The 72,089-nt window shown below is 36.5% G+C and overlaps 1 protein-coding gene and 2 long non-coding RNA genes across 3 annotated transcripts; all 3 read left to right on the forward strand.

Annotated features, from left to right (window-relative positions):
- Positions 1 to 20,937: 20,937 nt before the first annotated feature.
- On the forward strand, positions 20,938 to 29,095 carry LOC113293354 (serine carboxypeptidase-like 34). Its single transcript, XM_026542012.1, has 10 exons — positions 20,938 to 21,267; positions 26,585 to 26,692; positions 27,228 to 27,323; positions 27,458 to 27,550; positions 27,647 to 27,726; positions 27,825 to 28,145; positions 28,244 to 28,380; positions 28,493 to 28,585; positions 28,676 to 28,781; positions 28,946 to 29,095. The coding sequence occupies exons 1-10, from the start codon at positions 20,997 to 20,999 to the stop codon at positions 29,093 to 29,095; spliced, it is 1,455 nt and encodes a 484-aa protein (XP_026397797.1). The 5' UTR covers positions 20,938 to 20,996.
- On the forward strand, positions 24,487 to 24,871 carry LOC113293355. Its single transcript, XR_003332251.1, has 3 exons — positions 24,487 to 24,509; positions 24,603 to 24,699; positions 24,785 to 24,871. It is a non-coding gene; the product is annotated as an uncharacterized LOC113293355 (long non-coding RNA).
- Positions 29,096 to 64,599: 35,504 nt separating the features above from the next.
- LOC113293356 lies at positions 64,600 to 66,629 on the forward strand. Its single transcript, XR_003332252.1, has 2 exons — positions 64,600 to 64,846; positions 66,342 to 66,629. It is a non-coding gene; the product is annotated as an uncharacterized LOC113293356 (long non-coding RNA).
- The last annotated feature ends 5,460 nt before the right edge of the window (positions 66,630 to 72,089 follow it).

The following is a 72,089-nucleotide window of genomic DNA, read 5'->3' on the forward strand; positions in this document are numbered from 1 at the left end:
AAAAACTTCATAGGCCTGAGACGTGAAAAACTAACCAAACCAAAAATCCAAGGGGGAGTAGAGACTAATTAGGAAACCAACAACAAAGCTTTACTAACTAGGAGAACATGAATCATTTATGAATAAGCATACTCTATCTGAAAGCCTGTGTAGGAAACAAAAATGTCTAAGCTGGAAAATATCTTGAAAGGGACATGGCAATTTCAGCCCAGGGAATACCACAATAGAAATAACTATATTGAAATTGCTTTTCTTCTTCGAAGTAATACATTCATGATGGAACAATATATTGGGAATAATACATCCAATTGGACTCCTTTCGAACCATGATTCTCTTATAATGTTGTCACTTGAGACTACAACTGGGATCATAAACATCCATCTGCCAACAATAGACCACCGGGTAAGATTGCTTGGCTACTTACAAAATCAGAAAAATGTACCACCGTGCAGCTCTGGATACAAAGTTTTAAACCAACGATTATACCCATCGAACCTAACAGTGACCCGAAAGTATGTTTTGAAATCGATTCAATAAATATGATACATACATTACATCACCAAAAGGAGTATAGCGCTTTCAAGGTCGTCTTATAGTTTTGGGGTGCTCTAAGCGTAGCTCAAGATATGGGTTTTTCTTATAGGTTACCAAATCAAGAATATATTTAGAATTTCGATTCGGCGATGCGGCCAAAAGCCACACAAACTTTTTTCATCTTTTTTGGTTGGATTTTGCATTACAATTGTTGTTGTAAAATATGCAGAAAATCAACTACTCACTTCAAAAACAAAAATATTGTAACACTTAATCGTAACATTTAGTACGATTATAAATGAAGAATTATTTGTGACAAAATATTTCTGGAACACTTATAAATGTTACAAACTGGCCCCAACAACTTGGAGATTCAGGCAATCGCTTAGTCTAAGATGACCCAACGCCTACTTGTCAAACTTTTTTTTGCTTAACAATCAAATTTTATTGAAAAACCAAAGAGATTACAAATTACAAGATCAAAAATTCTAAATGAAAAACAAATTCAAGAAATCCTTATATGGAATTTCCTAACAAACTCTAAAATACACTGATCAGGATTTTCTAGACAATTCAAAAAATGTGGTTTAACTGCAAAGAATTTCTGTTCTCCCTTTCTTAACATTGCACCTTTCTTTGCCATTGTATCTGTAAAGAAGTTGACTTTTCTGTAGCTATGCTTTAAGCTCCAAGAAGCTACCTTTGCACAAATCATTTCCCATCTGGTGACTGCAAACCATGGAAGTTGATTGCTCTGAAATGCACCTATAACATCTTTTGAATATGTTCTGAAAACAAGCTTATTGAAACCATGATGGATGTCCCATTCTCCTGCCATTAGGACTGCAAAAATCTCTGCATAATAGTTTCTAGAAATACCCAGGCCACCTGAGATAGCAATAACAAAATCTCCAGTGCTAAGTCTCCCCACAATCCCATAACCTGCACATCCTGGATTTCCTCTAGATACTCCATCACAGCAGAGTAGTAATTCTCCCTGTTTTGGCAGCTGAAAGAAAACTTCTTTAATGATCAGATTCTTCACACCCTTTGTCTTCAAACAAAAAAACTCGATTATCTGTAGATCATACTGTTTGTTCCACATTTTTGCTGTTAATCTGAGATCACCATCTGCTATTGCTTGTTTTATCCTCTTCTTAGTGGCATTTAGATCACATTTCCCTTTACCATAAGTACAATCATTTTTAAAAAACCAGAGTTCCTTCATAGTGATAAATGCATTCAATGGACATATTTCTTTGATAGATGGACTCTTGTTTTTTGCCAACTGAAAGATATCTTCAAAAGATCTTGGATTTTTAAAGTTAAAAATGCCACCAAGCCAGCTCCAAATGATCTCACTGTAACTACAATACAGAAGCATATGGTCTCTTGATTCCTCCCTCTTTCTACATAGGATGCATCTTGATACCATATCGAAGTTTCCCTTATTCATATTATCATCAGTAGCACAAATATTTCTATCTAGTTTCCAAATATCACTAGAAATACTAGGATGAATGGATTTGTGCCATACCTTTTTAGTCCAATGAAGAGGAGGAAATTTTTGTCTCATGACTTCCACTGCTGAAGCTACTGTGAATTGACCTGTGATAGTTCCAGTCCATATTCTCTTGTCTCCACCTTCACTAACTATTGGTAAATCATTTATATTAATCATTTCCATGAGCTCAGTTGGCACAATCCATTCACCATCAAGTATAAAGTCTGAAACTTTCATATCTGGGAACTGCAAAATATATGCATTTTCGGGTACAATTCTTGCAGTGTTTTCTCCATCACCCAATTATTTTTCCAAGCAAACATATTATTTCCATCTCCAACAATCCATCTAGTGTTTTCTCCACTTCACCAATTATCCACTTTATTCCTGGCAAAATTGATGATTTCTTGTAATAAGTAATCCAGTCACCATTTTTATTCTTATACTTTGCTTGAAATTTTTTTGACCAATCATTAGTACCATTTTGAATCCTCTAAAGTAGCTTCATTAAAAGAGCTTTATTGATGATCTCTATTCTTCTCAGTCCAAGACCACCTTCACTTATTGGAGAACAAGTCTTATTTCATTTCAGGGTTATCATTTTTCTAGTTGCAGGGTCCCCTGACCATAAAAAATTTCTAATAATTATTTCACACTCCCTTATTACCCTCTTAGGCCACTTGTACACTGACATTGAATATATTGGAGAGCTACTCATAACAAATTTAACCAGTATGAGTCTTTCTTGAAATGATAATACCTTACCTTTCCACCCAGCCAATCTCTTTTGCATCATATCTACCACACTCCATACATGGTGAGTTCTAACACTGCCTTGAATCAATATTACCACCAAGTACTTGTCTGGAAAGTCATCCAAAACTACATTACATTCTTCAAAAATTTGCACTCTTCTATTTTGACAAGTACCACCCATGAAGCACTTACTTTTTCCCAGATTTACTTGCTTCCCTGATGCATCTTGATACTTGTTAAGAAGTTTCATTAGCTTTTTAACATTCCTTTTTTCACCATTACAAAATAGAAAAATGTCATCAGCAAAAAATATGTGTGAAGGTTGCACACCTCCTATGTTCACCATAGCTTTCAAACTGCTATCTTGAATCATTTTTGTAATATTTCTGCTAAGAATATCTTCAGCTATGACAAAGAGCATGGGTGACAATGGGTCACCCTATCTTAAGCCTCTACCAACTTGAAAGTAGCCTTCAGGGACTCCATTGACTAACACTGATATTCTTGCAGATTGTAGCAGGATTTGTAGCCAGTGCAAACCTTGATCTGATAAGCCAAAATGGTGTAATGCATGAAATAAGAAGTTCCAGCTAAGGGAATCATATGCTTGAGTGATATCAAGATTTAAACCAAAATTTCCACCTCTCCTCTTTGTTTCAATTTCATTTATCATCTCAGATGCAAGAGCAACTTGTTATTGAATTTTTCTTCCTTTTATAAAAGCTCCTTGCTGAGGGGATACTATTTTGTTTATTACCTTCTCCAACCTTGTAGCCCAAATTTTGGTAAAAACTTTGAAACTAAAATTCATAAGTCCAATTGGTCTGAATTGCTTAGTGTTTTTTTGCATTATTCACTTTTGGGAGCAATTTTAGGAAGTTAGCGTTTAATCCATTTGGAATGAAACCTTTGCTCCAGCAAAACTGAACTGCCTTTGTGAATTCAAAACCAATTACTTCCCATGAGAATCTATAAAACCATCCTGCAAACCAATCAGGACCTGGAGCACTTTCAGGATTCAACTCAAAGACTGCAACTTATATTTCTTTATCAGAAGGAATGGCATTTATCATGATGTTGTCTTCTCTTGTAATAACATTGGGAATACTTGTAAAAATACTCTCATCTATATTAACATCTTGATATTTGAATTTGTTTCATAATGATTTACCAACTCATTTACAATCCCTTTTTGATCAGTGATAACAGTTCCTGCATCATTTTCAAGTTCAGTTATCATATTTTGAGCTTGTCTTAATTTCATCTGAATATGAAAATATCTTGAATTTGATGTTCTATCTTTTAACCAACTCACTCTTGACTTTTGTTGCACAATCTCTCTTTGTTGCTGAAGTAAAACTTCTTGCTTACCCCTAGCAGTAATAAGATTATTCAATAATATGTTTTCTGAAGGATTATTATCTGATGTTGCAGTCGCTACCATTACTTCATCTTCTATTTGCTTCAGCTTCTTGTTAACATATCCAAAAACTGACCAGTTCCATTCCTTCAAATAAATTTTTAGTATTTTCGTTTTACTCATAAAAACAAAGATAGGATTACCTTCAAGAAATTTCTCCCAAGACTTAGTAATAATATTCAAGAAATCAGGATGAGTTTTCCAAGCTTTCAGTGCTCTAAATGGAGTATTCTTAGGCTTTGGGATGTCAGCATTTCCTCCATATAAAGTACTATGATCTGAAATTCCTCTACTACCAACTTTATATCCCCAACTTGAGAACTTTTCTAACCATTTGTCATTAAAAACAGCTCTATCTAGATTGCATACAATTCTCCTTTTACCAGCTCTATTGTTACACCATGAAAACTTCAAACCATTTTTTGGTGCTTGGATCAAGCCACAGCTATGCAGACAATTGTTAAATTCCAACATTGATATCAGCAGAGGCTTTAGTCCACCCTTCTTTTCATCTTCTCTCATGATTGTATTGAAATCTCCCATTACTAACCATGGCTTCTCTAATGTACTAATTGTAACCAAATCATTCCATAAACTTCTTCTATTTATTGTTAAGGATGCAGCATGAATACCGGTTATTAAAGAATCTCCTACTTCTATTGTTATTGATTGCTCAGATGAGAGTATTATTTTTGGTTTCTGAATTGAAGAAATCCACATAATCCAAATATTACCTTTATTGCCATTTCTTGAGTTATGTATAGCTTCATAATGCATTCCTGGTAACTTCAACTTTTTGCAGAAATCAGAAGAATAGTGCACTTTTGGTTCTGCAAGAATAACTAAAGAAGGATTAAAAGATTTTACTAAACTCCTAAGTTTATCTCTGGCCCTTAATCTTCTCAGGCCTCTGAGATTCCAGAATACTACTTTCATTTAGAAGTTTGAGATTGAGAAGAGCTTCTTCTCAATAACTCTCTTTTCCCACCATTTATCACCAAATTTGCATCTTGTTGTCTTGTAGTAACTATGCTCCCATGTATTGCTTTCTGTTTAACTTTAGGAACATTTTCACTTGAAACCTGTCTACCAATTGGGGGTATAATTGTGCTAGTTTTATTGATGGCAGGAGCACCAGCAACTGTACTTAATAGCTTTTCTACTGATAGAGCTGGAAACTCAATATTTGAGTTAAAATTTTCATCATTCAATTCCTGTAGTACCTGAAATTTACCTGAATTATTAGATATGTTCTGTGTAGTTTCTACCACTTTTAAAACTGGAGTACTTGGTTCCCCAGAGGAAAAGCTTGGTTCCAATGGAGCAACAAGATTACATATATCAAAACCCACTTGAGGAATTGTCTTCTTTTTTGTCACTACTCTCCAAACTTGCTTAGGTTGATTCACAACTTCACCAGTTGATGGAGCATGCTCCCTTTTTTTGTTTCTGCATTCTGCTGTGAGATGACCCACTATCTTGCAATGATAACAAAATTTTGGCATATTAGGAATATTTACTGCTTGTTCAAATGTGCCATACTTGGATTTAACATTGATTTTGCTAGGAATTTCTTTAGTTAAGTCCATTTCCACCAGAATACTTGCATAAAAACCTGCTTCCTTCTTGAGAGTTGTTTCATCAACTCTTCATGGTCTACCCAAATCCTTTCCAATATTCATCAGTTGCTTCCCCTTCCAGTATTCTATGCTCAGACCAGGAAGTTGTACCCAAACATAAGCCTTAGATGTTTTATGGGATTCTGGATTGAAGTTAGGTTCCTTCTTAGTTTAAGATCTTGTGATTCGACTTCCCAATGTCCATTCCATATTAAGTTCATATCAAATTCATTCTCAAGCTTAATGATAAAGTAACCTTTTCCAATGGGAATTAATTGAATTTTACCTGAGGTTTTCCATTGTCTTCTTAACGATGATCCAACAACCCCAAAATTAAGCTTAACTAGGTCTAATCGTCCAATCAAACTATATTTTCATTCCTCTAAGCTTTCATCAATATCCTTATCAGGAATGAATGATACAAATTCAGAACAACTATGATTAAGATCGTCAGGTTTTAAAGATTTATCTGATTTTGAAGTAGATCCAGAAAACTCACCTGATTTATTCCCTCTTAATTCAGACATATTTATTTGTTTTAATGATAAGTAAATATGGAATTAATAACACTGATCACTGGTAATGGATCGAAAAACACCTGAATTAATGAAGCAAATTGTGTATGACGAACTAGATCGAAGAATTTAATGAAGCTGAGTCAGATCGATTTTTCGCCCGAGTTGTAACCGATTCGCAGTGCTCTTTTTTTTTACACACACCTAAAATTCACTCAAACTATATCGAAGTTTTTACCTACTTGTCAAACATGATTGTGAAAATTATCTTATTAGTGCAGACTTTCACCCAACAGACAATCAATCATATCTACATAAAATAAATCAAGCAGCTGGCGGATTAGACGACTCTGCGACCAGGTTTAGCCAAAATAAAACATACATAACTAGCTAGTATTTAGGAGCATATTGTTCCTCAGAGGCGGAACTACATCCAAGCATTGGCTGGCTTAAGCAACCCCAAAACAAAAACAAAAAAAATAAATTAAAATGCATTTAAAAATTAAGCCGGTTTTAACTCAAGACTAGTTGATTCTATGGTGAACCCATCCCATATATTTATAAGTATGCATTTTGTTTCATGAATCCCCTCCTAGATTCAAATCCAATTTCCACCACTGTTGTTCCTTGTTTTGTACACCAAATCGTACTATATGAAATTATGAATCCATGGATACCGCATACCATAGTGTAACAATTTTTTTTTTGAAGCATGCATTTAGTCAAATAAAACTAGGTTACAATTATATGGGGGTATTTATTCATAGAGTCATGGAAAATAATTTGATTGATAAACTTGGGATTGCCTGGTCCCATGTCTTTGTTGATAGATTTCTCATTTGACTACCATCTGCCGCGTAATTAACTAGTCTGTTTGTCGCCTGATTTCCTTTCCTGTAGTTGTGCTGGATAACAGAATGTGGTATATGTTGCATTCTCTCTTTTATTTCATTGATCATGTTAGATATATACCATGGTGGTACAACATGAGAGGTTACGAACCGAAGCAGATTTTCTGAGTCTGTATCAAATATAACTTTTGGCCATTGCCTTTCTGTTGCGGTTCTAAATGCTAGCAGCAAGGACCAAGTTTCCGCTATTAAAACAGTCGTGATTCCTAGTGGTTGTGCCATTGCGATTATAGTTTTTGTCTCCGAGTCTCTGCAAATGAATCATGTACCTGCCATACCGGGGTGTCCTCTTGCATCCCCGTCAGTGTTGATCTTTATCCAGTCCATGAGAGGCGTAGACAAAACGACTAATATCGTCGACGTTGTTTTGCTTCCTGCTAACCTGTTATAAAATGGTGAATTGCCTGGAAGTATGATGAGTGCCAAATATTGTATATATTTATCCCTTTTTGTTGGCATTTAACTCATCTTTTGATCATTAATTCTACATTTTATCCCATATTCTGTATTTTCATTGTTTTCAAGAATAAATATTTTTCTTACTTAATTTTGCATTTTTAGGTAATAAATAAAGTCTGGATGACTTGCGGAGCGGAAAAGAGCAGAAAAGTAGTGAAAAGCCGGGAGAAATCACGCAAGGAAGCCGCGAAGAATGGTGCGCACAACCTCATTTTCTACACACAAAAACGCCTCCGTTCTCAGCCATCAGATCAGTTCTCAGAAGCATCCGATGGTCGCTCCTTCATAGAGCATCAAAATCTGAAGTCTCTGCCAAGCACCACAGCGCTGAAATTCCAAGCCTTCAGATTAGATGGTAGTTGAATCCAACGGTTGCTCCCTTGTTGTTCATCAAAGTTTGATATCTCCGCCTTACACTACAGCACCTAACCCCATCTGGATCCGTCTATTTAGTTGTACCAAAAAAATCCTACGGTCGCTTCCATCCCCTTCCTTAAAGCCGTTCGATTCCATCTGAACTTAATGATCCGATGGCCCATCTCGTGAAACATCATCTCTTGATGAACCCGACTCACACCAGAACATCCCATACCCTAAAAAACCCATCGAGAACTACCCATTCCATTTCTCTCCTTCTCTTTCTTTTCCTTCTCCTTCACCCGACAGTTGCAGAGCTCTGCAACTCGAGCTCTTGCCTCTCTTCCTTGTCGCAACAGCCACCACACCACACCGTACATCACCACCCCATCCCAAGTTTCTCCCTTGTCTCGTTTTTAGCATCAAACTAGGTGCTACAAGCTAGAACAGTGAGAAGCTAGGGTTACACAATCGAAAGAGGGGACAAAACTTGAAGAGACAGGAGCAGAAGAAGAAGATAAAGCGTGGGTTAGACGCAAATCAACAGAAATCAGTGAGTAATTTTGGGAATTGGAGAAAACCCTAATTTCAATTTAGGGTTTCGAAAATTTAGGGTTTGTTGTAAACTATAAATATGGATGTTGTTGCTACTGTTAGGGGTGTTCTTGGACTAGCTAAGTAACCAATTAGGGTTAAATTTCAGTTTTGATATTTGAATTTTAATTCAATTTAACTTCAGCTTCAATTTAGGTTTGGTTTAATTTTCATGTGTGATGTTTAAATTCCTGTTTTTATGGTTTAATTTCATGTTAGGGTTAGTTTAATTTCATGTCAGGGTCAATTTAATTTCACTGTTTAACTTTAGTTTCAATTTTCTGTTCATGCCTAGTGCTCTGCTGATTTCACTGTTATGTTTAATTCACTGTTAGTTTGATGGAATGCTAGGCTAGATACCTTTGAAGCACTGAATTGATTGAGTAGTGGAAGAAATCAGTGCTCATAGCAAGCTGATTATCTTGCCATTCCATTTTTGTATGCTTATGTTGCACTGATTTGACTGAGCATTGGGAGAAACTAGTGCTCACTAGTGACAATGAGCAAGCTAGTTCTCTTCCCACTCTAGAAGAATGCCTTAGCCTTGCTCTGTTAGCTTCACCATCTCCCTTGCCCTTGGCTTAGGCCTTGGTTCATTTTGCATTGTTCTCTGCCTGTTTAGTCATTGTCTTGTAAATTTTCTCCATTGTCTTTCCTGTTAACTGCCTTTGTTCTTCATTGCCTTGTTTTGCCCTGTTGTTGCCTCTCTTGCACTTGCCTTGCACTGCTGCTGTGCACTTGCCTTGCTGCATTGCACTGCTGCATTGCACTGTTTTCTTCCCCTGCACTGCACTGTGTACTTGCAGTGCTGCTGCTTTCCTTCCTCTTTGCTATATTTCCTTGTTCTGCTGCTTTCATTCCTCTTTGCAGTGCTGCTGCTGTGCAAGGCAGCAATTCTTGTTCTCCTTGTTCCTGCTGCATTCACTGCCTTGTGCTTCTGCCCCTACTGCAGCTGCCTTTTCCTCCCTTCCACTGCCCTGCATTACCCTGTTGCTGCTGCTTTCCTTTGCATTGCTGCATTGCCTCCCCTCCACTGCTGCTGCCTAAGTCCTACTGCTGCTGCTGCTCCAAAGCTCACTTCAACACTGAGCCCAATTCACAGTTGAACTGTTGAGCCCAAAGCTCAAATCAGTTCACTGAAACCAAGCCCAGTTCATTGCTTGGCTATAGGTCCAGTTCAATACCAAGCCCAGGTTTGAACCAAAAGTTGAAGCCCAGTTCATTAAGGCTCCAAGCCCAAGTTCATTATTAAGGCCCAGTTCAATTCATTTTAAGACCTAAAGCCCAAAGCCCAACAATAGCAATTTAGAACCCAAATAGCTAAACATTCCAAAACACACCCAGTCTCTGTGGATCGACCCGTACTTGCACGAGCTACAACTGACGACCGTGCACTTGCGGTATTATTGTAGGCCCCCGTTTTTATTGCGCTTAATTTTATACATATCTCCGGGCCCACCAAGTTTTTGGCCGGGGATAATTTTTAGGACCTTTTAGAAGCCTACCAAGTTTTTGGCGCCGCTGCCGGGGATTGGTGCTGTGTTTTTCTTGTTGTTTTGTTAGCTATTTTTGCATTTCACTGCATAGCATTTGCATCTGCATCTGCTTCACTTCATTTGTTGTTGGACCTGCTGTTCTGAACCTGTTTTTCCTCTGGTGGGACGCCACCAAGGAAAAGAACCAAAACTCAACTGGGTTTTTGCAACAATATCAGAGCAGCTGGGCTGTGCTTAAAAGGTAACCCATTTAAGAGAACCCGAATTGTGGGCTTCCAATTTTTTTTAATTGTGGGCATGTAATATTAAAGCCAATTTTTGGGCTTCTCTTATTTTCTGTTGGGTTTGTATTAATTTATTTGTGGGCTTGTTTGTTTAATTTGTGGGCTTGTATTTAATTTTTGTGAGCTTGTTTAATTTGGACTTGTAATTTGTATTCTGGGTTTTTAAACCCAGCTAAGCTTGTAACCGATCACGCTAGTTGAACTCGTTAGTGGGCCGAGTACCCAAATTCTAGGCCGAGATCTTGGACTCAGTTCCACCAAAAGTTTTCAACCAAGCGGAGCCAAAGCAAACGCAAAACAAACAGTGGGCTTGCTCCCATTCAAAAACCAAATTTTATTTTCAAAAAAAAAAAAAAAAACAAAAAAAAAAAAAAAAACAAAAAAAAACAAATTTTACTTGCTCCCATTTTAAACCAAATTTTTTCTTCTTTATCCCATCTTAATCCAAAAGTTTTATTTTACTCCCATTTCAAAACCAAATTTTTTGAAAACCCATTAAAACCAAATAGTGGGCTTTGTGTCATTTCAAAATGGGCCAACCTCATGCTCTCCATGAATACATGTATCCGTCAATAAAAATTCCATTATCATGTATTGTATTACCTCAAACCAATAACCCTTTTAAAATAAATGCAAGCATGATACAAATACTTCCTATATTTCGAGGGTTCGATTCTGAGAACCCCTATACTCATGTAAGAGTTTGAACAAATTTGTCGGACTATGCAACCTGATCATATGTCCGAAGACTCTCTGAAATTGCGTTTGTTTACATTTTCTTTAAAGGAAAGGGCCAAAACATGGTTTTACGGTTTGAGACCACAATCAATCACACTTGGGACAACTCACTAATCATTTTTCAAAAATTTTTCCACATCATAGGACCATCGCTATTCGTCAAAGTATCAATTGTTTTGTCCAATTGGATGAGGAAACTGTTTTTCACTATTTTGAACGTTTTAATGATTTGTTGAGTGAATGTCCGCACCATGGAATTGAGAAGTGGAGACTTGTCGTCATCCTCTATGAGGGACTAGACTTTAAATCTCGAACCATGGTTGAGTCTATGTGTAATGGTGAGTTTATTGATAAATCTGTGGATGATGCATGGAATTTTTTAGCCGAGATTGCAGAGAAAACCCATCAATGGGAATCCGTTAGGGAAACAGGAACAACACCACATGATATGACACCCCCATGAATTAGAGTTTTATTCTTGTAATAGCTCCGACCTTAGGATTGAAAATTATCCTAGATTGCAAAATCCCTATCATGATGATGATGATGATTATGATGTTATGTTAGAAGAACATGTCTATACTGAAAATGTTATGGAACCTTTGGGTTCAAATACATTAGGCTTCTCTGCCCCGACCTTAATGCATGATATTTCTTCTAGTATTCCATGTGATGTTTCCCCTGATGTGCCGATACACGAGAATAAATCTGTTGATGATGTTGATAATTCTGATTGTGATCTTGCCAATTTGATTGATGATTGTGAGCATGATGTGACATGTGTAGATGAGTTAGAAGATTTTGATTTGATTGATAATGATATGCCTATTCTTCTACCTAAGTCACAATCTGATGGCCTTCCACCCAACCTAGATTTGGTTTGTACCCATATTGTAAACCAATTTTTCTGAAAATTCCTAACTAGGTTGGAACTGTGTGCTTCCCAAGTCCTCTTGGACTATTTTGCTTCAAAATATAACACTTTTAAGAGCCACAGTTGGAATGCATTTCTTTGCCCATCCCGAAAACAGTCCATTATGAGTTAGACCTTTTGAATCCTGAACCCTAAAATTAAAAGATTTTGTGCTTAAAAGTAAACCTGTTGAAAAATTTTGGTTTAGGGGTGATTCATTCGGTTTTTCACTCTCACTCCCATTTAAGTCCAATTTTAGTGTTTTGAAACTTTCTTGTCTCTACACTTTTCTTTTGGGTTGATCCTCAACTCTTTAGATTGTTAGTGTATGGTGAATTTTTTGTATATAATCCAGTAGATAAAATTTCTTAAAAACCCTTTTGTTCCTTTTGTATATATTTTGCTAATCCAATATGATCTCGGCTGAAATATGTTGGATTTTTGCCTTGAATAACGGAGTTTAATTCTGCTTTCGCCGAAATCGGGTATTCTCTCTCCTTTTACTCTACTCAGCATGTCCCTTCCATATTGTTTTATAATTCTTTCCATATTTTGAAACATTGAGGACAATGTTTAGTTTAGGTTTGGGGGTATAGAGTAGATACCATGATAATTGCCATAATTGAAAACGAACTCCTTCTTCTTTTTGAAAAAATTGAAAAATTCCAAAAAAAAAAAAAATTGAAAAATAAATCAAAAAAAAAATTAAAAAATGAAAAATCATAAAAATGGAGCTCATTTACCTTGAAATGTTGACTCTATGTATTTTTTTAGGAGTCTGGGCAAATATGTATTTTTTATTAGGAGTCTTCACAATGATAAGAAATTTGCACGCGCACGATCTACCAATACATGTATGGCCTCGATCTTCAAGGTGTTTGATAGGAAGTTACGATTGCCAATCACTTTAGAATACTGAACGAAACTTGACTAGCTTGTTCTTTGGTTGGTTGGGATAGAAGGTGGAGGTTACATTAAGAAAGACAACCATCGAATTTAACTGGGTGCATCAAAAAGGGCTACCTCTTGCAAAGTGTCATGTAATCTTTTGTTTCTTTTTGTTTTGTATCAAAAGTGTTTCCTTGTTCAAAAAAAAAAAGAAAAAAAAAAAAAAAAAAAATCAAGTACTTATCAATTCCATCATCTCTTGTTCCAAAAATAAAAGAGAGTAGTCAATGTAAATAAGAGTCATGTAAATAGTCATCTTTTGTTGTTTCTTTGTAATAAGCAAGGAGGGTGTATGCCATTGATGTACAACGCGAGTAATTGTGAAATACCTCCAACTCATTCACAATTCTCGTAAAGTCCGGACAGCTAGCTAGATTTCGACCTCAGTTCTTAGCCTGATAAACTATCTCTTGGTGATTAGTAGTCATAACTTCAGATCTTTCTTTACACATGTGTAGATACACTTTACACTCTTATCACATGTCTTTTTTTGTTATCAGTGCTAGGATTGTGCCTTCGATAGCTAGATTGACATCTCCATTTTGTTGTGAGCTTAAACTGTTTTGCACATGTCACATTTGATGGAATATGAGCTTATATTTTGTCCTTAGGTTTTGTAGGCACATCTCTGGTAAACCTTCACGAGACTTCAACTCGTCCACTAGGGACACTTAGTGGTTTAAAAGGCTTAGTGCATACGCTAAATGCATTCGAGAGACCAGCGACAGTGGTATAGTTAGGATTTCCTTAGTTTTGTTTTACTTGAGGACAAGTAAAATTCAGGTTTGGGGGTATTTGATGAGTGCCAAATATTGTATATATTTATCCCTTTTTGTTGGCATTTAACTCATCTTTTGATCATTAATTCTACATTTTATCCCATATTCTGTATTTTCATTGTTTTCAAGAATAAATATTTTTCTTACTTAATTTTGCATTTTTAGGTAATAAATAAAGTCTGGATGACTTGCGGAGCGGAAAAGAGCAGAAAAGTAGTGAAAAGCCGGGAGAAATCACGCAAGGAAGCCGCGAAGAATGGTGCGCACAACCTCATTTTCTACACACAAAAACGCCTCCGTTCTCAGCCATCAGATCAGTTCTCAGAAGCATCCGATGGTCGCTCCTTCATAGAGCATCAAAATCTGAAGTCTCTGCCAAGCACCACAGCGCTGAAATTCCAAGCCTTCAGATTAGATGGTAGTTGAATCCAACGGTTGCTCCCTTGCTGTTCATCAAAGTTTGATATCTCCGCCTTACACTACAGCACCTAACCCCATATGGATCTGTCTATTTAGTTGTACCAAAAAAATCATACGGTCGCTTCCATCCCCTTCCTTAAAGCCGTTCGATTCCATCTGAACTTAATGATCCGATGGCCCAGCTCGTGAAACATCATCTCTTGATGAACCCGACTCGCACCAGAACATCCCATACCCTAAAAAACCCATCGAGAACTACCCATTCCATTTCTCTCCTTCTCTTTCTTTTCCTTCTCCTTCACCCGACAGTTGCAGAGCTCTGCAACTCGAGCTCCTGCCTCTCTTCCTTGTCGCAACAGCCACCACACCACACCGTACATCACCACCCCATCCCAAGTTTCTCCCTTGTCTCGTTTTTAGCATCAAACTAGGTGCTACAAGCTAGAACAGTGAGAAGCTAGGGTTACACAATCGAAAGAGGGGACAAAACTTGAAGAGACAGGAGCAGAAGAAGAAGATAAAGCGTGGGTTAGACGCAAATCAACAGAAATCAGTGAGTAATTTTGGGAATTGGAGAAAACCCTAATTTCAATTTAGGGTTTCGAAAATTTAGGGTTTGTTGTAAACTATAAATATGGATGTTGTTGCTACTGTTAGGGGTGTTCTTGGACTATCCAAGTAACCAATTAGGGTTAAATTTCAGTTTTGATATTTGAATTTTAATTCAATTTAATTTCAGCTTCAATTTAGGTTTGGTTTAATTTTCATGTGTGATGTTTAAATTCCTGTTTTTATGGTTTAATTTCATGTTAGGGTTAGTTTAATTTCATGTCAGGGTCAATTTAATTTCACTGTTTAACTTTAGTTTCAATTTTCTGTTCATGCCTAGTGCTCTGCTAATTTCACTGTTATGTTTAATTCACTGTTAGTTTGATGGAATGCTAGGCTAGATACCTTTGAAGCACTGAATTGATTGAGTAGTGGAAGAAATCAGTGCTCATAGCAAGCTGATTATCTTGCCATTCCATTTTTGTATGCTTATGTTGCACTGATTTGACTGAGCATTGGGAGAAACTAGTGCTCACTAGTGACAATGAGCAAGCTAGTTCTCTTCCCACTCTAGAAGAATGCCTTAGCCTTGCTCTGTTAGCTTCACCATCTCCCTTGCCCTTGGCTTAGGCCTTGGTTCATTTTGCATTGTTCTCTGCCTGTTTAGTCATTGTCTTGTAAATTTTCTCCATTGTCTTTCATGTTAACTGCCTTTGTTCTTCATTGCCTTGTTTTGCCCTGTTGTTGCCTCTCTTGCACTTGCCTTGCACTGCTGCTGTGCACTTGCCTTGCTGCATTGCACTGCTGCATTGCACTGTTTTCTTCCCCTGCACTGCACTGTGTACTTGCAGTGCTGCTGCTTTCCTTCCTCTTTGCTATATTTCCTTGTTCTGCTGCTTTCATTCCTCTTTGCAGTGCTGCTGCTGTGCAAGGCAGCAATTCTTGTTCTCCTTGTTCCTGCTGCATTCACTGCCTTGTGCTTCTGCCCCTACTGCAGCTGCCTTTTCCTCCCTTCCACTGCCCTGCATTACCCTGCTGCTGCTGCTTTCCTTTGCATTGCTGCATTGCCTCCCCTCCACTGCTGCTGCCTAAGTCCTACTGCTGCTGCTGCTCCAAAGCTCACTTCAACACTGAGCCCAATTCACAGTTGAACTGTTGAGCCCAAAGCTCAAATCAGTTCACTGAAACCAAGCCCAGTTCATTGCTTGGCTATAGGTCCAGTTCAATACCAAGCCCAGGTTTGAACCAAAAGTTGAAGCCCAGTTCATTAAGGCTCCAAGCCCAAGTTCATTATTAAGGCCCAGTTCAATTCATTTTAAGACCTAAAGCCCAAAGCCCAACAATAGCAATTTAGAACCCAAATAGCTAAACATTCCAAAACACACCCAGTCTCTGTGGATCGACCCGTACTTGCACGAGCTACAACTGACGACCGTGCACTTGCGGTATTACTGTAGGCCCCCGTTTTTATTGCGCTTAATTTTATACATATCTCCGGGCCCACCAAGTTTTTGGCCGGGGATAATTTTTAGGACCTTTTAGAAGCCTACCAAAGTACAAGAGGTAGGACATCCATAACCCACGAATATTCTTGTTGCTGCTTTAAAGCTCTAGCTAAAATTTTCTCTAAAGTTGTTTGTGTTTGGTTGTATATTAGGTCATTCCTAGATAGCCATAATGACCATAAAAGAAAACAAAATGATGTAATAGTTGATATAGGGGCCGACTCTTGTAGGAGATGAGAGATGGATGTTTAAGGAGTTATGGTGATTGTAGAGCGATGGTTGGGATTTGGAATTGCTGAGAGCCGAGTGAGTAAAGTGTTCCAGGATGTGACTGCGATCGGGCAGTGAAGGAGCAAGTGAGTCGCTGATTCTATATCGGAGTTGCATCGGGGGCAATGGTTGGTGTTGGTTAAGTGGATGCGGTTTAGGATAGAGAAGGTTGGCAGATCTTTCTTAATTGCTTTCCACAAGAAAAGATGAATTTATGGTGGACATAGTAAGGTCCACAGGAATTTGGTAACAGGGATGGGGTTTTGATGCAGTTGAGTAACTTCTTGTGTTAGGCATTTGTATCCAGAAGCTGTAGTGTATTTTCCAGATTTTGAATGCGGACAAATAATTGTATCATGGGGGCTATCTCGTGGTAGGTGTATGTTTATGATTCTTTGTGCTATAAGAGGAGGTAGTTTTCTTATTTTATCACACATCTAGTTATGAGACACGGGATCGATGATATTTGCTACCGTCTGGATGGGGTAACATTATGCTGGGTCAAGGTTCAGGAAGAGCGATATCCAGTTAGCCTATATCGGGGTTTGTAACGCATTTCCAATATGATGAAATATGAGCTGCTGGACAGTCGACACAAGAGATGCCAGTTGCCTCCATTGAGCACTGGAAACAGATGTATTGTGATATTGCCTTGTAAAATAGGTTGTTGCTTAAGATATTTCTCACTGCAGATACTTCCATATATGGTGCCAGGTTGATCATGTAAGCTCTATATTCTTTTCATGAGAAGTGTCTTATTATGCTCACTACTTTTTCTTATTCCGAACCCTCCTTCAGATCAAGGTAGTTAATATTGCGTATCGGTCTCGTATCGGTCGGGTCCGATACACCTATACAAAACTATAACAAAAAATAATAAGAATCATACACATATCTCAATTTTCCAAAATGCAAGGTGGTTTATTAGCCAACGTTGTGATTGTTGTCCCATTATGCCGGTATTTTTTTTTATTATCCTTCATATTTATCTTTTATATTTCTCTTCCTTGCAACCGAAATATGATTTCCATCTTATATCCTACCATAAAGTCATTGATTTTATATTATAAATATATTAGGTCATTTAACCTTCTCCAATTGATATTGGACATGTCTGTAAAGGCTAGATGCATATTGATGAAAAATTTGTTCACGAAACCGATATTATCGGTGTACAGGTAAAACCGATATATCGTCTGTACCGGCCTGTACAACCGATAATATCATTCCATCTTTGTATCGCCGATATTTTCGGTATCGTATAGGTATTTTCCGATATCTGATAAAAACCTGTAATATCGGCCCGTACAACCGATATTGACTACATTGCTTCAGATATAGGTTTGGTTAACTTATCCCAACCTATAGGATGAAGTTTTTTAACTGGAGAATCGTGTCCCCATAAAAAATCCCGTGTGATACGATCAATTTGTTTGTTAACATTGGTGGGGAAAAGTTGTGTTTGCATAAGATGGTTTGATGTAGGTGTTAAGGAAGTTTTTATGAGTACTAACCTTCCTGCAGGAGTTAGACATTTTGTCATCCATCCTTTATCTTTTCGCGCCAGCCGTTGAATCAAAGGTGCGAAGATGTGTTTAGATGATCTCCCATGTTTGAATTGAACCCCAATATATGTATGTGGGTCTAATGTGATTGGCATACCAAAAAATTGTTTCATATTGTTCACTTTGTGTGGGTCTAGTCTTGGATGATGAACAATTACAGATTTGGATGTGTTAATTACCTGGCCCGCTGAAGAACTGTAGGATCAGAGTAATTTCTTGAGATGGATGTTACTCTCGGTCGAAGCTTTGTAAGTAATGAGGAGGTCGTCAGCATACATTAAGTGAATAATGGAAGGGGCGTTTTAAGATATGCGAAGACCTCCTACTAGCTTCTGGTTTTGAAGGCTTTCCAGGTTTGTAGATAGGATTTATGCACAGGTTATGAAAATATATGAAGATAGAGGGTCTCCTTGCCTAATACCTATTGTTGGGATGATATATCCATGTGGTGTGCCATTTATGTTAATCGAATAAGTTACTGTTGTGACGCAGAGCATGATATAATCCACAAAGATGGTTGGAAATCCAAGCTTGGTGAAAGCCGTTTTAATGAATCTCAAGTCTAAGCTGTCGTAAGCTTTTTGAATATCCAATTTGAGAGTTATTTTCGGGTCTTTGGTGAGGCTTGATGATCTGATATGTGGAATAACTCTCCAGCAATCACTATAGTATCATGTATTGATCTTTGTGGCACAAAGGCACTTTGATAAGGGCTTATATTAAAAATGGGAGGAGCGGCCGAATTCGGTTGACCAAAATTTTAGCAATAATTTTATAAGTGACATTGAAAAGGCTTTGATGGATGGTCCACCTTAGTGTGAGGTTTGTGTGGTTCATGAGTGGATGAATATTAAGGGAATTGAAGGTTGCGGACCATGTCAATTAATTGTAAGTGAGTGGTTTCCCAAAAAATTTGAAGAACTTACTTGTATATCCATTTGGGCCCGGGGCGCTCTCAGAGTTTATGGAGAAAAGAGCTTGTTTGATTTCCGCTGGAGTTACATCCCTAGTAAGTAGAGCCGTTTGCCTGGAAGTTAATCTGGGGGCGATTTCCGCGAAAAGGTCATCATCCATCATAGTGATTGAAGATGTATATTGCTATGTATAGTGGTCAAGAATGAGTTTGATTATGCCATCCTTGGTAATGATCCAATTATTTTGCGGATCTTGAAGTTGTTGAATATTTTTGCAGCTCCTGATTGGAGCAATTGAAATCTGGATTTTTGTTGCCAATATGTTGCGTGACATTGGAGCAGGGTCGTGTGTTGACTTCTGAGTTGTTTTTCTTGAAGTAGCCAATATTGCAATTCATTTCCAGTTTGAATAACACAAAGATGTTGTGCTAACTTTATTTGTGTTGTCGATTTCTTGATCATAGTAGGGAGATGTCCAAAGGTTTCTTTATTCCATTCAGGGAGCGTATTACTAGTTGTGATGAGCTTTAGTTGAAGGTCCAAGGTAATGGCAACTGCAAGATGAAACTTAGATTATATAAAGACAACTCTCTTTATTGATGTTTAGAAAATCTCTCAACAAGCTCTAATCTTGCTCATATGATCAACCACAACTTTAGTGATCATATATATATATATATATATAGAACTATGAATTCCTTTTCCTAGTCCTATTACCTTATTACATGTCTTTCCTTTTCTTAGAACTAGATGACTTCTAATTCCCTTAGGATTACATCAATTTCCTAATCTTGTCCTAACCAACTTGTTAGTGACTTCTATGTTGAAGTTAATCCAACATTCTCCCCCTTAAGCTTCAACTGTGCTTGTGAAAAATCTTGTACGTATGATGGTGCTCTCGTCTCCCATGGCTCGGTGTAGACAAGCTCTGATACCAATTAATGGCAACTGCAAGATGAAACTTAGCTTATATAAAGACAACTCTCTTTATTGATGTTTAGAATATCTCTCAAAACTAAACACAAGCTCTAATCTTGCTCATATGATCAACCACAACTTTAGTGATCATATATATATAGAACTATGAATTCTTTTTCCTAGTCCTATTACCTTATTACATGTCTTTCCCTTTTCTTAGAACTAGATGACTTATAATTCCCTTAGGATTACATCAATTTCCTAATCTTGTCCTAACCAAATTGTTAGTGACTTCTATGTTGAAGTTAATCCAACACAAGGTAGGTTCCATATCATGTTGTTGTATCCAAGCAGATTCTACCACCTGCTTGAGATGTGGGTGAGTGAGCCGTAGATGTTCAAACTTGTAACTTTTGGTTCCCTGCCAGTCGATTGCTTTTTCTTGCACTAGGATTGGATCATGATCAGATGCAATCATCGGTAGATGAGTAACGACTGCATGAGGATTGGCAGTGCGCCAATGCTGAGTGGCTAGGGTTCTATCCAGGCGCTCCAAAAGGTTGAGTCTGTAACAAATTTATGGTTCACTTTCATTCTATTTCATGCAATTAAAAAAGAAAATTATAAAGAAATAATTTTGTAGTGGGAAAGTCAATTTTCATAAATTGGTCCATACGAAAACTGAAAACAGATACGTATTTCACTGTTGAACCTCTTGAGTAAATGTGAATCGGCCGCCTATTGTGTGCAAAATACCAACCAGATTTAAATTCATTAAAAGAACTTAATTAGTTGTGTAGGATAAATTCAACTTGGAGTTGGATTTTTCGAACTAAAACGAAGGAAAAATGAAATAAAAGATACGTTAATAATAACAATATATATTCCGAAAACGTTACTTATCCGTCACATGTTCATCATTTATTTTGTATATATATGAACATGCCCATAATCAAGTTTCATAGACAAAATCATCTAGTCTGGAGACGGGGTGAAAGAGAGAGAGAAGAGCTATTATTCATCATCAATGGCTTCTTCTTTTTCCTTCTTTCGTTTGGTCGCCATTCTAGTTCTTATTATTAGTCCAGCAGTGTTAGGTATTATAGAACCAGATAGGTTGAGAGGAAAAATTAAGGAGCAACAATTAGCTGATCGTATCGTTCGACTACCTGGTCAGCCTCCTGTGAAATTTAGACAGTATGCTGGTTACGTTACAGTCGATGAAAGCCATGGGAAAGCTTTGTTCTATTGGTTTTTCGAAGTATTTGAAAAACCTCTCGTTCTTTGGCTCAATGGAGGTAACAAAATTTTCATTCAGCATTTTACTAACAAATTCTGTTTCTTCCATTCTTTTGTTCTTCATGCTTTTCTTTTGAGTTCAGTACTTAGTTATTAATGAGGTACTTAATTATACTTGAGAATTCTAATACTATTACAGTATAATTTTATTTTCGTTTTAAATGTACAAGGTTTCGGAGGAAATTCAGTAGTTATCATTAAAAACCAACACTATTTTGATCTTTTTTGGGAATTTTAACAAACTGCCACACTTGCAAATCCCGATTCAAGAAACTGCCACCGTTTTTTTCAAAGTTTATTTAATGCCACAACCGTTAGCACTAACGCCTTGGACCCACATGATTGGTCAAATTTTTTTGACTTTGTCCAGATTACTTACACGTGTCTTATGTGGACGGCTCAAGATGTCGTGCACGAGATTATTACACGTAGCACAGGCTAAATGACTACTTTATCCTTCGTGGGATTGAAAACAGTTTGTAACTTTGTATCGTTTCATTTTTCTTCTAGGGTTTGCTCTTTCTCTCTGTCCGCTCTGTTCTCTAGTGGAAGAAATTAGGGTTTGGGTCAGTTTTCAGCGGGATTTTGCTTAGGTTTAGTGTCTGAGTAAAGGGTTTTAGTAAAGATCGAGATTCAAAAAAAGAAGGGGAAGGACAAGCAGCAGATATGGTATGATTGCAAACCCTAATTTCGTTTTTCTGAGTTGAATTAGGGGTTTTCTCTTAGGTTTCTGTTTCTCTTTCTTGTACTTTTTTCTCTTGCTCTATGTCCGCTCTGTTCTCTAGTGGAAGAAATTAGGGTTTGGGTCAGTTTTCAGCGGGATTTTGCTTAGGTTTAGTGTCTGAGTAAAGGGTTGGGGAGCTGAAGATGAAGAAGAATAACGGGAAGGACAAGCAGCAGATATGGTATGATTTCAAACCCTAATTTCGTGTGTTTGATGAATTTTATTTTAGGAGTTTTCTGTGTGAAGTGTGGAATTTCTAAAACCCTAATTTCGTGTGTTTGATGAATTGATGAATTTTATTTTAGGGGTTTTCTGTGTGAAGTGTGGAATTTGATGAATTTTATTTTGTTTGTTCATTTACAGTGATCATATATATTATCCATATAGAGATATCAATGTGTTTGTTGTGAATAGTAAACTTAATTTGCTATTCCCTCACATGGATAGAGATAGAATTGACCTTAAGGAATTTGAGCAGATGTTGCGTGTTAAGTTGCATCTTGATGAAACAGAAATTCCAAATTTATATTGGACCATAGACCCATGTCTGCCTGAGTATTTGGTTACAAATGAAGACTTGTTTAAGTTTTGGGAGCATGTTGTACCTGATGATAAAGGCTTCATATGTTTACAAATGAGTGTAATGAATTCAGAATTTAGGAATGATAATGACTTCATTAAGGCTGCAATGGAACAACCAGTAGTAACAATTGATGAGACTCCTAAGAAGGCACCTAAGAGGATTGCTAAGAAGCCAGTTTCAAAGGAAAAGTCAGTAAAGATATCACCTACAAGGAGATCACCAAGGTTGCATGCTCAATCAAAGAATGAAAACTCAAATGGAGGAGCATCTAGGAAGTTGTTGTTCATGGATCTGTTAAATGAAGTGGAATCTCAGGGTTTTTCTTGCCTAAGTCAAGCCACTGTTGTTGGTTCTAGCAGTACACCAGTTGATAACTTTAATCATGATTACTGGGTTGATGAAGTAAACAACACTGCTGCAGGGGATAACACTAATGCAGGGGATAAGACTGATGCAGGGGATAAGGCTGATGCAGGGGATAAGACTGATACAGGGTATAAGACTGATGCAGGGGACAATAGTGATGGTGATGATGAGGACAATGTGGTGCTAGAGAACACTACTGTAGATGAATGTCACCCCATTGAAGACCCAAATGCTCCACCAATCTTTGACAGTGATGAAGAGAATGATATTGATTATGAAGATATTGTCAAGACATACAAAGTTGGAGATGAAAGCAGTGATTCAAGCAGTAGTGAAGAAGACAATGAAGAAGGTATGGACCCTTTAGTGTTTATAATTTTTTGTTTATTTTTTACATGTACTAACACTTTGATGTTGATTGCAGTTTCTAATGATGACAAGAATAATGATAAGGATAATGATGGTCCTGAAGTAAATGATGATAAATATTCCAAACCAAAGCTTGATTACCAGAAGTGGAAAGAAATCTTCAATATGCACAGTGATGAAGAAGAAGAACCATTATTCCCTGTAGAAGAAGAGGTGACTCCTGTTGATCCTACTAAGATGGAGGTAAAGTATGCTTTTAATAACAAGAGTGCTTATAAGAAACATCTTAGGGGTTACTGTGTAAAACATAATTATCAGTATACGGTCTATAAGAGTGACAAAACAAGATTAAGAGTGAGATGTAGGTTTAGGGAAGAGTATGGTTGTAACTGGTTTGTAAATGCTAGCATAAAAAGGCATGAGCCTACTTTTATTGTTAGGAAGGTTAATCTAGAACACACTTGTGTTTGCGGATACAAAGAGTTTTAACAGATCCGCGGATCCTGAGTTCGTAAAAGATGTGGTACATGAGAAGTTAAAGCAGACAGCTGGGGCCTTAATTCCAAAGCCTAAACACATTGCAAGAGAATTTTTTGTAACTCATAACATCAATATACCTTATATTTGTGCATGGAAGGCTAGAAATCTTCTTTTAGAAGATCTGTTTGGTAATTATGAAGACAGCTACAAGGATGTACCCATCTTTTGTGCGATGGTGGATCATACTAATCCAGGGTCTGTTGCTAAATACACTTATGGGAAAAGAGGTATACATTATGTTAAGACATTCATGGTTGGTTCATTTATTTGTAAGTGGTGCTCAGTTATTTAATGGTTGGTTACTAAATATGCAGATAAGACATTCATGAGCATGACTATTTCATTTGCTGCACCAATGAGAGGATTTCAGAAAGCTTGCAGGGGAGTCATAGGTTTAGATGCATGCCATCTAACTGGAAAGCGTGGTGGTGTTCTAATGGCTGCAACATCAATTGATGGTCAGAATTCTCTGGTGCCTTTAGGCATTAAGGTGGCTAAGAGTGAAACCAAGGAGAGATGGACTGGGTTTCTCAAGGATTTGGCTCCAGCAATCAATGCACATCATGCTGGCAGAATTACCTTTATTTCTGATAGGCAAAAAGGATTGTTGGAATCTGTTCCAAAGGTTTCCCTGGTGCAAGAGTTAGATATTGCTTCAGGTATTTAAGTTTAGTTATTTTTTTACATTAGTTTACATTATGTGTTTTGGGTTTAGAGTTAGTATAAAATAGGTACTTACTCTTTATTTGCAGGCACTTGTACAAGAACTTCAAGAAGTACCACAAGGCACCAACCTTGCACAACTTATTGTGGAATGCATGCAAAGCTTACAAAGTGAGGCATTTTCAGGTTTGTGCCTCTCTTTCTAAATATCCCTATGTTTTTTTATTCTTAGTTAGTAGGTTATATATTAACTCAGGTTACTATAATGTAGGAGCACTTTGACAACATATGCAAAGAAAGTCCGGCTGCTGGTGAATATCTTAGGAAAGAAGATCCAAGTACTTGGTCTAGGGCTTATTTTGATCCCCTTAGTTGTTGTGAGCATATGAATAAAAATTTCTCAGAATCATTTAATTCTATGAGTTCTAATATGAGAGATAAACCAATAATCCAACTAGGCATGATGTATGGTCAGTTAGTAATGGGTTTGTTATTTAAGAGAAGGGAAGAATCTGCTAAGTGGAATCAAAATGATTTGGTCCCTGCTGCTGTTAAGTTGATAAATAAGATGCTTGACTTGGTTGGGAAGTTTGATACAGAAGGAAGTGTGGTTGGACAGGTTTATTTGGTAACTAATGTGTCTACCAAGAAAATTTTCACAGTGAACATTGTAGACAAACAATGCACTTGTTTGCAATGGCAGCTAAGAGGATTCCCTTGTCAACATGATGTATGTGCATTGAAACTGCTCAGGCCAAACTGGAAAGAGTAAGAAATTTTGTAATATGCTATTACTTTTGGGTTGTAATATGCTATTACTTTTGTTTCTGTAAACTGACACATTTGTTTGATTGGTTGAACAGTTATTATGCTCCTTACTACTCCGTGGAATATTATAGGACCATATATGCAGATGATGTAAATCCACTAGAAGACGTAAGTGAATGGAACTGGGAAATTGGATTTTTCCAATAATTTTGGGATTTCCATTTAATTTTTTATTTTCTTTCATTTCGGTTAAGTATCTTATCTTCTTGTTTATATAAGCTGCCTGTCACTCTTTTCATTTGACCAACTAGTCTTTGTTTGCTTGCTTCAATTAGCAGCTAAAACAACTTTCATGTTACATAAAAGTTGACCTGTAAAAACCTACCACGTGTCAGTGTCCCAATGAATATTAATGAATCTTTGACTGATGATCGTAGAGCCGTCTAGACTGTGCTTAGTTAGTATGTGTGGATCATATCAATCAACATTGTTAAGATCACCACTTACTTATACAACTTGAGACCGATGTCTGTATCACTGAAATACAGTGGACAAGTCCAACAAGTAGAGAGATGTCTACAGACTACACGCATGCATGAGTAGAGTGTACAGTGGCAGACTACACGCATGCATGAGTAGAATGAGACACTCTATACTTTGGATAGGATAAGCATTTCACTTTTCAATTGTAGATATAAGTATAGGTAGTGGAGCTGTGGAGGAGGTGTTTTTGGCGTACATCTGCAGCTGCATAGGATACATAAAATGATTGTATGGTACTGTCATGGTGTGCGTCACTGGACTGCTGGTTTGGATGTCCACTGATCAATACTACGCATGAAACGGTTACGGTCTGTTGGGCGCGAACTTTGATGCGCCAAGAAAGATTGAAAGTACGTAATAATACAGTTAAACAACAAATGTAATGATTAATCAATCAGGAGGAGGAGGAAGATCCAGCTAGGGACAGTAAAATTCTAAGATCTACTGAAAGACAACCCAGAATTTTTGGGGAATTTGACCATTAATTATTGTGACTGGTAAGAATCAAATATTTTAATCCGCACGAGAGGAGAATGAGAATGAAGAATTTTGGGTAGAAGTCATTAAAGAACCCCCTGATTTTGTGGATCCTCATTTACTGTATTAAATTGTGTTACCATGTTCTAATACCGTCGATCTTCCGTTAATAATACTTAATTGTTTTTAAGGGTTGGTTACTCCAACAAGACTTTAATTAATTTTTATATGGTTGAAAGTTGACCCTGGATCTGATCATTTTATCACTTAATTATTATTACAGGACCAGGATGTTCATCAATTGGATATGGAAAGGCAGAGGAATTAGGGCCTTTCTTAACACAAAAGGGCAAACCTGTACTCAAATTCAATGACTATTCATGGAACAAAGGCAAGTCTCATGCAGTATAATTACTTACCATATAAAATCAGAAGTTGTGTTTAAACATATGGGTTTCACAACGTTAGGAGGCACAAAACTTGAACAAATTGCAAATCATACTCCCTCGTTTTTGAAAAAGTGATATTTTCATCTTTCCATTTCTTCTATGCCAAGCTACTAGGAAGAAGGCCCAAACTTCCTTTACCGGATGCAACTGATATTATTGAGATTATTATTCCCACATTGTTGGGTTATCTAAGATGCTGCTGTTTATAATCCCTCAGGACCTCACCACTCATTGTCAATTGGTTTTGAACTGGATACCTATATTCTAACATGGTATCGTATCAGACCAGGCTAACGAAAAAGATACTTTAAAGTCTAAAGTTCAAGCACATTATAGGAATAATGCAAAAGAAATCCATTCAAGAATTTCCTTTTGAACAACTAAAGAGAAATGGGCCAAAGAGGCAATAAATTTTGGTTGAGATAGAACATGTACAAAAAGTAATATGATTGACAAATTTTATTTTCCTCATTGCAGAAGCCAATTTGTTATTTTTGGAATCTCCAGTTGGTGTTGGATTTTCTTATACCAATACAAGCGCAGATATCAAAACCTTAGGGGACTCGGTCACTGGTAATTCATTTTCACTTAACTAGTTCAGTTCAATCATGTGAACTTCACTAGATAAAGAAAATCCGTCTTCTGATCATGTTTGTAAGTTGCTAATTAATAACCTTATGAAACTTTGACTTCTACGTATATTTCAGCGAAGGACTCGTACACATTTCTCCTGAAATGGTTCGAAAGGTTTCCACATTTCAAGTCACATGATTTTTTCTTGGCGGGCGAAAGCTATGCAGGTGAAATATCAGACATGAAAACTACATTTTCAGCGTACTTCATTATTATGATCCACTATACCAGAATAGAAGGTTGATTTTTATTTATATTTTCAGGGCATTATGTTCCACAGTTGGCCGAAAAAATCTTCGATGCCAATAAAAAAGCCTCCAAAAAGGATTACATAAATTTCAAAGTTTCATTGTAAGTTCATTTAATCACAATCCATAAAATTTGCTTATATTCGCTATATAATCCATAATTTGTTCATGATAGTATTGTGTATTAATACAGATAGGTAACGCGTTACTAGATGATGCCACGTATCAAAAGGGCATGATCGATTATGCATGGGATCATGCAGTAATTTCCGACCGTGTATACAATGATATTAAGAAGACATGCAATTTTAGTCAGACGCCTGTATCAAATGAATGCCACACTAATCTCAACAAATATTTTGACGTTTATGATCTCATCGACATGTATAGTTTGTATGCTCCGTCGTGTGTTAACGGTACAAGTACAGAGAGACAACTCCGCAAAATTGAAGGCATTGCTCCCCAAGCATTTGCAAAATTCGTAAGGGCCTTCAACATTTTAGTCCACCATTATGTGTTTTATTTGCGGAACAAAATGCTAACCAACTGCGAAAACAAGGACATGGGATTGTAGTCAGGACTTTAATCCTACTTTCAATACTGTGTTTATAGGCGGGATGGCATAAAAGACCTGCAGGTTATGACCCGTGTCTGTCATCTTATTCCACTGTCTACTTCAATCGACCTGACGTTCAAAAAGCACTGCATGCGAATGTGACCAAAATCCCATATCCATGGACTCACTGCAGGTAATTGCTTGTTATTTTTTACTTTCGCTTTCATCCATTTTAGACAGTATCAACTGTGCACACGCTTGTGAGTTGTGCATATAATTCATGAATGGCGCTCGTATTTTGACAGTGACAACATCACATTTTGGAACGATGCACCAGCTTCTACCCTTCCGATCATCAAAAAACTTGTACAAGGAGGACTTAGGATTTGGGTATACAGGTAAGCTTTCTAAGGCAACAATCTTTGATTATCCTCATTTTGAATAGTGAGTTTTCGTAACATCGATTGTTATTGTTCTGACTCATTCAGTGGAGACACTGATGGGAGAATTCCAGTTACATCCACAAGATTGTCCTTGAACAAACTCGGCTTAAAAATAAAAGAAGAATGGACACCATGGTACACCCACAAAGAGGTAATTAACCTATGTACTACCACTCTAGTTTTCTCTCTCTTTATATCTTCTTATAAAATCTATCTGTTCTTGCAAACTGGAAATCAGAAAACAAGGACATGGTATAATGCATGGCTGAATTGCATTCTAATTGTTTCGCATATTTTCTGAACTTTTGTTTATAGGTTGGTGGGTGGACCATAATCTACGATGGATTGACATTCGTGACAATAAGAGGAGCAGGTGACCAAGTTCCAACCTTCAAACCAAGACAAGCACTGGAACTGATATCGCATTATCTTGCAAATGAGAGACTGCCGGTCGCTCCATTTTAGTAGTATTTGAATTTGTCATCTAAAAGGAAAACTGATAATCATATTCTTCTACATTTTAATCCAATTTGCTTAGCTTAAGAATAATATAATTTGGAACCAAGTTCCTTTTTATGTAAAACAGGTATAAAGAAAAAGAAAAATATATCCTAATTTTAGTTTGTGTTACTTTTCATTTCCTCTATGATCAGTGTCCATGTTTGTGTTAATATACCCATTCAAATTTCAGTCCCGAAATTGAATGTTAATATCAAAACTGATTACCATTAAAACCTCACGAGTGTGCGTACTTATTCAAGTCCTAAATATTAAACCATTCCTAGCATCATAAGGTACTATTAGCTACCTAGTTTACCTTACTAACACGAGTACATGACTAAAGATCCGTAAAAGTGATTAAATTTATGAGCTTAATCTTATAGTAATAGGAGTACAGTATTCACATTTTATGACACTGGCAAAATCCAAAGTTGTAGCGCGTCGATCATTGGTCTGTTACATTTTTTTTTTTTGATCTATAAAGAGGAGATTAGATTGATCAAAAAGAAGAGTGTATAACATGATTATACCACCTAACAAGAGAACAAGAAAACAACAAGGCTGCTAATAGGGGTACCGGATTCCACAGGAGGGTACAAAATACATATAGGACAAAATAAAAAGTTCTCTGTCTTATATGCATTTGGTACCCTCCTGTGGAATCCGGTACCCCCTATTAGCAATGTTGGAAAACAAGTCTAAGATGGTAACAGACTACCAAAATTAGTTAGGAAGAAAGTAAATATTATGCCACTCTTTGATTACATTTGTTTGATTCACATTCTCAAAATCCTTGAAAGCCAGAGCCCAAGAGAAAAGATTGTAAACTGCTTTGTTAACAACTGCCTGGACATTGTGAGTTTTGTCAGAGAAGACACGCTCATTTCTTTCTTTCCAAATGCTCCATATAATTGCTGCAGGAATCATATTCCACATTGTAGTGTTCTCTTTATTGTGCTGCCTTAAATGCCAGGAATGTAAAACTGAAGTGACCTCATTCAGCATAGAAAAACCAGTGAAACTTACTCAGAAATTCAGCCCACACTGATTTAGCAAAGCTGCAGTGTAAAAAAAAAGGGAAGTAGTCTCATTTTCAGCACAAAACAGGCACACAACAGGAACCTCCATACCTCTTCTGATAAGAAAGTCCGTAGTAGATAGTCTATCATGTGCAATAAGCCACAGGAAAAAAAACTGATCTTAGGAGGACATCTCAGCTTCCAAATAGAGTTAAAAATAGAATTAACATGAATTACATCATCTTCTTGAGAAATGCTAATATAAGAACCTGACAGAGAAGAGATTATCTTTTGTAAGAGACCAAATAAGTTCATCCTCAGCATTCTGATTAAAACTAAAAGAAACTAGATTATTGTTAAGAAGATTCAGCTCCACTGTAGCAGCAGCATTCACTCTTCTTGGTAATTTGAAATCCCAGACAATAGAGTTATCCACAGAAGAACCTATCTCAGCAACAGAGAGTTTTTTTGCTCTAGTTAAAGCATATAAATTTGGATAGCAAGTTTTAATAGGAAAATCATATATCCATTGTCCTCCCAAAATCTAGTTTTGACTCCATTATTAACTTTGAATTTAACATACCTGAGAAAGATTAGGCTGCATTTCATTATAGCTTTCCACACAAAAGTACCATAAGAACAATTTGGCACCTTAGAAACCCAACAAACCTCCCCTGAACCATATTTTTCAGTAATAATAGACTTCCACGGAACATTATCTTCTACAATATATCTCCAAGACCATTTGGTTAAAGAGAGATCGATTGAACTTATGCAAATTCTTGATTCCCAGACCTCCAAACTTCTTCCTTCTACACAAAATAATCCATTTAATTGGATGTATTTTTCTTCTTCCTTTGTTGTCATGCCACAAGAAATCCCTCATAATCTTTTCAAGCTTCTTAATAACAGAAGAAGGTATCTAAAAAAGAGACATGTAATACACAAGCAAAATGGACAAGACACTATTAATGAAAGTAATTTTTTCTGCGAGCAAAGGATTTTTCCAACCAGCTAGCTTGATTAAGAATCTTTCGATGATCTTATCCCATTTAGAAATACCATTACATTTGTCACCTAGAGGAAGGCCTAAATAAGTAGTAGGCAGCATACCATGATAACAACCCAATATAGAAGAGAAAATGGAAAGATCACCATCATATCCCACTCCATAAATCTGACTTTTTGCAAAGTTGATTTTCAAGCCAGTAAGAAGTTCAAAAGAAAGAAGCACAAGTCTGATATTTCTAACCTGCTCTACCTCAGCATCCAAGAAAATTAATGTATCATCAACTATGAGCAATCTTTATATATCTATCTTGAGGAATCACAAAGTCTGAGACAAAAAAAATTGTGATTACTATCTATCTTGCCTGAAAGAGATTACGAAAACCTTGATAACAGAAAACAAGATCAGGATTCACGAACTTTCAAGGTAAAGATAGTCTTACTTGGCTTCACGAATCCCCAAGCGAAGTCTTTTTAGTCGTAGACTTAAAAGGTCAATAGAGGCGACTCTAGAATTAACTAGGAAACAAAGTGTTAGGGATTAATTTTCCCAGTTGACGGAGATGCTCTATTTATAATTTTCAAAGACCATGGTTATCTTAGAATTCAATCCAAGATAACTTGAGAATCAAGCAAACTAATTAGGTCTTCAAACTACAATAAAAGACTATACACATAGGTTCGGTTAGTGAACCGTGTATAATGATTGTTCGGTTTGGCAAGTTAGCCAAAGAATTAAAAGTTATTTGATGTTCATTTAAACATATAAGAAATTAATTATAGTTCACACACATAAGTGTCCAAGTGATCAATGAAGTCTAAGAAGTATTTAAGAGAGTTCTAGCAATGTTAAACATGTTAAGATAATAAGTCTTTGAGTACCTGCTAAACACTATCGGGACAGTTGGTACAACGGTTCGCTAACCGTAGGGATTGTACACGAGTCAAGGTGCTATAGTTCGTGAACCGAGTTCTCCAACCCTACTAGACTACCGAACTCAGTTGACCTCGGTTCGTGAACCGGGTTCCCCAACTGCTAGCCAATTAATCCAACTTATAAAATTAGTTCACCATGGTTCGCTAACCGGGTTCGTGAATTTTTCCCAGCTAAACTTGTGGTTTGCAAACTGGTTCACCAACCTTCCTGTATTTTTGTATCTCAGATATCTATGGTTTGCATATTGAGTCTGCCAACCTACCCTCAGTAGAAATTCCAGTAAGTTAATATTGCTCTCTTATGATGTTTAAAACATTCCCAAGTGATATAAGTTTGCATCGGAAATTTTCAGTTGATCCACAAATTAATTCATAAAACTAATATTGTTAAGGACCTTTGAATATCTAATCGCTAAATCATATATCGAGATTTTTCACAAGGCAAGCTTGACTCGAAACATCTTCTTTGTGAATCTACTATAAGTCATATCAATAGATAAAATGATGGTATAGTGAGTAAAACATAATGGTTCGGTCACATACCCGATACAGAATTTCTCCAAATGTCTTCGTCGATCTTCAATCTTCAAGGGTGATCTCTGATACTCAACTACAATTCTAACCTATCCGAAACTTGACTTAGTAGACTTGAAATCAAGATATAGTTTTGATCACCTAACATTGACAACAAACTTGAGATAGAAAAAACTTGTGGGTTCAACCGAGCAATGCTATAAAAATCTCTCGCTTTGTCAATTTTAGTGACAATACCATTCAATACATATGGATACAATAAATAAAATTTTCAGATCAGTCCACTATGCTTAATTTCCTAGGTCTTCAACACATGTCTTGAATTCTTCATACTTCAAGTTCTTCTAATGTTTGCATGTGTTCGTTCAGCACTTTGTTGTTGAAGATCCGTAACAATGACAACTTATGAGAATAATCGTTAGAGCTTTTATAGAATGATGTAAACACACTCTACTCATTAGTCTCCACGTCTCTTCCTCTCCCTGATAACCGTTACCACTTCTGATTCCACCGCTCTTTTAACCGACACGTACGTGAATTAGGGGGTTTTCTTTTTACCTGTAACCTTTTCTTCCGGTTATCTTCTTTACTAAACACTAGAGCCATTCCTTGATGAGAATTCTCACTCACCTTATCATCTGATCTACATTAAGCACCATTCTAACATCGAATGGAAACGTTTTCGGCTTCAACTCTTGGTGATAAACTCCCAAACTCATAGAACTTATACAACTGGTACACATTATTTTCGATTCCTTGTTGTTTGAAACTTTTTTATGAATTTCTTCTTTCCCCACAACCTTGATATTTATTTATTTATTTATTTATTTTCCTTTTCTTTTTTTTTGATTGATTTTTTTTTAAATTCTAAGCCATAGGAAAAAGTACTTTAGTACTTGATTATTCACAACTTCATATTGTCTTGGTATCATAAACTTCAAAAACTCACATATTTTTTGCTTTTCTTTCTTTTTTCACTCAATCTTCAACTTGGATATGTAATTTTACTCTTCCTTTTGTTGGTTGCAAACCTTATACTTCTTCAACTAATTCATAAATTTGATGTTGCTGCACTTGTTGATGATGATGGTGTGTTTTTATTGTTACCTCGAGAGAGAATGCTGCTAACAACAAATAAGACTACAAGAATGAGGTTTATTCGCAATTATGATGACACCCTCTTGATTGAAAGAATTAACACTCAAGAGATCACAAAGTGCTGATGGGGTATGAAATTGAGTAGCTCATGATTTTACCAGGAGTTAGCGCGCATGAAACATTCTAAACTGACACTATTGAAGGTTTGGTGCCTCACTCAAATTTTTTTAAAAGGGTAATCTCCACTGATAATTAATCAACTCTCAAATACTGCATTTTCTTTTGCACCTAATTTTTCACCGACATGGTTAAGTTGATAATGGTTACCCTCTCAACTATTAAGAACCTCAAATATAAGTTCTCTGTGACTTCTAAGTTTAAGTGTTTGGTAAGAACTCTGTATGCAAAGTTAGCAAAAAGTATACTATATAAATCTAAATTATCTACAACTTGGAGGTTTCATAAAAAAATTTACAAAAAATTTGAAAAATTCTACTCTTCGAAAGTGAATACTAACTAACGAATAAAAACTCTTAATGAAAACACAACCCTGCACTCTTTACATTATCCTCAATGAATTGACTCATCCAATATAAAGTCAAAGTGTGAAATCAGAAGATGATGTACACATACTCACTAAAGTATAAAAATTCTTAATGAAAACACACCCCTGCACTCTTTACATTATCCTCAATGAATTGACTCATCCAATTTAAAGTCAAGATGTGAAATCAGACGATGATGTACACCAGTGGAGTGCAATGGAGTTTTTAGTATGATGATAAAAGTTTGAGAATACATTAAAAAAATAATTAAAAAAAACTATCGCCCACAGGTCAAGCCTACAACTAATTGACCGTAAATTAATGTAATTTTTCTAAAGAAAATTTTACGTTCTACATAATGGAAGGTTACTTTAGGCAAAAAGAAAATATGAAAATCTAAATTCAATCTAAAAATTACTATTCTTAACTAAAAAGTTTATATTTTGGACTACATTTATAAATCAAACTTGGGTTTTTCAGATATTTCCACTATAACAATATTAGAAATATTTGCTAAAAAAAAACTTAATATCCACTGCACCGCATGTTTTCCAGTAGCCCTTGGCACCGGCAATGATTGATTTTTCAGCTATCATCACCACCGTTTCTTCGTTCATGGTGGATGTATATTCTTCGCTATAAATATTAACATATTGATATTAACATACATAAAAGTCAAAATATAATTTCAAGCATGATCGAGAGAAAATTACTTACTCAATTAGAAAAATTTCAACAAAAAAATACCCACACCCGGTGGCTTTGTGCTCCATCAACGGAAGATTGATTGTGTTGTTCCAGTACCACATAACATGTGGACCCTCCTATGAAAAAGAAACAAAAATGCAGCAAAAAAGAAGTAATTGTTCGGTTTTGTTTTGATTCATACAGAAACTAAAAACAATATTATAAAATCTTTGGTTTGGTTTTATAAATGATAAAACAATATTACAAAATCTTTGGTTTGGTTTTATAAATGATAGTTGCATGTTAATTCTTTTGTTAAATATATTACGTAAATTTTTTAGAGAAAATAATTAGAAAATAGATTAGTTATTAAAAAAAAAAACTATTGTATAAAATTCATGATAAGAAAAAACATTAGATAAAGTAGTTCATATTTAATGTCAAGATACTGTAATCTACTTGTTATACACTACAAACATAAATTGATTTCCGTTAAAAAAATTGAAAAAAAAAAATAGAAAATAAAACATTATATCCCCATGGCAGACTTATTATATACGGTATATTAATATAAAGTAAATGCACGTTCAAAACAAGAGAACGTAAAATATTTGGAAAAAATAGGATAAAGTAACAAATCTTCCTGAAAATTTGGGAATATATCCGGCGTGGACTTTCAGGGTTCCAACGGAAATGATGCACTTGGATTTTGGTGGACTTATTCAGAATGGAGTAAAGCAATATGCGCTTTATAATCGAAAATCCTAATACCTAAATAATGGATATTTATTTCTTACTAGTTCTTCTCTTCCTGGTGTGTTCAATTCCTTATAAACTCTGAAACTATCAGAAACAAAATACAATACAAATTTATTTGGTTATGGGCGCGAAGGGGTTGATATTATAAGTAAATTACGGGCTTTATGTCAGCAATAAGAAGAAAAGAAGATTGTAATAATAGTATTAATCGGAGTTACAAACGGAGGGTGATTTCTTTCAAATCCATTACAATGGCATCAACTTCGGAAAAAACTGCGTGTAACAAAAATTGTTGTAGTGGTTCTTTATCATCTTTGGAATCATAAATGTGTTGTGAAGTTGTTTCTACTGAGGTTCTACAAGATTGGACTATTAATGACAACAACGATGATCACCAAAAACAACAGAAGAAGAAGATTGTTACATCATCTTGACTGATCCTTCATGGTCGTCTTCACAATAGTCGAAGAATTACCAATGCTTGCTGAAATGTTCTCCGGCATCAAGATAATAGTTTCAGGATTCAAAAAAGCGAGGGTCATTCACATTAGGATAGAGTCTAATTTTGACCAAATCTCGCCTAAAAGAAGAGAAAGGTCCCCTTTCCTCGTCCAAATCATAGGTGCGGTCCACTTTGTTAACCATGTATGGTTTATCCAAGACAGTGGTGGTGACGGATGTGAGGAAAGCTTTTTTTGAAACATGTATCCCATCATGTTTGATTATAATGTTTCATGTTTTTTTCTGTGAAGTAAATTTGAAATACTTTGTTATTATCTTCCCACCTTCAACGCAACTCATAGAGGCCACAACCAAACCTCCAACCGTACTTGTCTCTCCAGACACAAAATAAACTGCTTGTTTAAAGAGATCAAGCAGCTCATCCTCATTTTTAATGTCGATAGTTTCTAGCCTTGGTTCTATAAATTCTCTCGCAAGATCACCGCCACAACTAAAACACTCCAGGTTATCCTCATACGACACCTCAGTTCTTATTTGATACAATATTTTTTTTTGTATTTTTCTCACCTAGCTCATATTATTATCTCTGGGATGTTGTTTTGTTGTAACTCCCCAAGTCTTGACTATTATACAATACATATAATTCTATCATATTATCATTATATGCAATTATTTGTCAGGGTACAACAATAAAACCATCTAATTACTTTAAAACTCTTGAAATTTTCTTGTCAGTTGCGCCAAAAATATGTTGTTGTTTTTTTCCTCCCAAAAGAGAGATTTTCCCATAAATAATAAAAATATAATCATGAGACAAGTTATCCTCGAAATTTAGCATGTCATTATTTAACGATCAAAACAAGGACAAAAACTCTACCCAAAACCGAAAAATATACCTTTGGAAGAAGAAAAAGAATGGATAGAAATAAATTTGATTGCATGTTAAATTAAAATATTTACTCCTTTCGGTAACTAGGAATGATCAGGAACTCTTTGATTAATTTCACCTATAAGTTATGAATAAGATAATTGGATAATCAAAACTACCATCTCATTCTGGGATTTTCGAAGTGGTAAAACACATGAACCCAAATTAGTCGTTGGGATCTGATAGGTTTCCTATGAGATTTTAAAACATAATTGAGAGTTAGTGGGACCCCAAACTGTAAAACTAATTCAAGAAGTGTTTGAATCAAAAACTTTAAATCATGAGCTAAATGAAACTTTCTTGTTTCTGATCGAGAATTTTCTTGGTTTAGATATTTCATTGTTTTTCATACAAAAAAATAATATAATTCTTCTTGGATATGACAGTGTTTTTTGCAGAAATTGTTTAGCACAACTACTAGGAGGTAGGTGATAGTAAAATGATAAACATTTGGTCTGGCAAATGGATTCCACATAACGAGAATACTTTAGAATCAATATGCACCACTAGGTACGTTTCCTTAACACTTTTGTCTGAATTAGTAGACTCGGACAATAAGACGTGGAATTCAGATAAAAATAGAAATGACTTTCCTCTTTTTATGGATAAAAAGATTCTAAACATTAGAATCTTCACATCTCAACATTATCTTTTGAAGGAACGTAAACTCATATGTTGGTTAACTACAAATGGAGATTTTTTGTTAATTATTTATATGAACAATTTCATAATATATCTGACACTAATCATGTTGTTTCTTATAATGCTAATTAAGTTTTGGAAAACCTTTTGGCAATCTAATGTGTCTCAAATAACCAAAGTTTTCCTTTTGTAATGTATTAATCGTGTTTCACATGTTAGGAACAAGATATGACAATTTATAGATGACATAAGTCAACATTGTGTGTTTTGTAATACTTTTATAGAATCTATTAATCACCTATTTTTTACTGGCATTATGGAAAGTCAGTTTGGGTGTTACAACGTCATTGGTAATTTTGAAATTAGATTTGAAGTCGAATTCACCATTTAAGGAGTATTATTCTAATTGGATTACCGGTTTAGGTAGTTCTAATGATATTGAGGTTGTAGCTACAAGGTGTTGGTTAATTTGGAAGGAAATATGCTTGAGAATCTTCAAAAACAAAAACAACACTGGTCTACAAACTTCAATAGCAGTTCGAAGGCACCTGAGTTATTAAACTTTATCTTGAAGATGTGACTTTTTTAGAAGAAAATTCTAGGATGTATGAAAGCTTGTACTGGGAAGCACTATTACCATTTCAAATCAACTAAACTTTGATTTTTTTTGTTTTATGCTATTACTGAAGCTATGTATGTTCTACTCAAAGAGAAAGCTGGAACACTCAGAGCTACCAGCCATAAAAAATCAGAAGCATTGACCTTGCTTGAAGCTGCAAGGTGGGACAATGACATAAGCGTTCACAATTCTTGGGTGGAAAGAGATTGCTAAAGACTTATTCATTATAGCTAACACAACCTCCAAGTTTAGTTCAATGGAGAAATCAAGTAACTTTTCTGGAAGCACTAAATTTTTCAAACACTTCTGATCTTTTATTGGGATTTATCTTTATTGGAAGAAAAAAAAACAGGTAGCAGATTTTTTAGCTAAAAAGGCAAGGAAACAAGCACTTCCTCATAGATGATGAAGCTCAATACCTATCTTTCAATTCCACTCCCTACATTTAGATAAACAAATTATGTTAGGTATAACTAACATCTCTAAATATTTTTGTTTTTCTGATAACAGGGACATTATTTTGTCAGAATATTCTCATGTTCTTGACTGCGCTTCTGGAATAGCGGCACCAACAAGCCAAACAACCCTTATACTTCTTTGGGTTTCTAATTCACAAAAAATAAAAGAAAATGAAAATTTTAGGTCGACCATGGGTCAACCACGTTGGTTTATAATTCGTGAAATAAAACAATGGGACCCACAGACCGACAAATAATGTACCCATGCTAATCGTGTTAGGCGGAACAGTGGGTACCATAGTTTTATCCCACTCAGTACAAACCGTTTTGGCTGACCCACGGTGAACCTAGAATCACCCAAAAGACATGGATATGTTTGAAACATATCCATGTCTCAAACACTAAAAATTTCCCCATTATTGAGTTGCGGATCATAATAAGAATCAATGTTCTGATATAGCAAAACAATTGAACATTGAGAGTTATCAAGTGAATCAATTTTTTAAGATACCTGCACACGGTCTTTTTACATTTATATCAAAAGCTTCAAAGCAAGTTGTAATTGTTGGTCCTTCTTATTTATCTGTGACTCTGTCTAAGATATAGAAAGAAAAATTATAGTAGTTAAAGACTCAGAATGTATGAACATGCATCCTATATAGGGGTTATCACTGAAACAATTTAGTTAAGAGATACCAATCAAACACATGGTTGCAGCCAAGGCACTGACGAGCAGGATCTTATCTACAACCTATCTTTTCTTTAATATTCTTACATTTTGAGTTATAGACTTCATCTTTTGAATTGCTTTTAGAGTTCATATTAATTACTTCGTTTCTTTTCTGTTTTCTTGTATCTTAGTTTTCTTGTCTATACTAGTACCTTTTTTCTACTTCGATATAACCTGATTGATTGGATTTCGAAATTAAGATGAAGTTATTGGCTTGGAATGTTCAGGGGATTGGAAATTCCCTTAACCATTAACCACCTAAAAATTGAAATAGCATCTCACTCCCCAGATTTTATTTTACTATCAGAAACAAAAACTAAATTCCAAAAAATGAAATACTATATCTTAAGACAGTTTGTTTATCCCAATTACTGGATTCAGAGATTTGTAGGGTTAGCTGGTGGAATGTGTATGCTTTGGAAAGATGGTTTTCAAATAGAACTTATACAAGAAGGAAAAAAAAAATTCTCCTTCTTAGTCCTAACTGATCTCCTTCTTGGTCCTTCAACTGGTCCATAGTTTTTTTTACAAATCAATATTTGAACACATCTGTCAACTTCACTTATCAAACTCCGATACCTAGAGTATATTTTCTTGCTTTCCCTATTGTGTATCGACCTATTAGATTATTTAATTCTATGTATAAAATAATTTCTAAGTTAATGGTTAATCGAATGAAATATGTTATATGAATTTTGTACCAGGTAGATGCATCCAAGATGACATTATCATAGCCCGTGAACTCCTTGATACCATGAGAAATAAAAAGGAGATGATAGGAGATATTGTTGCGAAAATTGACATGTCCAAAGCAATTGACCGCGCTGAATGGAATTTTGTTAGAGATATTTTCAAACAACTCGGTTTTCCTGATAAATGGTGTGACAAGACTTATCATTTCATTAGTACACCTTCTATTTCTTTATTACTAAATGGAGCTCCATGTAAACCCTTCACTCCTACTAGAGGCTTGCATCAAAGAGATAGTTTATCCTTTTATATATTCATAATTTGTATGGATGCTTTATCTCGGCTACTCTTACAAGTTAAAACATAGAAACTCATCTATGGTGTAACACCTGATAGAAGGGGACCATCTATTTCTCATCTTTTTTTGCGGATGATGATTTACTTTTCTAAAAAAAATACTTCTGAAATTCAGCATGCTCAGAATATATAGTTGAGATTTAGTAATGCTTCAGGGAAAGCCATTAATCCTATTAAAAATAGTATTACTTTTAGTAAGAAAATTTTCAAGAAGGAGGAAAAATGAACTTTCTAGTATGTTGCAGATGAATCCCATGAAGATTACTGATAGGTATCTCGGAGTCCCATTGTTTCTAAACTGCTCTAAGGTTCAAAGTTTTCAGCTATTAGTAATGAAGATGCAACAAAAATTGATTGGTTGTAAAGAAAAACTGGTTATACAAGCAAAGAGAGTTATTCAAATTCAAGCAATTTTGAACTTTGTGATAATGTACAACATGACGTGTTTTCCTATACCAACAGTTATCATAAACAATTAGATACTTTCCAACAGAGATACTGGTGAAGACATCACCCGAGTTAATCCAAAAGCACGGAAGAATCTATGTTTACCAAAAAGACATAGAGGGTTAGGTTTTAAGAATCTTTTTAAGTTCAATTTAGATCTATTAGCTAAGATGACTTGGAAACTGGTCAGTAATCCAAATGATTTATCGACTAGAACCCTTAAATCTAAGTATTTTCCTAATCGTCAGCCTCTACATCAGATTCCTAGAAAGAAAAGAACATGGATTTGGAAAGGTATATCAAAAGGTCAAGATATAGTTAGAAAGTTTCATATTTGGGAGTTCGAAATAGGGGAAAATATCAGTATTTATAAAGATAATTGGGTCGAAGCCAATTCTCAAATGCTGACTAGACCAACAAATTACCATTTACAGGATTATACTATTGTTTCTCTACTCGGCATTATTGACACAATTGGGGATTCGACTCTCTATGAGATTTTCTCACAAGAGCAGATAGATAAATTCATCAGATTAGAATCATACATTAAGATGGTCTCTCACAAATTCAGGTAATTTCTCGACAAAATCAACCTATCATGCTTTGTTCAAAGATCACTACAATGCTACATCTCTTGACAAAAAGCAATGACTCGGGTTATGGCATATGTATATCCTCCTCAAATTTAGAATCTTCTTATGGAAGTGTATGCACCAAATATTCCTTTAAAAACTTTATTTATTTAGGTTTGGTATCGTGTCGAATAATCATTGCTTTTTTTTGTGAAATATCTCCTAAAAGTTTTGATCATTTGTTCAACCACTGCCCTTTTACAAGGGCAGTTTTGTTTGCATCATTCCCATAAGTTTTTGTTGTTCTAACTGCTTTTAATGCTCCCCAAGATTATATTTTCAACTGGTTTCTGGTAAAACCAACTCAACATAAGGTAGAAACTCAAAAATTGTGTGTGCGTACTTTGTGCTAGATTTGAAAAGATATATGCAAATTTAGTCTAGAAAACTTAAAACAACATCTTAAATATGTTGTAAACACCATAAAAATCCAACTCACTAACCTTAACTAAACTTAGTTGTTTTATATATCTTTACAACCATCACTTATTTGGAAACTTATGGTCAATATGCAATACAAGTTTCATCAATCTTTGTCGTCTTAAAATGTCATATTGTATGTTTATATTTATTGATGCATTTCTCGGGTAAATCTTCAATCCATGCAGGTTGTGGAATTATCATCCTAGTCCCAGTGAAGATTTTCCCGCAACCAAGTGTTAGACCACCAATGTAGACTCATCTTCAGAAGCAAAAGCAAAAGTTTTTCTAGCAACAATAGATTGGGCGTCTCTTTTGTGGATGAACAACATTTTCTTCATCTCTGATAATCTTCCTATTGTTCAAACAGTTAATGGTAACTTTTCTTCCAACAGTTGGAAAAAAATTTCTTATGTAAATGATTTAAAGTCGGATATCAGCAGTTTCAGAAAATATTTTGCAAACATGAAAGTAAAAACTTCAATAGGGCAGCAGCTACTTTATCTGAACTAGCTAGAAAAGATAACATCAATCATGAGTGCATATACGTCCTCCTGACAGTATCGCTGCTAAGGTGTAACTAGGGGTCGTTCTAGGGCATAAGTGAGCTAGGCCATCGCCTAGAGCCTTCAAATTGTCTGGGGACCCTTTTTTTCTTGTTAGTCGTCAATTTGTAACATCTATAAGTGTTACAAAAGCAATTTGTCACAGTTTTTGTATTAAGACAAATGTGACAATTATTGTGTTACTAAGTATTTATATCAAGTACAGATCCTTTCAACTAAAATTATCACAAACCTATGTTCTTAGATTACTAAAATTATCACAGATCCTTTCAACTGATTCCTTTGATTTCTTTGATTACTGGAACAATTTCACTTTGATCACATAATCATCATAAAGATTCTTTCATTATTACTAGGATTTCATACAAGGATTCTACCATATTACACCAACATATGTTAAAGAACAGTAATCTTAGAAATCACTTAACACTAGTTTCATCCCTACCTTTGATCCTTCCCCTCTCTGCTTCTCAGAGCACCCTAGTTCTTCCCCCTCCTTGCCCTCTTCTTCTTCTTATCATGAAGACCACTTTCAACAACATTCTTGCTTCGAGTACGAGAAGATACAACATCAGATGCACTTGCAGCAACTCGCTCTGCAGTAGAAACTTTCCTCTTGCACCCAAAATCAAACCCAGCAGGAGGCGGAAAAGAAGAACAGGGGCAAATTTCTGGAAAAGATTTATGATGAGCAGCATCCATTCTTCGATCAATAATAACTTGATGCCTACACCCTATACCAGAAGAGGAACCAACATATCTAGCTCCATCGGGAATCAAGGAAGACAGATAAAACCTGGAGTGACCACCAACAAAGTAATCAAAATGAGCATGCAAGTCCTTCCCAACTTTGTTGAATTGAAATCCGTCTTCTCCAGTGCCAACGACTTCAAATTTAAATCCTGGATAAGATTCATCAAAGCCAACGAAACCATAATGATCATCACTGGAATCACTACTCATCTCAGATTCACTAATTTCGATTGGTGGATCAGGAGGGGGAGGAGAGACCACTCGCACACTGCTTTCACTCCCATCTCTCAAATCACCATGGTTAGACATCTTAACCAATTTCTTTTCTCTCTGAAGGTTCACTATGCAGGGGAAAATAAGACAATTTATAGAATGAGGGATACTTGGAACCTCATTGTAATTATCATCAACATAAATGTGAGGCACATCAATCGAACCAGAGACGAATTCAATATGCCTTACCAATCCAAGGTTTTGATTATTAAATTAACAAAAGAGCACGGTCACACGCAACTCTTTATGCTTTATGCATTAACTAGCATCGGTTACCCAGAAAACACAATGAATGTGTACAGGCTTTGGAAGGATAAGTCCAACAAATCCACATTATTCAACTTCACCATCTTAAATGATGGAAAGAAAGATTGATTAAATGTTCAAATTAAGTCCATCTACATATTCATAATCATGATTACCCTTTTACATCTTTACAAGGGGTACACGCAACAGCTTTCTCAGTATCCATTAACTGATGGGAAGATGGATCGAACAAGGAATCAGTCATCTTACTCAGTCTGGAGTGAATAGGAAAAACTTAGGTATGAAACGAAAAGTGTTATCCCAATGGTACATTTTCAACGGTCAAATGGCCATAAAAACACCCCATCAATTCACCTACTGATGAGACAAGAAAAGGATTGGTCTTTCTTGACAGTTCTGAGACAAAACAAAATTGGGTCCATTTGGGACAGCTTGGCCTATTTTGGGGTCAGAAAACAGCTGACTAAAGGGCCAAAGATTTTTTTACCTGAAAGAAATACAAACTATGATACACCTTAAAATAATCTAGGGAGCCCAGACAACGCCACGATGTCTCAAATGCTACTCTCTGCTACCCCTCTAATTCCTATAATTTTTTGCCTATTCTAATGTGGGAAAAACATAATCCAATCTTTACAATTTTCAGGAATTGGGGTTCCGACCAAGTCTCGTCTGAACTTGTGATAAGCACCTATGTGCTACATTTTATACCCATATTTATATTATCCAGGACTCGATCTTTTGTCTAACACTATTTTAGTGCTTTTACAGAAAGTACTCGTAATTCTGATTATCCGGAACATAAACAGCTAAAGCATGAGCTAATTGACGTTTGCGACAAAATACTAAATGTTGTTGCCACATCACTGAAGGAGGTCGGCGGCCACAGAGCCGAAGAACAAGAACTGGAGAAGGAAAAAGGACAGGCGCAGCTACAGGAGTTTGCGTTCTTTTGTTTTTCATTTCCGTTTCCATTGGATTTGTGAGTGCTTTATTTCTATATGTTTATGGCTTTTGAGAAAGCCATGTGTTGCTAGATTTTCGTAACTAGGGTTTATGTTGAAACCATATAGAGTTATAGGATATTTTGAATTGAATAAAATTGAGCAAAAGACTATTATGAATTGAATAGGTTAGCTCATGATTTTTGTTTATTGATTTAACGATGATATGTGTTGTTGCTTCACCGGTTTTGTATAACCTATGCGCATAATTAATGGGAAGCAAATATATTTGTCTACTTATTCGATATTTCATGTTTGGGTTAAATCCTTTGATGGGGTATGCCTAGAATAGCCAGGTATTGAACCTAAATTTAGTTTCGTAAAATTTTCTCGCTAACGCAATTTGATGGTGTATGCTTTAGTTTAAACTCTTGATGTGCCATGCTTAAGGTGTCCCAGCGATATTCGCGAGTCTAATACATATAATAGGTGATGTCAATAGAACGAATGATAAATGAATATTCATGAGTTATGTTTCATTTCAGTACTTGAATAGAAATAGTGGTGGATACATTAAACCCTGGTTACCGACTCTCCCATTGAATTTCTTTTATTAGTTTAGTTTAATTTTATTATTTTATTTTACATTTCTCAATTATAAAAATCTCAAAAAAATCATTTCTGATTATTAGAGATATTGATTTCAGTATTTCCGCCGCTCCTCGTGGGAACGACCCGTACTTGCCTCTGTATACTAGTTAGACACCGTGCGATTGTGGTTTATTATATATAAGGGTTCTCCATAATCCTATCAAATTGATAGGGGTGAGTTTGTATGGCTTCATATACCTCTCCACTTCAATACTTCGGTTCTACCTAAGGGATGGAAAAATCTAAAGGTTAACACAAAATCTAGCAAAACTAGATGGAATATTACAATTTTTGAATCTCTGAGGATTACAATTATCCGCTACATCTCTACCACTATTGATGTTTCCTCAATGGATAATGTTTAGAGCTGTCAAACGGGCCAAGCTAGGGTCAACCCGTCCCTAGCTTGCCAACCCGTACTAGGGTTAGGGTCAACCCTAGCCCTAGTATTATTCACGAACAAGCTCAAAACCCCAACCCTAGCCCTAGACGGGTCAACCCTGACGGGTTGGCGGGTTAGCTTGTTAATGTTATCAATTTAAAAATTAAATTTAAAATTTAGGATTGTTTAGGCTTATTCATTTAGTAAAGGTCGAACCTAGGTCAATTTGGTGTTTAACTAGAAGCCCCACCACTGAGTTGTAAAGTGGACGTTTTTATTGCCACTTAATCAACGATATAGCCGGTTACGGCGCTTTAGTTTTCTTAGGCAGAGAACCCTAACATCAACTAAGCATTTTACTTTTTTTTTATCATTTTATAAGTTTAAATTAATGTGAGTAAGACTAACTCACTGTTTAAATTATGCTAGTCTTTTTATCAATTTAGGACATCCTGAATAAATATGTGATTGATGAATCTAAGTTGTAATTTAATTTATTGATTGATTATTTAAAATCTAAAAATTGTTATATTTGTTTGGGTAGATCCAAAATTAGCTTTATTTATTGATTTAAAATTAACTAATACTAATATATGTTTGCAAATCATGAATTTTAAAGAGTTAGTGGGATTGAGGGATATATTTATTAATTTTGACGGGTTGACGGGTAACCCGCGGATTGGCCCTAGCCCGGCTTGTTTTCTAGTAGGGTTGTATATGCTAACCCTAACCCGGCCCGTTTAGACAACAAGCCAACCGGGCCGGGTTGAAACAAGCCGGGTTAGGGTCAACCCGTAAGCCGGGTTATAAATTGACAGCTTTAATAATGTTAGATAACATTTGGTAACCCACAAAAATTCTCACAAAGTCACATGCTCCAAAGAAAAGTTCTAAATTAGAAACACTGTGTACCATCTCTCATATTGTTTCATCATCTTCGATCAAAACAAACGGAAAAATACTTTAAGAAAGTATTAATGTTATCTTCAATTGAATACTAAAAGGGATAGTCACTTTCAAAGCTGGAAAATCGCTCAAAAGATAATAAGGGTGGAGGTATACAAGATAGATTCTTGCAATTGCAAGCTATACCAACTTGTATCTTGGGATCTCCGTCCTTTTGTATCAAATTATATTCTATCAAAACCAAAGAGTAAAGAGAGTACTAAACACCCTCTTCAAACCTCTAGTCGATCCAATACTTTTCCTACCTATCAGTACAAGATAGAGAAACAACATAACAAGAGCATGCATGCCATCACGAGAGTTCCTCGTTACATTATCTCTGAGAACTTGCAGAAACTCAGAGTACGAATTAAATTCAAATTCAAAAACATCAACTTTATCCCGCCCCTCTCACCTCAGTTACTCTTACTCCCCCACCACAAAATAACAAACACCCACAGTCTCAACATAGAACAAAGAACCATCAACTACTTCCACCTCTTCTCCCTAGAGAACAGCACAAACGCAAACTATACAATTCTAATGGTTGAAACTGAAAACACAATCAGCCAACTAGTAGAAAAGATGAAAAAAGCTGTCTCAATTGAAGATGAAGACGATCGAAATAGATCCTTCCTACCTCAAAGAACCTGAAAGAAAAGAGTGGAAGTTAAGTTTTGTTGGAAGATTGGTTAGCCCTCACAAAGCACACCTTGTGGATCTCACAGATTGCATCAAAAGATCACGGGATCTCTCCAAAGGTTTCAACATATCAAGATTCAACAAAGGTTTCAACTTCTATGTGAACAAGATTAATTGTGAAGAATACAAAACTCACCTTGCAACTAGAGGCCCGTGGCTAGCCCTGCATAAGTTCATGGTTCTCAAGGAGATACCAAAATATGGATTCACAGATTTTGATACAAAATGGTTTGACTTCATTTTGATGCAGATTCATCTAAAAAGGGTCCCAACAAGAATGACTTGTTGGCAAGCTCTGTATGAAATATGCACACCAGCGGGTATTCAACAAAAATCTAAAAGACCGTATGGAAGAGATGATGATGAGAAGAATGTGGATGTAATAGTCTTGCTAAATATCAAAAAGAAAATGCCAACTGGTATGTGGGATAAAGTAGGAGAAAAGAAGACTAGAATAGAATATGACTATGCCATCACTCCAAGAGTTTTTCAAATCTGCAGAATTCCAGATCATCCTGCAAAAGATTGCTCGCCTCAGAAGGAAGAAGGGAGAAGCAAATTAGCCGTTGAAGACAGAAGAGTTATGGAACTAGGTGACACCTCCAAGGCACAACACAAAGAATATCCAAAGTATGAAGATGAAAAAATGGATAGCAACAATGAATCATCTGACTCTCATCTTGTCAGTCACAAGAAATGACATTCCAAATGCTCTAAAAATAGTAGGATTCTATGGAAAAGAATCACAAAAAGAGGCTGAGGAGGAGAAAGAAGTAAACAGCAAAGACATGACTGAAGAAGAGCTTCTACAACTTGAAACCAGCAGATCTATCAGACCCATTCATTAACAGACCTTCAAAGGAGCTCTAGAAGGAGAAAAGAAATTTTCTTTAATATGGGAGGAAGGGATGAAGCAGAAATTAAGAGGAACCTCAGAGCAGAAGAAGTGTAAGAACCTCATCAATCAAAAGAGATGCAAGAACTATGAAGGCTTCACCTACTTTGAACTCTCTTTCAGTCCCTCCAGGGTTTGAAAGACTTAATACAAAAGTTGCAAAGGAAGAAATCCCAAACAGAGCTTGGACTCGCTTTCCACGACAAATAAATTTGATAAATGAATTTGAAGTTACTAAAAATGAGGAAAGAGAACAGAATCCTGGAACCGCTAAGAATAAAAGATTTTTTGAAGAGCCCATAAACGTTTCAAATGAAAGCGCATACAAGAAAAACTTCGTTACAGAAGCGCTGAGGAGGCAGGACACAACAAATGAAGGAACTTCTGCTCCCAACTGGGAACAAAAAGACAAAAAGGTATGCCTAACTTATCTCTTTAAGTTTATGAATCTGAGCATGATGAGCATGAATTGGGTCACCCTAGGAAAGCCTCTTTTATCTTGTCTACATACTCATCGCAAAGCTCCAAGGCCTTATCCCACAATCTCATACTTTTGGGAATCTTTCATAGCTATTACTTGGAATTGCCAGGGCCTAGGGCATCCAAACACTCAAAAGTATCTAATTGATCTTCTTAACAAGCATAATCCAGATATCATGTTCCTCATGGAGACCAAACAACAAAACTGTAATATGCACAAGATCCTAAAATTGTGTAACATTCACAACTATTGGTTGGTTCCTCCAAGAGGACAAGCAGGAGGTATGGATCTAATCTGGAAACATAACTTAAAAGTTGTCAGAGATAGCCATCATCATAACCAAATAAATGCTTTGATAACTGATAGTAGCACTCAGAGGCCCTTTATGATAACAGCATTCTATGGGGGTCCTTACCCATATGAAAAACATTTATCATGGGAAAATCTGATGAAACTAGCTGAAAAAGTAAACATTCCTTGGTTGGTTATGGGTGACTTAAATGTAGTTCTAAGAAAGGAGGAAAAAAAAGGTTCGAGACCTTTCAATAAAGAAGAAACAAATCTTTTCAACACTATAATAGCTGACATGAATCTTCAGGATTTGGGTTTTAATGGCTACCCATTTACTTGGAGTAACAAAAGAGAGGATAATACTAAAGTTGAAGAAAGACTTGACAGAGGACTAAGCAATGAGAAATGGATTGATCTCTTCCAAAAATCAACAATCCATCACCTCATTGATAGGGGCTCTGATCATGGTCCCATAATCTTAAAAACAAACCCAAGTTGGAAAGATGTAGCTTAACCTTTTAAGTTCTTTGGAGGATGGATGGAACATCCAACTTGCAAAGACATAATTAGGAACTCTTGGAAACAAAACCAACATGGGTCTGCTAGCTTCTCCTTTGCTTCTAACCTCAAAAATGTGAAATTCTCTCTTAACATATGGAACAGAACAACTTTTGGTAAAATCCAACATAATATAGCTAAAATAAAAAGAGATATTGATTCTCAGGAAGATAATCCCAATAAATTCCATACCACCATTATGAGAATGGAAAGTTACTGGAAAACAAAGAGTAGAAACAATGTGATAAATCTTGGTGACAGCAATACCTCTTTTTTCCATAATGCTGCTAGAACAAGATATGGGAGGAACAAAATTGACAGTGTCCAAGATTCCAATGGTAGTTGGTTGATTGATAAAGATTCCATATCAAACTGCCTTACCAATCATTTCAAAAGTATAGCTACATCAACTACTCATATGATTGATTTGGAAATCTTTAACCTTATTCCTCAATCCATATCTACTAGAGACAACACTCTCCTTCTAGAAACTCCTACTGCTGCTGAAATCAAGAAAACTCTCTTTGATATGGGAGGTAAAAAATCCCCAGGACCAAATGGGTTCCCTCCAAATTTCTTCCAAAGTAATTGGAAAATAATTGGTGAGGATCTCATTAAGTTAGTCCAATTTTTTTTTTGAAACTGGTTACATGTTAAAAGAAATGAACTCAAATTTTGTTTCTCTAATCCCCAAAGTGCAATTCCCCTCTTCCCCTGGAGATTTCAGACCCATATCCTTTTCTAAGCAAAATTATCTCTCCATACCAGTCTGCTTTCATACCTGGAAGGGGGATAAACGACAATACCATAATATCTCATGAGATTATTCATAATATGAGAAATAGAAGAGATAGACAATAATGGATGGGTCTAAAGATAGATATGTCGAAAGCCTTCGATATAGTAGAATGGACTTTTCTTCTAGCCATTCTCAAACAGATGGGTTTCTCTGAGTAGTGGTGCTCTAGAATTAACCAATGTATATCAACTACCAGCTTAGCCATTCTTCTTAATGGTGTCCCCTGTGAATTCTTCAATCCAACAAGAGGACTGAGAAAAGGGGATCCCTTATCCCCTTATCTTTTCATTCTATGTATGGAATATTTTTCGAGAATGTTAATGCAATGATAGACACATTTTTTGTGTCTAATTTGTCCTCAATTTCCATATTGTTGGAACTCTATTTTTGTACTAATACTGTGTTTTTATGTATTTTTAGGAAATAAACATTTTTGGAAAATTCGGCTCGAAAAGTTGATTTTGGCACCCGGAGGACAAGTGTTATTCAGACTCTCGCTTTTCGATAAGGGGTAATCTAATTACTAAGGGGCACCCCCAGGTCACCCCCAAGGCAGCTGATATTCGCAGCCCTACTCTGGATAGGGGGCTACCAGTTTCTTCCCCATTTGAAACGATTTTGGCGGGAAATTTCTAAACAATTCTGGCAGAATTTCGATCGTCAAAATGAAGGGGTTATGGGTCGATTCAATGGCTGAAATTTGGTATAGAGATGTGATATAGGTTAAGGAACATAGTATGGGTGACATGATCGATCAAATTTGGCTGGAATTTTCGGTATGATTCACACACCCAAAACAGAGCACGTGTATTGTAACACGAGCAAAATTGAAGTTCTTGTGTGCATGGGGGAGTTCTGTTGGCGTTGGAAGAGTGTTGAGGCGTGAATAATTCGAATGGGAGCGTGCAGAAAGCAAGTTGACGTGAGAAAATTCTTTAAATGGCAATTATTCTCTATTTTTGGCAGCGAGGAATAATCGAATTAAAGAGAGTATATACGCAACAATGGTCGGATTTTTGGCCTCAATTCACTATAAATACACGTACAATTGAAGTGAGAGTGGTCGAGAGTTGGGAGGAGAAGAGAGGAAGCTGCAGAGGAAGAATCACGAATTCTCTCTGCTGCTGCTGCTGTTCGTGATGAAGATGAAGAACATGAAGAACGGACTTGCCAAGACAGTCGTTTATTAACTGTCGTAGTTTGCCTTCATTTGCAGAAGTTATTCGCAACACTTCATTTTTATCGTTCTGTAATAGTGGAGTCTGTAACGCTTATAAACGTTGCAGTTTCCCGATTTTCTCCATTTTTCACCATTGTAAACTATTTTTGAGCCATAATTAAATATTTTGAGAGTATGTTTGCGATGATGAGCTAAAACCCAACACTGGGACGACGGAGGAGGCCGAGCTTCATACATGGGTAATTTTATTAATTCTTTTTAAGACTTTTGGATTAAAAATTAATTGAAATATGATTTGATAAAATTGGTTGTTATTTGATTAATGATTTTTCGTGGGTTGTAGTAATGAAGGTTCAAACTCTCGGATTTGTGAAGGATAATTTTTTTAGACTTAATAAAAAAGATAAATATATACAATAAAATATTAACAATGGTGAGAAGTACTGGGACTAATGATTCGGCCAACCTTCATAAAATAGGGCTCAATGAATTATTCTCGACAATAATCGTTCAAAACATAAGTTATATGGACTCTTATTTTGCCAAAGTAGATTCTCAAAAAATTGATTGTAAATGTTTAGCATGGAACATCAAATCACCTAAGCTAAGCATGACCCATCTAATCAAATAACAAAAATTTTTATCAAATCATATTTCAATTAATTTTTAATTCAAAAGTATTAAAAAGAATTAATAAAATTACCCATGTATGAATCTCGGCCTCCTCCGTCGTCCCAGTGTTGGGTTTTAGCTCATCATCGCAAACATACTCTCAAAATATTTAATTATGGCTCAAAAATAGTTTACAATGGTGAAAAATGGAGAAAATCGGGAAACGGCAACGTTTATAAGCGTTACAGACTCCACTATTACAGAACGATAAAAAGGAAGTGTTGCGAATAACTGCTGCAAATGAAGGCAAACTACGACAGTTAATAAACGACTGTCTTGGCAAGTCCGTTCTTCATGTTCTTCATCTTCATCACGAACAGCAGCAGCAGCAGAGAGAATTCGTGATTCTTCCTCTGCAGCTTCCTCTCTTCTCCTCCCAACTCTCGACCACTCTCACTTCAATTGTACGTGTATTTATAGTGAATTGAGGCCAAAAATCCGACCATTGATTGCGTATATACTCTCTTTAATTAGATTATTCCTCGCTGCCAAAAATAGAGAATAATTGCCATTTAAAGAATATTCTCACGTCAACTTGCTTTCTACACGCTCCCATTCGACTTATTCACGCCTCAACACTCTTCCAACGCCAACAGAACTCCCCCATGCACACAAGAGCTTCAATTTTGCTCGTGTTACAGTACACGTGCTCTGTTTTAGGTGTGTGTGAATCATACCGAAAATTCCAGCAAAATTTGATCGATCATGTCACCCATACTATGTTCCTTAACCTATATCACATCTCTATACCAAATTTCAGCCATTGAATCGACCCATAACCCCTTCATTTTGACGATCGAAATTCTGCCAGAACTGTTTAGAAATGTCCCGCCAAAATCGTTTCAAATAGGGAAGAAACTGGTAGCCCCCTATCCAGAGTAGGGGTGTGAATAACAGCTGTCTTGGGGGTGACCTGGGGGTGCCCCTTAGTAGTTAGGTTACCCCTTATCCAAAAGCAAGAGTCCGAATAACACTTGTCCTCCGGGTGCCAAAATCAACTTTTCGAGCCGAATTTTCCAAAAATGTTTATTTCCTAAAAATACATAAAAACACAATATTCGTACAAAAATAGAGTTCCAGCAATACGGACATTGAGGACAAATTAGACACAAAAATGTGTCTATCAAATACCCCCAAACTTATTATTTGCTAGTCCTCGAGCAAAACTAATAAAAAATAAATAAGACCGAGTTAATCTCGGGAGGGTTTACCAGAGGTGTGCCCACAAAACCATTACTCCAGACCCTAGCTTATCTATGCAGAACCTTGGAAGGCACTAAAGAATCTCCTTGGTTGGCATACTTATTGACTATAGGAGGAAGTACCCTGATGCGATGTTCCAATTGCTGTACACGAGTTTGCACTCAAGCATACTAAAATTCACATAAGTGACAGAGCTCTACTCATATAGTTGCACTATGGACATCATATTCGGAGTCAAACTAATCATATGGATAGAAAAAGGAGATGGAAATAGAAAAATGTAGATGGTTTTGATGTTAACCAAATGATCGATATTTCACATATCTGTCTGAAGGCCACTGCCAGAATGAACATATCCTAATGGACTGACCGGTCTGACTAATATCAACACAACTGGCATATACAAGGGAACCAGTGGTCAATAACTTAAATCTAGATCAACAAACTGGCAAATACAAGGGAACCAGCAGTTGACTACACAGAACAATAACAATTTTTTTTTTTAACTTAACGGCATGAATAAATCTTTTTGATCCAAGCGCATGCTTCTCGTCAGCAGATTACACGATAGTTCCCACGGGTCCTGCATTCCATGCTTGCTTAGGCGACGGAAACAGGGAGAACACACGCATATTGCTATCCAAGTGTTAATACTTATTCCGATTGGTCTAACTGGTCCGGTCTTTTTTTTTTAATTTTTAGTAACTCAGTCACTCTAATTCACCCTAGCAGTGGTAACAACTTGAATCGTGTGCCCCACCTAATCACTTAGAGAAACATAGTTTAAAATGAAAAAATAAAATGCAAAAAATAAATGAAAAGGACTCAACGAGATATGGTGCAACTATCATGTTATTTCTAACACCTGAGCTCTGTGCTTTTATGAATAGACTCTATAGATGTTTCCATCTAATCAGATTGGTTCCTCAACTCCTATAACCAAGATGTTCCCATCCACTTAGATTGGTTAGTGCAAACCTTAATAGGCATAAATTTCTAGGCTCTGGAGTTTACTAATTGCAACTAAAAAGTTTCTCCCATACCCCCAAACTTAAATCTAACATTGTCCTCAATGTTCTAAAGATGAAACTAAAAGCATGAACAAGGAGAAACTGTTACCATTTGAAGCGAAAGAGTTAAGGAAAGATATTACCGTGTTGCATGAGCATGGGATACCTCCCAAGAAGTGCTAAGTTTAAAGTCTTCAGCCAGACTTAGGAAAGAATTAGTCAACTCGAACCATAAAGTAACAGTCGAAATAACTGTGGGTCTTCAAAACTAAATAGAGCAGACCAAAGGAAACTGAAATGAACCAAGAAAGTGAACAAGACTAGCATGCCCTTACTTAGTTTCCTGATTAAGAAATTTATATCTGATTGTGGTTCAGGTTCAGGTCCTATGAAAGGGTCTAAATAGAAAATTTTCATTGGCTGCGTTTCTTCATAGGTGGGATCCGAATCATTAGGTCCTAGAGTCTGGAAAAACTCAAATATGATCTTAAAAGCGCACAATAATAACCTAAATAACTGAGGATCCTCTAAGTCAATAAGATTTGACTTACATAATTGACCACAATGAGAGTAGTGGTCAATCTTAAGCAAATGTGTCGATTCTAATTTCCTAAAGCATTTAGGTTTAGTCTCGCAACTTAATATTCGACGCATTTGGAATATAAACGTTCCCACAGTTGGAAGAAAACTATTTGGTGGAAAAACAAAGTCAATCTGGGGATCATAGCTTGGGCCAACCACATCAACCAGAGGATGGGTTTCTAATGGCTGAACTTCTTCATGGACATCATTAGGTTCGGGAAAACGAGTATGAAGGTAATCTTGTAAAATTGTCGAGGCAGAGATATCAAGTCCTAAGTGAAGGGACTTTCTGAGAGTTAAAGGTAAGGCACTATGAAGGAGATAATCACCCCCAAACTTAGAGTTTTGGGTATCTCTAGATAGACTAGCTACAATTTCCCTAATTTCTAGGTCATCAAATTCCTGGAAATGGTCAATTGATTCTTCTAAGTCAGGTTCATCCTCACGCATCTCTACGAGTTCATCTTCTTCGTCTAAGACTATTGTTTCTAAATCGCTAGACTCTAAAACATTATTCTCACAATAAACTCGTTCCTCTAAATCATTATCGGCTTTGTAAATAGGAAATACTACATCGTTTAAAACGAGGGTATCTCTAGTCAAATCCTCGTCCTTTTGAATAGATGAATAATTATTAAAATTATTTGGATTTGAACTAGAAATAATATTATCATTGTAAAACTCAATTGGAGTAACCATTTCCTGATCACTATTCCTACATAAGCATGATTCTCCATCAACACTATCCTCATCATAATAACATGAAAAAGATCGAACCTCATCAAAAAAAGTAGTGCTACCAATTCTAACCTTGTCATCTTGATGAAAATAACTATCCTCATTTTTAAGGGTATTATTGGAAACACTATATTGGAAAGTAAGATTATTTAGAGCAAGTCTTTCGTTCGTCTCAGCCATCAGCTTGAGGGATTCCTCTATAGAAAGTTCACTCATTATTGTAGTTCTTTCGTCTAGAATTACACTATTCATCTCAGCTAACTTATGCGTCGACTCAGCTAACTCCCTGAGGGACTCTTCTAAAGGAGAAATAGGAACAGAGGGATCATAAAAAGGACTACTTTTCAATAGTTTGATTGTATCCTCTAGAGATGAAGAACTAGTACTATAATCTTCTTGCTCGTAAGACTGATGCATGTGTGGATAGTAATTGGGCTCACCAGGGTATGACCCATATCCTTCCAAAGGATGGCGTTCCCAACCACTATTCCCAACATGTTCATAGAAAGGATGATGTCCATATTCAAATTCAGGTCGATAATCATTGTATTGGCTTCTATCATACCAGTTTGACATTCTTAATTGCAAGGGAATTCTACACAATCACAAACAAGGCTGACTCGACCAAATCAAACCTATAAAATCTAGAAAACAACAAGCATGATGGCTCCACTTAAATTGTTTCTAGACCAGCTTCTAATCCTTCGAAAGGGAATTCGTTACAATTTAAGCAAACCCCTCTGGAATCAATCCGAGTCAAAGTAAGTTGAATTGAGGCGAGGGAAGCTCAGTGGAGCTTTGATACCCAAGGCCTCACCGCTATCACAAGGCGGCGCAATCACGCATTCAACTCACAGTAACCATCATGAACTTCAAATTATGCTAAAAAGAGTAACCAATATTTTTCGAAAGATTTTCCTACCAAGCTCGTTACCCTATCGGTCTCGTTCTAATCAAATTTTAAGCTTGGGTTCGCGTTAGGTTTCGTTTTCCTAAGGCGGGAAAGAAGGGAGCGGTGATGAAATCCGAACCCTTATCTTGTATTGTCCAGGCCTTTCCCTTTACTAGGAATTTAAAAACAGTCCAAATTCGTCCTCAATCAATGAATCACCTTAAGGAATACAGTAACTCGCTTACAGGAGATTCGCGAGTGTTTCGATTGACTTACCTCCCGTACCAGACGGGGGATGAACCGTTGAAGTCGACTCGGGCCACGACTCCTATGTCATGTACGAACCCGAGGGGCCGAGACGATATAGTAATCGTCGTCCTTCCCTGCACATAGTTTATATATAATTTTTTTTTTTTATATAACCCTTCCGTAGGGTTTAAAATTAAAATAAATTGTCCAAGTCCAGTCCAATGAAAAGAAATACAAAAAATAATAATAATAATTACAAAAAAAATAAAAATGGAAAGTCTTAAAAAAAAAAAAAAAAAAAATCTCTCTTCTTCTTTTTTTCTCTCTTTTTTCTTTATTTTTTTGCTTTGTCTTTTTTCCTTCTCTTTTAGCTTTAAGCTTTGATTCCAAGGTCTTTAGTATCCAACTTCAAACCTGTAATACAAAGACACAACCAAAGAGACGTAGAAAAGAACAAATGGAATAATAAAAATAATAAAAACCTAAAAATTCTACCTAAGCACAAATCCGCGTCGGCAGCGCCAAAATGATTATGATTTTTCGTGGGTTGTAGTAATGAAGGTTCAAACTCTCGGATTTGTGAAGGATAATTTTTTTAGACTTAATAAAAAAGATAAACATATACAATAAAATATTAACAATGGTGAGAGGTACTGGGACTAATGATTCGGCCAATCTTCATAAAATAGGGCTCAATGAATTATTCTCGACAATAATCGCTCAAAACATAAGTTATATGGACTCTTATTTTGCCAAAGTAGATTCTCAAAAAATTGATTGTAAATGTTTAGCATGGAACATCATCACCTAAGCCAAGCATGACCCATCTAATCAAATAACAACCAATTTTATCAAATCATATTTCAATTAATTTTTAATGCAAAAGTCTTAAAAAGAATTAATAAAATTACCCATGTATGAAGCTCGGCCTCCTCCGTCGTCCCACTGTTGGGTTTTAGCTCATCATCGCAAACATACTCTCAAAATATTTAATTATGGCTCAAAAATGGTTTACAATGGTGAAAAATGGAGAAAATCGGGAAACTGCAACGTTTATAAGCGTTACAGACTCCACTATTACAGAACGATAAAAAGGAAGTGTTGCGAATAACTGTTGCAAATGAAGGCAAACTACGACAGTTAATAAATGACTGTCTTGGCAAGTCCGTTCTTCATGTTCTTCATCTTCATCACGAACAGCAACAGCAGCAGAGAGAATTCGTGATTCTTCCTCTGCAGCTTCCTCTCTTCTCCTCCCAACTCTCGACCACTCTCACTTCAATTGTACGTGTATTTATAGTGAATTGAGGCCAAAAATCCGACCATTGATTGCGTATATACTCTCTTTAATTCGATTATTCCTCGCTGCCAAAAATAGAGAATAATTGTCATTTAAAGAATTTTCTCACGTCAACTTGCTTTCTGCACCTCCCATTCGACTTATTCACGCCTCAACACTCTTCCAACGCCAGCAGAACTCCCTCACGCACACAAGAACTTCAATTTTGCTCGTGTTACAGTACACATGCTCTGTTTTGGGTGTGTGAATCATACCGAAAATTCCAGCCAAATTTGATCGATCATGTCACCCATACTATGTTCCTTAACCTATATCACATCTCTATACCAAATTTCAGCCATTGAATCGACCCATAACCCCTTCATTTTGACGATCGAAATTCTGCCAGAACTGTTTAGAAATTTCCCGCCAAAATCGTTTCAAATGGGGAAGAAACTGGTAGCCCCCTATCCAGAGTAGGGGTGCGAATAGCAGCTGCCTTGTGGGTGACCTGGGGGTGCCCCTTAGTAATTAGGTTACCCCTTATCCAAAAGCGAGAGTCCGAATAACATTTGTCCTCCGGGTGCCAAAATCAACTTTTCGAGCCGAATTTTCCAAAAATGTTTATTTCCTAAAAATACTTCAAAACACAATATTAGTACAAAAATAGAGTTCCAACAATACGGACATTGAGGACAAATTAGACACAAAAATGTGTCTATCATGCAAGCTGAAAGAGATGGAAAAATCCATGGCATCAAAATAGTCAAGAAGGCTCCTTCCATAAGCCATTTGTTATTTGCAGATGACTGCATCGTTTTCTGCAAAGCTTCCAAACCTGAAGCAGAAAACATCCTAATAATAATAGATAAATTTAGCACTTACTCAGGGCTATTTGCAGATGACTGCATCGTTTTCTGCAAAGCTTCCAAACCTGAAGCAGAAAACATCCTCAAAATAATAGATAAATTTAGCACTTACTCAGGGCAAATGATAAATTTAGCTAAGTCAGGGTTCTCTTTAGTAACAACTCTTCCCCACAAACTATGATGGATATAACTGAGATAATGAAGATAAGCCACATATCTCTAAAAGACAAATACCTAGGTTCACCCCTATTCACTAATAAATCAAAAGTGAAAGCTTTCCACCCTGTAGTGGATAGTATGAAAAAACAGAATAGAGGGTTGGAACATCAAAAATATAAAACTAGCTGGGAAAAAAGTTCTTATTAAACATGTCACCTCAACAATGGCTAACTATCAAATGAGCACATTCAAAATACCAAAGCAAACCATTGAAGATATGAATAATATCCAGAGAGATTTCTTCTGGGGAAAGGAGAAAGGAAAACCAAAAGGTATTTTCCTCAAATCTTGGAAAGGTTTTTGCAAACCTTTGGAGGAAGGTGGGCTAGGTTTTGTTAATCTAGAAAAATTTAATAATGCCATAATCTCCAAAATGGGTTGGAGAATGATGGAACAACCAAACTCCTTAGTTGCAAAAGTCATGAAAGCCAAATACTTCAACACGAAGGATATAATGCATATGCCAGCTCTACCTAAGCCAACTGACTCATGGGTTTGGAAAGGAATCCTGTCAGGCATTGCAAATATCCAAAAATATGGGAAATGGAAAATAGGGAAGGGATAATTGGAGTTTGGTACTTAGGTTTAGACCAACACTAGGCTTTGGTCTAACATTTGTCCAACGTTAGGGCTTGGTACCTGGACCAGACGTTGACTGTCATTGACTGTTCATGACCAGACTTCACTTAATTTATAAAATAAAAATATTATAAAATTATCAGTTTACAAATGTACCCCTAAATTATTATAATTCACAAGTACCCCTAAACAATAATTCTGGGTGCCTCAGTAATTTAGTCTTGGATAATACCAAAAGAAGATCGAGGAGAAATCATTTCTCTTCTATTCCTTCTTCGTTCTCACCGCAGCCACCATCATCAGTTTCCCTGTTTTTCCCCACCACCTCAACCGCTGTAACACCACTCCACCACTATAATCACCACCACCAGTTTGAACAAACAACAATATGGGTTTTAATTTAGTGAAATTTGGGTTTCGATATAACGGTATTTGGGTTTCGATTCAAATCAGTAAATTGGGGGTTTGATTTGATTCGAAAAATAAGGTTTTGTTTGATGCAGAAGTTGTTTAGGTTGGAATTGATAGAGGAGATGGGTGGATTCATTTTCTGCTAAAGCTGTTGCTGTTGTTGTTTGCTGTTAGAACTGGAATTTGAATCTAGAAGAAGATAAGGAATAGTTGAATTTTGTTACTGGTTTTGTCTAGGGTTTGACAGAGAAAACAGAAATTAGTAATGGGTTTGTTATAAATTGATACAACGAAGAGAAGTTGGTGGTGATTCTAGATCTCTGGGTCGATTGAGAAATTAGGGTTTGCTTATTGTAGAGTTTTGAATCGAGAACTGACAGAGAAATAGGATTTGAAATGAGATGTTCCGTTAGGAATGAAGAAGAATTTGAACAAGAAATAAACGAATCTGCTAATGTTGAAGCTGTGTGCCATGGATTTCAGACAGAAGAAGAGAGATTCAGGGTTTGAGATCTTGAGAAGAAAAAGTAGTCTGGTGGTGGATTTGGAAGATGAAGTCTTGAACTGAAGATGGTTTGTTGGTAAAGGATAAAGGGTTTTGTTGGTGCTGTAGTCAAGAATGAAGATTGGGGTTTGTTCTTGAGAATGGAGATTGGCGTTGTGGTCAGTTTATCGTGGCTTGGTCAATCGATTTGAGTTCAGTAAGGTGGTGACGAGAGTTAGCCGGTAAAGGGAAATGATCGCAGTGGTGGTTGATCCTGGTTTATATGCAATAGGGGTCTCATACGGTCTGAAATTGAGTGTAAGTGAAGTGTTTCCATGGCTAGAATTAGTAAGGCAGTGGTCAGTGTTGGCTGATTCTGTCCTAGTTAAGCTAGTTCAGTATGACTGTAATCGGTTCAGATGGTTCTTTAGATGAAGTGTTGCTGTCGGTGCAGGAAGAGAGCTGGTGTTGTCGCAACCGGCGAAAGGTCAGGCAACAGAGCTGGTGTTGTGGTCAGTCCAGGGAGGAGTTGGATAAATGGGTTATGATAAGGTTTTCTGTGCAGTTTTAGATGGTTTCAGAATTTTGTAAATATTAAGGAAACTGAAGGGTATAATAGTAAACTCCTTAATAATTACATTTTATATAAATTTTTTAATAATTATTAAACAAAAGTTAAGACTTAACCTAGTCAATTTGAATCAACGTCTGGTCCAGGTACGAAGCCCTAACGTTGGACAAATGTTAGACCAAAGCCTAGTGTTGGGTAAAACTTGAGTACCAAAGTTCAATTATCCCAATAAGGAATGGAGTAAACATGAATATATGGACAGATGTTTGGGTTCATGATCTAGATGAAAAACTAGTAAAGCCTAACAACTGCCCTGCAAACATTGAGTATGTTGCTGACCTTATAATCAACAACAACCAATGGAATAGCACCATGTTAGAAAATATGTTCGATAACTTTATTGTTAACAAAATAAAGAACATTGAAATTCTGAGTGGTCAGGACGACAAAGTCTACTGGCCATTAACCAAAGATGATAAGTTCACTGTAAAATCACTTTACAATGAACTTACACATAGAGGAAAACATCAACATAACATGAAAAACTGGAAAGCTATATGGAATCTAGAGGTTTCCCCCTCTATAAAATTATTCCTTTAGAAGGCAGCAAACTCAATACTTCCAACAGGAGAGAGAGAGTTGGAAAACACTTAAGATATATAGATACTACCTGCAAAATCTGCAACAGTTTTAAGGAATCCGTCTCACATTTGTTCATCCACTGTCCCCTTATCCATGATATCTGGCAGGAGCTATATTTCGACCCATATGATGTAATTGGCAACAAATGGGATTTTCATGAATGGCTTACACATATACTTATGATTAGAAACACTGAACACCAAATTATGGGGTGTCCTGATTTGTGTGCAATAGTCCTATGGCATGTCTGGAAAGCCAGATGCAGTTTAACTTTTGAAAGCATAAAGCCAAGAGATGATCTCATTGCCAAGGAGATCATACGCTACATTAATACAACAAATGCTGCAAAAAATAAAGAAAAGGATAACCCAATGCATGTGGAATACACAAAAGAAGAAGCAGAAGCACAAGTTATTGAATTCAGAATAACTTGGAAAGCCCCAACACTCTTTACGCTAAAACTTAACATTGCTCTCATATACAACCCTGAGAATAATATGTATGGAATGGGAATGCTTCTTTTTGACCACACAGGAAATTGCAGAGGAGCTAAAGGGTCACGACTCCAACAAAGCTCGCCTACAAAAATGAGAAGGAAAGTGGCTACAGATGCTTACAACTGGGCAGCAGAATTAGGAAGCAGAATGGAGTTCGAATCACACTCTGGCCAACTAATAAAGCTGATTAGGAGTTTGCATGTAGAAAAGATAGGAAGGAGATTCACACTGAACCATGAAGGGGAGGAAGTTCTTGAAGTAAGCACTTGGAGCACCATCAGTGAAAGAGAAAACAATCTGGCAGTAAACCTAGCTTTACTGAGTACGAACTCAATTTCTAATAGGAGTTGGAACAAAACCTCTATTAATAATCTACTTTGGTTAATTTGAGACAACTTTAATACAAGCCAAGTAGGAAATCAGAACAATGGCATTGTAACTATTAATCCAGTCATGGAAAACAATATTTTGAACATGGATCGAACTGAAAGTCTGCTAGCCAGCTTCAGCTCCCAAAACTTGTAAGTCGTCTAGGAGTTTCTTCCTCTTATTTTCTATAAAAAAAAAAGTACAGTAAAACTTCGATAAATTAATAGTCTTGGGACTGGAAAAAGTTATTATTTTAGCGAAATTATTAATTTAACGAGTTAAAATTTAACCTATACAATCCTGGTTGGGACCGGAGAATTTATTATTTTAGCGAAGTAATTAATTTATAGAAGTTCTACATAAAAAAAATTTTATTTAACTTACACAAATAAAAAAAAAAAATCATACAAAGCTTTTGGTTGGCAACCTAGCAACAAGCTGGGCACCAACACCCTTTTGAATAGCAATTCCTAGTCTATGAAAAATAAAGCTACCAAAACCACTACTGGCGTCATTAATAATTAAAGAATTCTTCACACGCTTGAAAAACACAAAGTATCCTCACCAAGTTCCCCTAAGGTGGAGAAGGCTAAGACTCCCAAACCATGATCATGAGAAATACATTTGTCCGAGTATTTAGTGTGTTTACGTGAAACCGCACTAGATATAGCTTTCCCCGGAACAAATGAACGAATTCCTTCACCAGTGAAGGGAGAGACACCTGTGACATCCATACAAACATCTTGTCCATTTTTCCAATTGAGCACAAGAATATCAGAAGGTTTCAAATCTTTGTCATCATATGTCAGAAAACCGAGAGAAACTTCCTTACGCAGGCACACCAGCTTTGTAACAAATGTCAACGATTACATCACGAACAAGGTCATGTTGAAACTTAGGGCCTATATCCTTAGCAAAATGAAGCGCGTGATCCCCAAACATGTCCATGGATTTGTTACAACTTGGGCACAAACCATTCTCAACAAAAAGTGGGATGCCAAGGCGATAACAAAGCACACGTCTGAACTGTCTAGGTCCAAGACACTGATTGAGCTCGCTAATGGGCACAACCAATAAATATTCTTGAGCATGCTTAACACGATTGCACTGCCACAAGATGGAATCTCTTACAGATATGGGATTTGCTTCTTAACCACATCAAAATAAGTGACTGTCAGGGGGTGCATGGAAGGGGGGAAATATCATTGACACAGTAAGTATAAGATAATCCATATACCTGGATGAATCTCTGAAGTGCAAATCGATAAGCAGAACCTCTGTCCGTTGAGAAAGAGTTACCAAGGATTAGGGCTGCACAGAACCGAACCTAAACCGTGAACCGAAACCGATCTTTTAAAACCGAACCGAACTGAAACCGTAACACAATGTTTTCATTTTGTTTGTCAGTTCTGGAAAACCGACATAAGTGGTTTCTGTTTCGGTTGGTTCCAAAAACCGAACCGATAACCATCGGTTTTAACCGATTAGCGTAGGACGTGTATTTGAGTGAATACTGGCGGTTGATTGAGAAATAACAATCTTAAGATTGATTCTTAACCTATGAAGCGTTCTCCTCAGTTCTCACTTCTTCGCTTCTTTCCCATGACTCAGTCTCCATTAGCAGACAGTCGAGCTCGAGCACCAAACTAAGACACCAGCCACACCGCCGCTCTCAAACTAATAACCAGTCACTTTTTTGGTGCTTTCCCACGATTTCTTCTTCTTCTCTTTCTCTTCTTCAAGTTTAATCAAGCAATAAACTAAGGCTAGAAGTTACTTCATATTATAAAGGTATTAAATGTTTGATTTATCTTCTTTTCTTAAAAGGTTAGGATACTATGATTATGAGCGTTAGGTTTGAACAGATTTTGATATTATGAGGAAGATTTGATTTTATAAATCTGCAAATTAGGGTTTTGTGATATTAATTTTTGTTGGGGATATTTCAAAATTAGGGTTTATTTTGGCTGATTTACATAGTAATATGAACTGGGTTATGCTTAATGAGGTCAATTTATTTAGTATACACACAACTAGGTCAGAAATCAATAGTGTTGATTTTGATTGTACAAGATCAAAACTAGTTTAGTAAAACTATGATTCAGATTCTGAAATTGATGGAAACGATGGATCAGATAACAATGGATTAAGTTCTGTAAACATAGTCCAAAATAAGGAATTTATCTAAAAGCAGAGGAATTCATATCTAAGTTTTATGCACAGATGAAGTTACAAAGACAGATTTCGTATTTACAATATACTGAGACGATTACGAAAAGCATAGTTTGATGCTTTCATTTTTTTGATTCCTTTCTGTAATTTCATTCATTTTTTCGTATACCTTGCGGGATTTGCTGTAGATAAACAAGAAGCTTATGTATGTGTTGCTTATGAGTCCTGAAGTCCTGAACATAGTACGAATTTCCATTTGTATGGCAGGACTAGAAAACTGGTATGAATTTCCATTTCTCAGTTTCTTACGGTTTTCTTGGGGGCTTTACAACACTTAATAAATCTATGTAAGATTATATCTTTGAGCCTTAGAATGTACTCCTTGCCAATTAGAAGCATACACATATATTTTTCTTGTCATCGACATAGATGTGTTAGCCTAGCGTTATTAGTCAGTACCTTACTCCAGGTTAACCAATTTTGGGTTCTTAAAATATATAACATCCAAATCCAAGCTTCTGTAAATTGCATGTCGTGCCCCTTCCCTAAGGCTATGCCACACTTTGTCAAGCCAATTTAGCTCGAAAAACGATCTGCATAAGCATATATGCTAGTTCTTAAGTAAGGCTAAGAGCCTGAATGAGAATTGTCCTTGTAAGCATATGCTTTTGGTAACAATGATCTCCTTAACAGTTAGATAAATTTGCTAGTTATCATTTATGTTTAGAACATTTGAAGTCATCCTCAAAGCAACAAGGTATATAAGAGTACTAATAAGAAGATATGATGTGTATATCTAATGTAATGAAGATGTGTCATTTAAAGAAAATCCTTGAATCATCTGCTTCTGGTGCTAGATGTTGTTTATACTGAATAAGTTCTGGCATTGGACATATGCAGTTTATGTATTTGGTTTTCAGTCGAGATGCTTTTCATCTCATAAGTTTCTTGCATAGCCAAGTTGAAACAATGAACTGTCAATAATGTGAGTAGCCATATTTAGTGCCTGTCTAACATAGTGGTTGCTAATCTTGATGTTCTTAGTTACATTATGTACCATTGCACTGATCATGATTGAGAAATTCATATTTAACTCAAGTTTGTGTACGTGCAGGTTACCGTTACAACCTCCTGTGGAATACCCAATTTCTACACCTGCAAAGTGTATTCATTGTAACAAACTATTTCCTGTCGACCCTTTTAGGAATGAGACCTCTATGTTGATTTTCCATCTAAAGATGTGTAGTCAGTTATGATTATGAATTTTTGATGTTTTTTTGTTTTTGTTAAAGGAGAAACTAGACTCTTTAAAATTTAATGCTTCTATCAACATGTATTGGAAGTTGGAACATTTTATGTATTTGAAACTTGAGTGACAGGTTCAGAAAAATTTGCCTTTTAACTGACAGATATAAAAAATTTCAGTGACTTAGCTGGTTAACCAAAAATCGAATGATTTTATACAAAACCGAGTTGGAACCGAACCGAACAAAACCGAACTACCTTAATGGTTTCATTGGTTTTCATTATTGGAAAACCGAGTACTTTGGTTTCGGTTTTGGTTTTGCCAAAAACCGGTGAAAACCGAACCATGTGCAGCCCTACCAAGGATCACCTTCTGCAACGAAGTAGTCTGACTCTGAGAAGCAAGGTAACAGTAAGTGCTGGTGTCAGCCATGGTGTAAATGCCAAGTCCACCGTCTTTGATAGACAAGGTAGCCAATCGCTGCTGTAAAGGACCAAACCCCATACCATCACCCGTGATTAGTAATCTCAAATACTTAAGTAAATGATCATCAAAAAGGTCAGTGGCTGTATAAGAGTCACTAAATGTGTAGTTATTGAATGTAATATAACCAATATTTGGGGCATTTTATGCCGAATTACAAGTTTGGAGTTCAAAATCTAACCTAAAAGACTAAAAAGAAAATCTAACCTAAAAGACTAAAAAGAATTAGGCGACCCTCAATAGCATAGTTGGATCCAAGACATCGCTTTAAATATTGTTCCACTGAACTAAAGTTCTAGGTCATAAAAGAACCTCATATCTTAAGGTCGCCTAGAGTACCTCAAAATTGTAAGACGACGCTATGAGTTTTTGCTGTTAAAAAACCTGACGAGATTGGGGTATACCCAATAAGACAAAATGTGGTCATTTATAAAGTAAAACCAAGCCACCCCTTAACCCTTGTATTTTCTAAATGGTTAATATGCCCTTGTTTAATTAACACTAAAAATTCTGATTAGGTTAATTAATTGAGTTTAGATTGATTGAATAGATTAAAACTTAGGAATTGAAGTTATGAAAAAAAAAATCGATTAAACTTTTGTGGGATGATTTTTGATGAGAATTTGTTTTTTTTTTTTTTTTGAGAATATCTCTTGCAACGAAAATGAGGCACACAACCGAAACACTTTTAAAAGGTGATTGCAAATCTGTGGTATGAAATCATACTCAAAATCAAAGAAGAAATCAACACTTTCAGTTCTGAAAGTATGAAAGGTCGGCAGGGTCGACTAATGAAGACCATGCCGGCCACCCTGCGCCGGCAGTGTATACGGCTGAAGAAGGTGTCGGCTTTATATGGCCGGCAGGGTATACGAATGAAGAAGATGCCGGGTGTAATATTTTTGACACACAGGAGACTGTTATAAATGCGCAGGTAATCGACATGGTATTGATTTATTACCTTGTCGGCATCCTTTTTGTCGGCATTTATTAACTTTCTTACCCTGCCGGCCAGCGTTTTGGCCGGCATTGTTGTAATATTATAACCTTGCCGACTTTGGTTATCCCCCAAAAAAGACTGAATTCTAATAGATGCAATTCACTTTATTCATTCAATTTTGGTTAATACATTTATTGAAACATAAAACCTAATCCTTGTCGACGGAAAAACGAATGCACTTAGCATGTGCATCAAGCCTTTGAACCCCTAGGCGACCCTAGTGGACGAGTTATAGTCTCGTGAAGGCTTACATAGAGGTATACCCATAAAACCTACACTAAAACTTCTAAAGCCATCAATCTTTCTCCGACGAAGACGATACAGTATCCAAGTAGTCAGGGTTATCCTCCGGGATTCTTTCGGCCAAGAAGTGATAGCTTGCATCGAACGCGAATGCTGCCCCCTTTTCCTCCAAGTAGCGGGATTTCACGACTTCGTGCTATAAAAACAAACTTACATTTGTTAGTGGTGTTTCATTGGAAGATAAAACAACATGGGTTACGTAAAAAAACCACAAAATTACTCACGAATTGCGCAATGGACAAGGTGAAGGGTCGAGTGTTAAAAATCCGAGGTTGGAGAGCTAAAAAAGCAAGTATCGCGTTTTCGATGACAAGGTGCCTAGCGTGCACTTGTTGAACACTTCTTGTGTTAGGATTACCAAACTCTTGGCTAAATTTGTTGTGTACCCTAGCCCAAAAGGTTGTGGAATCCACCCTTTCGGAGGATTGACGTCTAAGTCGTTTTTCCGCATACCAAGCTTTGGTGATTGCCAAATTAGAGAGCTATTGGGTGAGTTAGATGGAGTTAATGATGATATGAGCTTTGGAGAGTATATGCAAATAGTTGTGTGTTGTTTTGTGGAGATAAGTAGTGTATTTATAGGATGCTGCCCAAATTTGGCTGTTATAGTGTATAAGTACAAGTCAATCAATGCAATTGTACTTGCAAAAAAATTTGAAATTTAAATCCGACGGCACTGTTTTGTTTCCCCAGCATGCCGACTACGAAAGGCCGGCAGGGTCTGAAATTTGTTACCATGCCGACCTGATGATGATTTTAGGCATCAGGAGACCAGTTTCTTCTGTGTATCCGCCGGAACTGTATTGGGTCATTAGCATGTCGGCTTTTACACGGCCAGCAGGGTAGGAAATTATAACCATGCCGACCTTTGGTGATTTTAGGCATCAGGAGAAGGTTTTTCTTCTGTGTATCCGCCGGAACTGTATGGGGTCACTAGCATGTAAGAATTTTGTTACCATGCCGACCTTATATGATTTTAGGCATCAGGAGAAGGTTTTTTTTGCCACAAATAGCCGGCATGGTCGATAACATATTACCTTGCCGGCTAGTAAACAGCCGGCTAGGTTTGAATCGTATTACCTTGCCGACCCGGGTAACTATACAATTTCTGTTGTCAGGGCCGATAGTCTGACAATTCACAACCTTGCCGGCCCTGGGACAGTCGGCAATGTAACTTAAAAGAAGCATGCCGGCATATGCATTTAAACTTTACATATCTAAACAAACCATTCATTCAACAACTAGAAACCCAACACTTTTTGTCCAAAATACGAAAACATGTCCCATAAACCTTAAACGAACATTTGTCCACACCATTAACTTAAACATTTGTCCACCAAAACATAAACAAATAAACTAGGAAAGCATTCATTCACCACGACCACGAACACGGCCCCGTTTTGGAACACTACCTTCACCACCACGACCATTGCTGCTACCTTCACCACCACGACCACTGCTGCCACCTTCACCACCACGAGCACTACGAGTCCTCTTTTTATCAGCCTTCATCTTGGTTTGTTCTTCCCTCCTAGCTTTTTCTTCCACCTTTACTTCAGCCTCAACTTGCTTAACAATATATGGGCATCCTCATTGTCAACATTGCAAGCATAGTCAATGTGCTTGGTTTGCTCTTCAATCGACAAAGGCTCTCTTATGTCTTTCGCGCAGCACAATACCTTCACAAAGGTCTTCAATTGGTCCTTCTATTTTCAATTAAACAACAAACAATTAATAGAATGATTCAGTAATGCAATCAATCTTAAAATAGTAAGAGCAACTCTTAAATGCATTTTCCTAATCACAGTAGTACGAGCCCAACCCAAGTACCACGCCATGTATTTCTCAGTAGCTTCATGACCGATGGTCACCTCGTCCAAAAGACTCACGTTGATTTTACGGCCACGTCTGTCGTCCCAATGTTCTTGAGTTGGCGCTGGATCGTAAACGACGTTAATAGTTTTTTGGGACGTGGTGCATTCAGCCATTTTCACAGTAAAGAACGTCTTTGCTTCATCGAAATGAGGTTCTTCTTGGACGTAACCCAATTGTCGCATTATCCTATGTGGATCGTACATTGAATATCCATCAAACGTAGTCATCAAGGGTCCATAGTATAATGCAAAAATTTCATCTCTCCTTTGTATTAAACCTTGATTTCTAGCATCTCGATAAGGATCAAATATCACCTCCTCCGCAGTCAAATTTTTCGATGGCGTTTCGGAGTTTGATAAGTTGTTGCGGCATTTCCTTATCACGAGTACCCTTAAAATTGTACCTTTTTTCTCTTGGCTTATCAACCGCAACACTCTCATCCACTTTGATGTAGGAGTTTCCTTTGAACAAGGTAGGGAAGTGCAAATATATCCAAACCTATGCAAACACAAAGTTTAGTAAGAATCTTATCTTACGAGAATTTTGCAAATATAAATGATTTAGACAATAAAATTACCTGGAAGAGACATGTGTTTCCGTTAACTTGCTTAGTGAGTGCCCTAGAACATTTTGTCAACTCATTGTTCAAGAAGACGACCACCGCAGTACCCCAAGAATACTCACGCATTTTATTTAAGGGATCCAATAGTTGCAAGTAACTGGCCTCGACTTGGTTTCCGGAACTGTCGGGGAAGATACATTTGCCCAGGATGTATAGCAAATAAGCTGACGCGGTAGCATTGATTCGCACTGGGTTCACCCTTCCTTCCTTATCCAAGATTGTCTATGTATCCCATAATGTGCCCCTCAACTTCTTCAGATTAAACTTCTTGGTTAGACGACCATCCTTCATCTCAAAAACCTGATTTCAACCGAACTATTTCTGGCTCAATTTTAAATATCCTTGAAAGAAAACTTATTATCGAATCCCTCAGTGAATGCTTTTCCATCAACTTCGAGGCCTAGAATTTGTTGAGAATCATCGGTAGTTATCTCCATCTCACCGAATGGGAATAACATTGTATCATTCTCTCCGTAGAACCTCTCACAAAATGCAGATACGGTAACTTTATCATGATCAATATTCGAACTCTCCACCGCAGGACACAACCCGGAGTTCTTGACAATCATTTTCACCTCCTCACATTCCTTGTCAAGATCCCAGGTATTAGTCACTGAACACGAAGCTTGGCGCCTCATGAGACGGATGGCATGCTTGTGATCCTAAATACCAAAAAAAATAAAATGAAAAGAAATACAAACACTTGACGCAAATTTAAGATAGTTACACACTTGAATAAAGAACAAAGACGGATTGAGATTACTTACAATAGTATTATGGATCGTACATGCCCTTTTGCACCATCTGCTGGGGTCCCTTTTGGAGGCTCACCTGGTCTCAGTGCAACCATCAAGTGTTTGGGAGGGATGTGAGAATCAGCTGGTTTAGTGATCACCCTCTTCTTCGTTCCGGTTGAAGTTGAAGCCGAAGCTTCGGTGGGTTCAACAATAGCTAGAGTTTGTTCTCCATCTCCTTCTTCTTCTTCTTCTTCTTCTTCTTCCTCCTCTTCAACAATTTCATCTTGGATGATATTCTTACCTTTATCTCCATTACCATCATCATCATCACCATCACCATCATCATTACCTCCTCCAACATCAGGCATTTCTTGATCACCATCATCATCATCATTGTTACCTCCTCCATCAGCCGGAATGCTTTCATCAACATCATCATCATCACATCTTCTACCAGATGGAATTGATTGGTCTTCATCTGGAGTATCGTCTGAATCACTGGGTTCAGATGGTGGTTGAGAATCATTCGGTATACCGATCTTTGTCGTTCCCGGCATAACATATGTCCCTCGATGTGTTAAAGTCAAGAGTTTTTC

The sequence above is a fragment of the Papaver somniferum genome, chromosome 7 (genome assembly GCF_003573695.1).
Source record: "Papaver somniferum cultivar HN1 chromosome 7, ASM357369v1, whole genome shotgun sequence".
In the NCBI taxonomy this organism is placed as follows: Eukaryota; Viridiplantae; Streptophyta; class Magnoliopsida; order Ranunculales; family Papaveraceae; genus Papaver; species Papaver somniferum.

Excerpts from the sequence above, each read along its gene's own strand:
- LOC113293354 (XM_026542012.1), top strand. The coding sequence starts at position 20,997 with ATGGCTTCTTCTTTTTCCTTCTTTCGTTTGGTCGCCATTCTAGTTCTT. Across the intron at positions 26,693-27,227 it reads TGACTATTCATGGAACAAAG|AAGCCAATTTGTTATTTTTG; the intron begins GCAAGTCTCATG and ends TCCTCATTGCAG. Across the intron at positions 28,586-28,675 it reads CTTAGGATTTGGGTATACAG|TGGAGACACTGATGGGAGAA; the intron begins GTAAGCTTTCTA and ends TGACTCATTCAG.